At 37.8% G+C, this 72,089-nt stretch overlaps 2 protein-coding genes, 1 long non-coding RNA gene, 1 other non-coding gene and 1 pseudogene across 5 annotated transcripts; all 5 read left to right on the top strand.

Annotated features, from left to right (window-relative positions):
* The first annotated feature begins 6,124 nt into the window (after nt 1-6,124).
* On the top strand, nt 6,125-33,474 carry LOC126605440 (B3 domain-containing transcription factor VRN1-like). The gene is made up of 4 exons (XM_050272842.1): nt 6,125-6,350; nt 6,554-7,037; nt 7,162-7,313; nt 32,725-33,474. The coding sequence occupies exons 1-4, from the start codon at nt 6,246-6,248 to the stop codon at nt 33,277-33,279; spliced, it is 1,296 nt and encodes a 431-aa protein (XP_050128799.1). The 5' UTR covers nt 6,125-6,245; the 3' UTR covers nt 33,280-33,474.
* A 4,680-nt stretch (nt 33,475-38,154) lies between these two features.
* On the top strand, nt 38,155-41,710 carry LOC126605962 (uncharacterized). 2 transcript variants are annotated; one of them, XR_007617080.1, is made up of 4 exons: nt 38,155-38,252; nt 38,427-38,545; nt 41,150-41,409; nt 41,633-41,710. It is a non-coding gene; the product is annotated as an uncharacterized LOC126605962 (long non-coding RNA). The 2 variants fall into 2 exon arrangements; XR_007617079.1 differs by lacking the exon at nt 38,155-38,252 and having other exon boundaries at nt 38,296-38,545.
* A 1,272-nt stretch (nt 41,711-42,982) lies between these two features.
* LOC126605961 (B3 domain-containing transcription factor VRN1-like) lies at nt 42,983-45,341 on the top strand (annotated as a pseudogene).
* A 1,980-nt stretch (nt 45,342-47,321) lies between these two features.
* On the top strand, nt 47,322-47,393 carry TRNAN-GUU (transfer RNA asparagine (anticodon GUU)). Its single transcript has one exon. It is a non-coding gene; the product is annotated as a tRNA-Asn (tRNA).
* A 3,239-nt stretch (nt 47,394-50,632) lies between these two features.
* On the top strand, nt 50,633-53,038 carry LOC126605960 (putative B3 domain-containing protein Os03g0621600). Its single transcript, XM_050273417.1, has 4 exons — nt 50,633-50,816; nt 51,694-52,272; nt 52,421-52,691; nt 52,795-53,038. The coding sequence occupies exons 1-4, from the start codon at nt 50,652-50,654 to the stop codon at nt 52,851-52,853; spliced, it is 1,074 nt and encodes a 357-aa protein (XP_050129374.1). The 5' UTR covers nt 50,633-50,651; the 3' UTR covers nt 52,854-53,038.
* The last annotated feature ends 19,051 nt before the right edge of the window (nt 53,039-72,089 follow it).

Below are 72,089 nucleotides of genomic sequence, written 5' to 3'. Positions count from 1 at the left end.
TATGGCTAACTAGTTTTAAAGAGAAACAGGTTCTTTAGAGCATAATGTTAGCACGTGTAAAACACAACCGTCACTTGTCATCCACAAGTGAAGTAGGCGAGGTTGGGTGCATGAGGTCACATTGGACTTTTTATTTTTTTATGGAACCTCAACGGTACATGTAATACCCTGAAATTTTAAATATATGAATATGTGGATAAAATCGAAAATAATCGATTTATGGTTATAAAAATTTAATTGAGGAATTTAAAAATTTTGTTACTGGAAATTATTATAATTTACTTTTTTGTATTATTAAGATTTTATATTATTTTTCTAGAATTTATAGTAATTTATTTGAATTTAGTTTTAAATTAAACTAGTTACGAAGTTTGAAGTTTGGAAATTAATTATCTAAAATCCATAGACCCTTCGAGGTCACGATTTATATGTTTGAATAGAGCTCGATCTCACGAAAGCGTAGGTGCAAACCGTTCGTGAAACGAAATTATAACGAAGAAGTTATTAACGTTTTAAGTCAGGGATATTTTTGTAATTTTAACCTTCATCTGGAAGGCTCCAAATTTTCTGAAGCAATGGATGTGCCACGTGTGTAGCTGTGATGGAGAGGAAAGGAGAGAAAAGGAGGGAGTGGACAAATTAGACTTAGGGGGAGGGGGAAGGAGAAAAGGAGGAACAATCAGAAGAAAATGAAAGAAGAGGAAAGGAGGGAAGGGAGAAGGAGAGAACCGGCCAACCCGATTTCTCCACCTTACCTGGTTTCTTGACCCCAATCATATCTCCTTCGTCTGATGTCCGTTGGAGGTGATTTTGGTGTCTATGGAAAGCTCTTGGCGGGCCTAACATCCCTATGGTGTTAGATTTACAAATTGAAGTCATAAACCCATGGTGGTTCCGGCGGGTTTCTCCCTTTTTCGATGATTTCGACAACAATTATCGTCAATTTCCACCACCAATAGACTTCCCTTAACCCAAGGAACAAGACCCAAGCAATGGTTGAGGCGTCGGGGTTCGAATGATGGTGAATCAAGGAGCACCCATTCCTAGGGTTTCGGTGGAATCGATGATGATTTGAGGTGTTTCCCGGCCGAATTGGACTTCAGCCCAGATATAAAAGTTGTTCCTCTCATTGAAATCTACTTGCCTATAAAATTTGGTAATTTTTGGAGTTCGTCAGAAAACTGGGTTTCCGTTCACCAAAAACCACCACGTGCGGCGGCGCGTGGCTAGTAGGCCGATGCTACCATTTTGTGCAAATTTTAATATTCTAAATACGAATTTGGTATTTGTTTGATGTGTTTTGTTTATTAAAGCTAATGTTGGTTATTTCAGTTATTTGAATATAATCGGAAATGAATTGAAAATGAAATGTGAACTAGGATTGGCTCGATCCCTTCGTAGGGTACGTAGGCAGTCTAACAAGAATGTTAGAAGCAACCATTAAATAATCGAGACTAAATTTTTGTTGAGAAATTGAACTAGAAAAAGATTTGGTGTTTCGTTTAAGGATGGACTTTAAGTTTTTGTTAAAAATTTTAGATATAAAATTTGTGAGGAATTAAGAATTTATTAAAGAAATTGTGATTAATGGTAGTAAATAAACAAGAGTTTAATTTGGCCTATCACAACAATTATTTTCCGAAATAAAAAATTTCGGGTCGGGGCATTACAGTACGAGGGGAATTTTATTGATAATGAAATAGAAATTACACCTAGTTAGGGGAAGATATAAACGTAACCCCTCATAATACAAGAAAAATGTATAAAAAGTACATGAAAAAGAAGGGGAGACATAAACCTTACCCTTTCTAGAAACGCAAACAATAAAAATACAAGGAAAAGAGGTGAGACATGATAGCTAACCCCTCTAAAACCAATCATAAAAGTCTAAACCTGCAAAACAGATTAAGCAACATCACAAGGCTAAGAAAAAAAAAGAAATTGAGTCAAACATGTATGTTGATATGCAAATTAATTTGAGAACTGGTAGCCATGAAAGCTAGCATAGTCTGAAAACAAAGCAGCACAAGCCACCAAAGGAGGGGAATCATGCCATACTAGAGTTGGAGAAGACAAGCCCATGTTAGCAAAATTGTTCACAACAACATTTCATTTGCAATATATGTGAGGCGTGGAAAGTCATATTCCGAATGCGATCCAAACAAATAGACCAATGCGTACAAAGATGCTAAGGAGGATCAAAATCAGTTGATTGAAGAGCAAAGAGTCACTTCTCAACCAAAATCAATGTCAACCCCGTTGATATGCAAATTCTGTACCAATAATAATTGCTGATCGCTCTAGAAAGAAAGAGTTGCGATGACCAATCCCTTGGCAGAAGCCACCAAGAAATTTACCATGATAATCCCTGAAAACTCCTCCACAAGTTGCAGAACCGGGATTCACATCAGACAATTAATCTCGCAGCGGTTATAAATTACCATTGCAAAGAAGGTAAGATTTTATATGAACTATGTAGCAGAGGGGTAACGAAAGGCAAATAAAAGTTGTGATTATAAGTAAATTGCTTTTTCATTTTACCTTAGTCTTGCCTTGTTTGCTTTCGGAAATTTTTTTGTGTAATCAGAAAGCAAGATGGGACATCCTGTGATAATATAAGTAAAGAGAAATGTTAGTGAGACTATTAAAACTGAGACTTTCTATACTCTCTTTTATTTTTTATTTGAACGTCAGTTTTTATGCGAACATTATAAAATAAAATAAAAAGAAATTTCAATTAAACTCATGTAACCTCTTTTTACACCCAATGTCAAAGCCCGTCCCGGAGATGTGTGCTATTTATTTATCGACAGTGTAAAATGACAGTTTTACCCTTGAAAGTTTTGTGGTATTGTGTGTTTGTATTTTGGGTTAAGAAATTGGGTCAATTAGTTCTATTCCTAACTAATTGGACCCAATTAGAACTAAAAGATTAAAGAGTTTTGATTGGTGTGGATTTTGGGACTACACACACACACCTATACCCTCTCTCTCTTCTCTCCCGTACACTCTCTCTCGGACTCTGACTCTCTCTCTCTTCTCTCCCGTACACTCTCTCTCGGACTCTGACTCTCTCTCTCTTCTTCCTCGTACGGACCAAGCTCGAGGTGAGCTTCTCAGTCATAGATCGAATATTCTAAAGGCACCATTGCATTCCTCGTGCCATTTCGAGTTGGTTGGTACCCATTTCAGGTAAGGATTCCTTCGAAATCTCAAGAACCCGAAACTCATTTTTCATGCACTATTCATGTGGACGTAAAACCTTGTGTTTCAGAAGATTTCAAGCTCACAGGGAGCTTTAGGAGGTCCTAAGGAAGCTTGGGGTAGTTCGTTGGAAGAGTTTGGACGTCGGAGGGCCGAGATCGAAGGTTTTCAAAGTTGACCGGATTATGGAACTTCCTCAAGTAAATTCTAGTGGATTTCAAGGCTTAAAAATAGTATAACGTAATTCTTCATGTTGTTAGCTTTCCAATGGTTCAAATTTCATGGAAAATGGTGCAAAAATGAAGAAGTTAGGATGATTTTAATATTTTTCCATAAACCTGCGAAGTCACCGGCGACCGGCGACTCGCCGGAGAAGACAGAGAATATTCCGTCAGTTAGTTTGGACGGTTACCATTGGGTTTAACGGAATATTCCTAACAGCAGTTAGGGAATCCGTCAGGTTTCCCTACACGTGGAGGCTCGTTTTGCCGTGCACTCGCCGACGCGTGGCGGCACGTGAGGGGTCCAAAAATTTATCTGAAAATTTGGGGATGATCCTGAGGTTGTATAGGTCACTGTGGTATATCCGTTAAACCCAACGGTAACCGTCCACACTAACTGACGGAATATTCTCTGTCTTGAGCTATGTATGAGAAGTTATTAGCTAGTTTTGCCTATGTGCTTTAAAATAATGTTTTTATAGTTAATTTGCATATAGGTGAGACTTATCCCGAGGACGAGCGTATCCAAGGGTGACTCGGGGGCTACGACCCTTTGACATATTAGTGAGTGGGCTTTTGGTTTTCACTATATATTATATACTTGATATTTTCCCAGAAATATATGTTTAAATAATAGTATGTCATAAATGCCATGCATATAAGTTTATAATTCATACATGAATTGATGTGTGATGCTTTATATATATAAATGTGGTGCTGTGGACGCTCAAGTAAGCTCAGGTAAGTTGTGTTTGGTTATGTGAATCATCGATGATGCGATATGTGATTGAATAATGTTGAGCTCATAAAACTGCACTTAGGGTGATTGTGATTTAGCCATAGATATGGCACATGCCTGTTTATTATGTCACCTCCCGCACCATATGCTCATATTGGATCCAATTTAGGTGCACAGTCTTGTCGTACAAACCTTATTTATGGTTCCGACTCGTAGATGACTAGCGATTTATCGTCTAACTATTATGTGAGAGTAGTATTGAGCATTTACACCTATTATTGTCGTATAGACCTTTTAGTTGGTTCCGACTTTAATGCAGTATATTGCCGTATAGGTCATAGTAGTGACTCCAACTAGAGTGACTTTTGAGCTATGAATTCAGCCGTACAGACTACCATAGGGGTTCCGGCTCGCATGTTATATTTCTATGAAATTATTCTTACTTGAATTGTTTACTCTATTATATCTTGGCATGGCATACATATGAAAATGATTATGTGAAGTATGAATTGAATTGATATGATTTCATATATATTTATGTATATGCTTATATCTTGATTTTGGGAAAAATTATACATTTTTTACAGCGAGGGGTTAGTTATGTTGATAAATGAAATGGTTTTGTAAAACAATTGTTTTTGCCCACTCACGTTTTCTGTTTTGCGCTCCTCCATGTGTTAAGTAAGCTTGTTGTTGGTGGCTTGAGGACGTCGGCAGTTCTAACCTATCTAAATAATAGTAAGACATTCCTGGTACTGTATAACTAGTACTTGTCCTACTGGACTGCACATAGACTTATTATGCTCTGATTAGGAGTGTTTACTTTTGTAACTAACTCCTATCAGTTCCTATTTAGTAGTGCACTCTTGTAATTCAGTTTTTAATTATTCTTATATTTCTTATCTCTATTGCTTCCGCACTGTGCACATGGCTACGTCACTCTCACGTGACGGCCAGCATGCCTTGATCTCAGTCGGGGTGTGTCACCCAACTTACTGTCTAAACCCATATTATTTTTAATTAAACTATCAATATCTCTTTTAACCCAAATTTATTACCTAAATTACCTTCACAAACTCAATTCAATATATAAATTTGTCCTTACACCCATTTGAAATATAAAAACAAGTGTTCTACAACTCATTCAAGATTTGTCTCTCTAGTGACATTTGCTTAGCTGTCATATAATTTCTTTTATAAAATGTTGTAGAATACAATTATATCTGCTACCAAAAGATTCAAATTTGTTCCTAGTTTCGTTATCCAATAGAATTTTTTTCTCATGAAACTATTCCACTCTTTCTTTGTTTCTTCTACCAGTATCCTCTTGCATGCTTCCTAGCACATGAACGAAGTCCCTGCTGCAGGCACCAACTTCATGTAGAGCGTTATACTGCAGACGTTGAGGCATTTACCGAGGAGAAAAAAAAACAATCTCTTATATGCAAGCATCATGGAAAATGTGCTGATTTTGTTCCTAAATTCTAAAAAAAAAAAATATGAAATCAGATGATTTTTTTTTTTTTTTGTATAAATCGATTCATACCTTAGTTAGAGGATTTAGAACTTCAAAATCACCATCTATCAGTTAAAAAGAGTTTGCTTTTCTCTAAGAAAGCATCTTAAGGTTTTAGTTAGAATGAACGTAAGATAAAGATTGTGTGATGGTGGAGTTTAATTATTAGGTGGGTTTATTGATATATTTTAATTTGATTGTTAATTTTATCTTGTATTTGATGATAATTATGCAATAAGATAGAAAAGATAATTCACATTTGAAGTTTATGTTGGATGTAAAAAGAAGTTATAAGAATTCAAATAAAATTTTCCAAAAAAATATGAGGTGCCAAACATTCCTTAAAACTCTTTCTTCTCTTTTTGGGATGCCGCGTTTATAGTACGCATTCAACCGAATTAAAGGCAAGTAATTTGACTCGTTTAATTAACCGAATTAATTGGACTTTTTTGGGGTAAAATTATGTACTCCAACACCCCACCCTCAGATCGATACAACCTAGTGAATAGGGCTCTCCGTCTACAAACTGGTAGTGCTGTTTTGATAGACCTTTGATTCAACGTCTATGGCTTCCGTTCCCCCGGAAAATATTAACCGGCCAATATTTTCTCCGACGACTCCCCATTTTTTCAAAATCATTCTCGAGGACACTTCCAAAGACAGAAAATTTGTAAGAGTCTCTCTCTCTCTCTCGTCATCCATACATGTGTGGCTACACCAAGTGAGAAAGTATTATCCGTTTCTTATGCGTGTGAAAAACGTCCGCTGCAGTTATTTTATGATTACGATTATGTTTGTTTATCAGCAACAAAAACGAAGATATTTTTTTCACAATTTTTTGATCAGTTACTTGGGATGTTTTCTGCTATGCAGAGAATTCCAAAGAAATTTGTGATGAAATATGGTGAAGGAATATCAAATCCAGTATGTCTTAAGCTTCCAAGTGGTTCAGAATGGATAGTAGAACTTAGAAGATGGGATGGTGAGGTTTGGTTTGACAATGGTTGGCCAGAGTTTTCCAAATTTTACTCTCTAGACTGCGGTCACTGGCTGGTTTTTCGATATGAGGGGAATTCCAAATTCAATGTGTGCATATTTGATAAAAGTTGCACGGAGATTGAATATCCATTAACAATGCCAAAGATGGAACTAACTTCTCATGATGAATCTCGTGACAATTCTGCAAATGATTCTAGTGACGATTATGGTGATGATTCGAGTTACAAGTCCGGTGATGGTTCTGATGATAATTCTGCTATGATCTTAGATAAATTTTTACCTTGCCCAAGAAAAACAAGGGAGAAATCTACATTGCCATATCCTCAGCCTCACAAGAAAAGGATAACAAGTTCGAGTGGTAAGCATTATAAAATCTCACCGGAAGTGAAACTAAAATGACATGTAGACATGTATGCTTCTATTTGTATTACCTATTGTGTTTTCAGCTAATCTGTAATATCCTACTGTAAATTGTTTTACAGGAAAGTGTGATTTTCCAACTGAAAAATATGGAGTCACGTCTAGCACTCCAAGTGGAGAGGTTGGAGCTCTTCGGAGAGCTATTGCTTTCAAATCACAAAACCCTTCTTTCATTGTTGTCATGAGGCTCAGTTATATCAACTCTGGGCTTCTGGTAAACTTTATAAAATTTTGCATTCATGTATCAGTAAATAAACTCCGCCTATGTACTTACATTGCCGGTCCCAAGCCCGGATAAAGGAGGAGGGGGAGGGCGTCAGGTAGTCGACAGCCGGCACTCCATGATCACGTCGAATCCTTATGAAAATGAATTCAGAACAAAATTGCGCTAAAGCTAGGGCGTCACCCGTAAGTGGCGCGCTGTGTGGCCCGAGCACAGTGATAAGTGAGCAAGGGTCGCTGTATCTCCATCGGCACCCGGATGCAGTGTTAAATGAGCAAGGGGGCCATATAAACTTCTTTTCGAACGACTCCACTCAAAGTTGTTTGGGAGCATATGCTCCTATCAACTTTACACGGGACACACAAAAGAAGTACTTTGATCCTATTAGACGGGGGAGGGTGAAGAAGCTAGAACAGAAGGGTAGAGTTCAAGAGAGCAAAATGCGTTTAGGAACGTGGAATATAGGAACCTTAATGGGAAAATCTATGGAAGTAGTGGAAGTTATGGTGAGGAGAAGGATAAATATTATGTGCCTACAAGAAACTAAGTGGGTTGGTAGTAAGGCAAAGGATCTAGAAAACTCAGGGTTTAAACTTTGGTATTCGGGCACAAATAGAACGAGAAACGGTGTTGGCATCATCGTGGACAAGACCTTGACACAAGATGTTGTAGATGTCAAGAGGGTAGGAGATAGAATCATGGCAATCAAGATTGTAATAGGACAAGAACTTATCAATGTGATTAGTGCATACGCACCTCAAGTAGGGTTGGATACGAGTTCGAAGGAGAAATTTTGGGAAGACCTTGGAGACTTGGTGCAAGGAATTGCTCAGACGGAGAAGTTATTTATAGGAGGAGATTTAAATGGACACGTGGGCAGGGAGACAGGCAACTATGGAGGTTTTCATGGTGGCCATGGTTTTGGGGAGAGAAACGAGGATGGGGAAGCTATCTTGGATTTTTCAATGGCATATGATCTCTTCTTAGCCAACACCTTCTTTAAGAAGAGAGAAGAACATGTGATCACCTACAAGAGTGGGTCGTCAAAAACACAAATAGATTTTCTTCTAATGAGGAAAGAGGATCGTATAACTTGTAAGGATTGCAAAGTTATACCAGGAGAGAGCGTGGCTAATCAACATCGCTTGTTGGTGATGGATGTTCATATCAAAAGAGTGAGACAAAAGAACAAGACTTGGAAGTGCCCAAGGACTAGATGGTGAAATCTAAAAGAAGAAAAACAAGTCATTTTCAAAGAGAAAGTAATCACCCAGTGTGTGTGGGATAGAGATGGGGAAGCTAGCCAAATGTGGGATTCCATGGCTAGTTGTATCCGAAAAGTAGCAAAAGAGGTATTAGGAGAGTCCAAGGGCTTTGCCCCACACCAAAAGGAATCTTGGTGGTGGAATGAGGAGGTACAAACAAAGGTGAAGGCTAAGAAGGAATGTTGTAAAGCCTTATACAAGGATAGGACTGATGAAAATGGTGAAAGGTATAGAAAAGCGAAGCAAGAGGCGAAGAAAGCTGTGAGAGAAGCTAAGTTAGCGGCTTACGACGATATGTATAAACGACTAGATACCAAAGAAGGAGAGTTGGATATCTATAAACTAGCTAGAGTAAGGGAAAAGAAGACAAGGGACCTAAACCAAGTGAGGTGCATCAAGGATGAGGATGGAAATGTTCTTGCTACAGAGAACGCGGTTAAAGACAGATGGAGAGGTTATTTTCATAATCTTTTCAATGAAGGACATGAAAGGAGTGCTTCTTTAGGGGAGTTGAGTAACTCAGAAGAGTGTAGAAACTACTCTTTTTATCGTCGAATCCGGAAGGAAGAAGTGGTTGTAGCTTTGAAGAAGATGAAGCATAGAAAAGCAATAGGCCCAGACGATATACCAATCGAAGTGTGGAAAGTTTTGGGAGAGACAGGTATAACATGGCTCACTGACCTTTTCAATAGGATTTTGAAAACGAAGAAGATGCCAAATGAGTGGCGAACGAGCACTTTGGTGCCTATCTACAAGAATAAGGGCGACGTACAAAATTGCATGAACTATAGAGGTATTAAGCTAATGAGTCATACAATGAAGCTCTGGGAGAGAGTCATTGAGCATAGATTGAGGCAAGAGACACGGGTTTCGGACAACCAATTCGGGTTCATGCCAGGGCGCTCAACCATGGAGGCAATTTATCTCTTACGAAGATTGATGGAAAAATATAGAGATGGGAAAAAGGATTTACACATGGTCTTTATAGATTTGGAGAAAGCGTATGATAGGGTCCCAAGAGACCTTCTTTGGAGGATTTTAGAGAAGAAAGGAGTACGAGTAGCATATATCCAAGCTATAAAGGATATGTATGAAGGAGCAAAGACTGCCGTAAGAACTCATGAAGGACAAACTGAAAGCTTTCCCATAACTGTAGGATTACATCAAGGCTCATCCTTAAGTCCTTACCTTTTTGCGTTGGTAATGGATGAGTTAACAGGACATATTCAAGATGATATTCCTTGGTGTATGCTTTTCGCAGATGATATAGTGTTGATAGATGAAACTCAGGAAGGGGTAAATGCAAAGCTTAACCTTTAGAGAGAAGAGTTGGAATCTAAAGGTCTTCGCCTAAGCCGATCAAAGACAGAATATATGGAGTGCAAGTTCAGTGCAAATGGAGGCCAAAACGAGTTAGGGGTGAGGATCGGAGATCAAGAAATACCAAAGAGCGACCGTTTTCGTTACCTAGGATCTATCTTGCAAAAGAACGGAGAATTAGATGGAGATCTCAACCATAGAATACAAGCTGGATGGATGAAGTGGAAGAGTGCATCCGGCGTGTTGTGTGACCGCCGTATGCCACTGAAGCTCAAGGAAAAATTTTATAGGACGGCAATAAGGCCGGCGATGCTGTATGGCACAGAATGTTGGGCGGTGAAGCATCAACACGTACACAAAATGGGTGTAGCGGAGATGAGGATACTTCGTTGGATGTGTGGGCACACGAGAAAGGATAAGATTAGGAATGAGGATATCCGGGGTAAAGTAGGAGTAGCCGAAATTGAAGGAAAGATGAGAGAAAATCGGTTACGGTGGTTTGGACATGTGCAAAGAAGGCCTACTGACGCTCCGATTAGAAGATGCGACTATGGGACAGAGGTTCAGGACCGAAGGGGTAGAGGAAGACCTAGGAAAACTTTGGAAGAGACTCTAAGAAAAGACTTAGAGTACTTGGATCTAACGAAGGACATGACACAGGACCGAGCACAATGGCGTTCTAAGATTCATATAGCCGATCCCACTCAATGACTTGGATTTTCCAAGTCTCCAACCGAGAAGTTTTCCTCACTCAGGAAATTAAGGGAACACTATCTCAACCTACATGCTCCACTCACAAAGCTTCAACAAAAGAAAATTCAAAGAACTTAGCGAAGAAGGCTTTGGTGTATTTAACATAATACGTTGAAATGAAGGAAAGCTTATTTATTGATATCCCCGATAAGCTACAAATATGTACATATACATAAGTCAAAATAAACAAACAAGAGGGAGCCTTCACAAAGGTTGCTTAGGAGAAGTCTCAGCAGTCGGTAGAGCCCCAGAAAGAGAAGGCACCGGAGGGGGATCATTCGGAGCCTCAGTACTGGACAGAACCCTAGAAGGAGGAGGCACCAGAGGTTGATCATTTGGAGCTTCATTACGCGGTACAGCCCCAGAAGACGAAGGCAATAAATGCCTTTGGAATAAACCCACAAATCTCTGATGATCAAGTAAAACCTGACCATCAGATTCCTTCATCTGGTCAAGCTTTCTCTTCATGTTTGTAGCATAGTCATGTGCGAGCCGGTGCAACTGTTTATTCTCATGCTTGAGCCCTCTAATCTCCTGTTTGAGACTCATCACTTCAGCCGCCAATGATTCAACTTGGCGGGTTCGAGCAAATAGGCGTTGGGCCATATTAGACACAGAACCTGCACACTGAACACTGAGAGCCAGAGAATCCTTAACAGCTAACTCATCAGACCGTTTGGAAAGTAGTCTGTTATCTTTGGGAGTGAGAAGGTTCCTGGCCACCACCGCAGCGGTCATATCATTCTTCATCACGGAATCCCCAACGGTAAGAGGACCAGTAGGGGAGACGAAGGATGGACGCCATATGTTGTCAGGAGAAGGCGGGGCTGCCTCTTCAACAAGGTTCAAGTCAAAACGACGGTCGAAGGGGCCAGACATTTTCAAAGGTGTTGAAGAGAGAAGAGGTCGGACAAATCAAGATCTTAGAAGTGCAAGAATGGAGCTTCTACTGGTGGAGATTCAAGGGTGCTTTGGAACTTAATGCCAGCCTCTATAAAAATCTGCGCTCGATGGAGCTTCAGAAATCGAAGAGGCGCCTGCTCAGAAATCGAAGAGGCGTTTGCTTTCTCAAAAGCAAGGCTGCTCAGATACCACGAGGGTCGATCTTAGAAATCGAAGAGGCGTTTGCTTTCTCAAAAGCTGGGCTGTGCAAAGACCACGAAGGCCGATCTCAGAAATCGAAGAGGCGCTTGCTTTCTCAAAAGCTGGGCTGCTCAGAGACCACGAGGGTCGATCTCAGAAATCGAAGAGGCACCTACTTTTCCAGCCTTGTCAGCACCTGTCACACGCACACTCAGCTTTGCGGAAATTATGGGCATTCGGTCGAAGACTTCTGGTGAAGTAGAAAGCACATGAGTCTTACTGTTCAATCACCCACTTCCCACACGCAATAGTAGCTCATGGGTACCACAGATAACTTTGTCAAAGTTCTCTGCCAAAGTTGAACACGTGAAGCTTGCAGCTCCCACTACATCGCTCTGACCAAGAAGGGTAAAAGAATAGCAAAGAAACAACACTAACAAAGTTTAGACATATAAATTTTGAAGGTCTAGCTACCATATTATTACCCACAAGGGTAAAGGAACAGTACCACCACTGGATAATTGGAAAGTCCCTGTGTGTCAACCTCTGCGCTTCGTGGCAAGGTAGACTAGCAAACATGCCCAACCTTTAATCACATTCGAGAAAACATTCCCAACAAGATTGCTTGCTCCAAAATCGAAGAGGCACCGTCCTCCGAATCTCGAGAGCCAGACTCCCAACATGCCTACTTTCTAAAAAATCGAAGAGGGTAAAGGAACAGTACCATTGCTGGATAATTGGAAAGTCCATGTGTGTCAACCTCTGTGCTTCGTGGCAAGGTAGACTAGCAAACATGCCCAACCTTCACTCACATTCGAGAAAACACTCCCAATAAGATTGCTTGCTCCAAAATCGAAGAGGCACCGCCCTTCGAATCTCGAGAGCCAGACTCCCAACATGATTACTTTCCTAAAAATCGAAGAGCCACCGCTCTCCGAATCTCGAGAGCCAGACCCCCAACATGATTGCTTTCTCAAAAATCGAAGAGGCATCGTTCTCCGAATCTCGAGAGCCAGATCCCCGATAAGATTGCTTGTTCGAAAACCGAAGAGGCAACACTTTCCCAACTTCAAGAGTCGGATCTCCTTGGATAAAGCTGTCTGTAATCTTCACACGCAACATCAGCTTTCCAGATACCACAAACCACTTTTTCAAAGTGCTCTGACAACGTTAAAACATGTGAAGCTGGCAGCTCCCACTACTGTGCTATGACCAAGTAGGGTAAAGGAATAACATTACTACTTGTTGTTAAGGAGACTCCTATATATGTCGACCTCCATCCCCAACGGACAGGCAGACCTGCAAAAATGCTCAACCCTTCCTCATATCTGAGAGGGCACTCCCAACGAAGCCTTTCGAAATATTCAGCTTTCTTTCCCCCCGATAATACCTCTGCAAACAAGCTATACTAGAGCAAGAATATCTCATATCATCAGGGTTAAAAGCAAGAGTATCCCATATCATGCTTTTTCCCTGTCTTTTCCTTTGACCTTGTTCTTACTTGCAAGACAAGGAGAAAGAGAGCAATCAGTCAGTACTTGGAATCAAGCTTCCAACCAGGAACTGACTGCCTGGAACCCCTTACCTGATTACTTACCTGACATTGCTCTCGAGTACTTATCTTCAACATCTTATGCTTCCAGGGAAGATACCGCATCTGCCTGAGGAACAGATAGGGCAAGGGAGAAGGATACAAGGAAGCATGTGGAGACAAGCGTAACAGCACACGTGCCGATACATCCATTACTCTGTCAAAGCAAAAGTATCCCATATCAGCAGGGTTGAACGTACTCTAGATTTGATGGACTTGTTTTGACCCTCAAATTCTTCAGTCGGCCTTATACTCTGGAGGAAACCAGAAAACCCTTCAGCTCAGTTCAAGAATAAGCCTGTGGAAAGTTACTTCTTCAAAAGAAAAAGTATCCCATATCATCTCTTCTCATTTTCTTCTCTTTATCCTTCATGTTGCCTGCAAGATAGGGAGACTGTGAACAATCAGCCGGAGTTATGATTGCTTACCTTGTCTATCACCTCTTTCAGCAGATCCCCTAGCTCGGCGACTTGGGGGACTCCTACTACATGGTTTGTATCGCGCTTGACCAAGCCTGAAACTACAAGTAAGCTTCAAGTGAAATTGATACTGAAGGAATTATTTTGTAAAACATGTTCATTTGAGCAACATCATATAGCATGCAATTAACAATTAAAGGCGGAATCATGCTTACATGCACTCAAAAACAAAACATTTACCACATGAAATTCAAAGCCTAGTAGATTGGTGAACCAATAATCAACTCAAAACATAAGTGAGTTGAAATTAATACCTTTGTAGATTCCTCTTTGCATAAGCAAAGGCTAATCACCCAAAGAGATAAGGGCCTTCATTCCTTGCTTCTTAGATCCATGGATTTGGATGGAAGAATAGGTTCTCCAAGTTCCCAAAATTGAGAACCTCTAATTCTCGACACCAAGGTTCGATTGTAGAAGAAATGAGTGACCTTGGAGTAGTAGGATTGCTAGATGTACCCTCCAAGGTGTTGGCCTCTTTAGAGAGAAAATGGAGAGACAATTCTCACCTATTTTCCCCAAAAATAAACCCATTTTTCACTTAATGAATATTTAGTTATAAAGTCATTTATATAGTCACTTCTTTAAGTGACCTAAATAACCAAAACCCTAATTCATTCCTTATGGCCGGCCATTTAGGGATTTTTGGGCTTTTGGGCTTTAATGAATCTTTATTCATTAAATTGTCATACAACTTAAGTTAATGGGCTTGACGTTCGAAGCCCATTGGGCCTTAAGGTCCAAAACTATCCCGTGGTCTTTAACGAACTTATTCGTTTGATTAATTAACATATTAATTAATCCTTGCCATAAATAATTAAACCATTCAATTAATCTTACTCATTTCATTTATTTCGTCCATCTCTACCTTACACGGTGTACGATCCATTAGGTTCCTTTTAGCGAGGCAGTGGGCGATTAAAACCATTTTACATCGATTGTGAATTGAAACTATTTTCAATTCTCCCTTTAGTGATTACACACGTTTAGGGCTTCCACAAACCATGAGTGACACCTAGCCGTATGTCATGGTTACCCAAGCTAATCAGAAGAGGTGGAGAACCTATTCAGTCTGGGATTACAAATGCAATACGGTCCTTCTCTAATCTAATACTCTTGACCACATTGTTTGGTTTGATAGTTTATTTTCTCATGTCTACTATCCAATGTGTGTCTTGTGCTTATATGATTACCTTGAATGTGATTAGGAACGCATTCCCAAATCTCATTCATACTCTGGCCAGAGATTCAAATCATATCAGAGAGTATTCTCCCTCAAACGGTTTGAAGGTTAGAGATCCCTTGTTGCGCATTCACTTGTCTCCATAGCTAAGCGGCTTGACCCCAACGATGCCGTGGACACCCTCCTGGTGGGATGACTTTGACATAATCAAAGATCAAGGTCTTAACCACAAGACAACTATGATGCCTCAGGTCAAAGGACTACTTTGCATTATCCCAACCATGAGTTCTCATGTGACATGGAATATGAGAACTCTTCGTTGATCGCGTTCAGTGAACTCATTCTCTATTGAGCACCTACCGTACTTGTCTTGATGTCACACACACCAATGAATCGAGACTGTTCACTCTCCCTGAGAGAAGACATAGTACGTACCGATCTTAACGGACTGCCAATGCCCAATTGGCAATCCTATGATCAGGAACATTTAGGATGTGTCTACGAAAGAATGGTCTCAGGAATCTAACTTCATTAGATTACATTCTCCCAATCACATATTCCTTGGACTTTATCGTTTAAGCATATAACATTTATATGAGACGGCTCAAACAATAATTTATGCCCTTTATATGTTAAACTAGATTAGTTTAACATGTGAAATATCCGTAAAGTATCATCACATGATTGGCTTTAGGGCACATTTCCAACAATCTCCCACTTGCACTAGAGCCAATCAGCTTGATCATCAATGATGATATCTCTTCTGTAGTCATTTCATAAATGGCTGAATAGTAGGCCTAGACAGTGGATATCTATATGTGTTATCCACAGAAGCAACCTTGAGAATAACGACGTCACCATTATACATGATTCTCAATCATGTGGTTCAGTCTCTCATTTGTGTTCGGATCTTGATGAGACCTTGATTCCCAGGCTTGAGCTATCGCCCCATTAGTGTCATACACTTTCTGGTTGGAATCGAATAGAGAGTTCATAAATGAACTTTCCCATCCAAACAACATTGTTGTAAACTTCTATATGGCAATATATCTTGCATTCATAATGGAACACACTAAAGTCATTACTTTAATGTTTCCATCCAAATATCTCTTTAGTCATAATAAAGAGATATCTGTTTATCTCTTCATTCATAATGAAGAAACATCCAATGATGGATTAGATTCATAATCTAATACATTTACGCTTCCATTACGTTACTCTAATTCTTCCTCGATCTTTGAGGAATTTATCCTTTAGTATTTCTTAAATACTTAAGGACTCACTTGACAGTTGCCATGGTTCTGATCCTGGGCTTGCACTGATATCATCTTGTACCGTTCTAGGTACAACTCATATCAATGTTTTTCATACAATATGAAATACATAAATCACCTTTCTGCGTATGCATAAAGGATTCTATTTACGCATTATTTCTTTGGGAGTCAAAGGGGCACGTTCCCTTTGAGAAGGGCAACTTACTAGTCTCACTAGAATCGTCCTTCTATTGAAGTTTATCATCATATGAGAAACTTCCTAGCATCCATTGTCTATTATTAGGGATTGATATAATCCAATTATATCATGAAATATATCATTATAGATTTCCATCCCATGTATATAGACTATATCTCCCATATACATTCTATCTTCATATAATGTATTAAAGTCATAACTTTAACGAAGAAGTATTCTTTTCATTTCCAAAATTAATATATCATATATATTTAAATTTTTAGGAACATGATTAACTCCCACTAATCTTTTGTAAAACTAGTAAACAAAAGATTCATTTACATCTTTATGAGAAATCAAACGATTTGATCCTTTTTCTCATAAAATGCAAATAGCTCCCACTAACTTGCTAAGATCCATGATGGATGGATCTCTACAACTTTCATGTCTTGTGATTCATAGTTTTAGACATATATTATCAAGACTATCTTAATAATGGTTTCGGAAACCCATATTATGTCAAAACATTGAATCACCATTTAGTTGTAGCTAACAATCTTCGAATTAATTGAAACTAAGACTACGTCAAAAATGGTTCCTTTAAAGTCAACCATTCTCTTTGATTGTAGTCACCTTAAGCTACCAATTAGCTTTGAAGGTTTCATTATTTCGAGTCAAATGGTACTTTACCATTTCCTTGAGTATATATCGTATATGCACTCAATGTAGTCATAAGGATTTTCATTCTTATTTCTTTCGAATTAAGAGGTGCAACTCTATGACATAGTCATAAAGTTCAAAACCATTCAACTGAGACGGTTTTTAAATCCTTATCGACTACCTTGGAGCTTGTGGTATAGGAACTAGGTTGTTATATTTGTTGATTACTTTCTTGTCTCTCAAAGAACCCATTCTTTGAGTTCTATCTCTCGTTCATTTGCTTTTAGGCAAATCACATTGTAGAATTACAATGAACTATCCAACAAAACAACATTTGTTAGTTGGTTTATAGAAGCGATATCCAAAAGTTATTTTAAGGATATCCTACAAGATTATTATCAAACAAATATTGCTTGTTAGCACACAACCCCAAATCTTTAACATGCTTAAGATTTGTCTTTCTTTTCCAACTACATCTTATGGAGTCATGAAAATATTGGAAGATCTTCTCATTGACAATCATATTGTTTTTAGAAGTATATATCCTATATATGGGTAATAGATAACTGATCGGATCATATTTATATATATTTTTACTTCGAATTCACTCGTCTTTTCTTAGTTAGTTCCTTATATTTTTGAGCTATTTACGTTATTTTTGTGTTTATAGAATTTGTTATGCAAAGAAAATAAAAATAGCACAAATGAGTTTTAAATAATAAATTCGTCGAAAATTGCTTTAGTCGTTCTCATTCTGTCATGGATTATTGGTAGAATTATGTCACGGCATAAACAAAAAAAATGGGGAGAGTCGGTCAAAGAGGGAGCAAGAGAGCATCATGATTTATATTTATTTTTACCTCGTTGACTCCCATATTCTTCACTTCTGAAAACAACAGGATGCTGCTTTGCAGCTGGAAAGAAAGGAATCCAAGGTGGAAACGTGAGGAGTGGAAGGCAGAAAATAAAAGGAAATCAGAAGGCAGCTGTAGAAGGGAGAGCGAGGAGAGAGGAGGCGCGGGAGAAGGGCGCTGCCCTTTGGGCAGCTCGCAGAGAGCAGTGAGGGGAGAGAGGTCAGAAAACAGGCGCAGAAAAATAGAAATAGAGGAAGGCACGGGATTGGAAGGCAGGGCAGAGAGATAGAAGCTGCCTTTGGCAGCGTGGAAGAAGGCGTGGGGAGAGAGAGAGAGCACAGAAAACTGTGCGGAAAAAAAGAAAAAAAAAAGAAACAGAAGGTCAGACGGAAGAATAAGGTTAGAGAGAGGAATCGAAAGGGGAGAGAGATAGGAGAGACTGACGGAAGTCAGAGGGCAGGTCAGAGGCGCGGCAGCAGAGCAGAAGCAGTGCGCAGGGACAGACAGAACACTGAAGCACTCTCTCTTTCGGTTTAATTTTTCCAAACTTCTCTTTTATTTCTGTTTTTAATAATGTGTAATTAAATTTATGTTGGTTAGAGGTTAATTCGAAACCATGAATATATTTGTAATATGAATTGATTACCTTCGGTTGTGATTTCATAAGTTGTGATTTCAATTTACTTATCCGTTCGTATAAAAACTGATTTGTGTATGTTGGTTGAGAGTGCACGCTTAATTTACATGCATGAATTTGATGCTAGAATATAAGTGAATTTCACCTAATCGTTATGAACTTATTTTCACAAGTAGTAAAGGTTGCTAGTCACAATCACGTTAAGTAAATTCTTGGCAAGAGTATCATGCTTTTCATAGTTACGAATGCCTCGTCAATGCTTATAGTTTTCACAAAGTTTAATGATCTTTGATTGTATCTCTATTGTGCTTTTCACGTAGGGGACTTTTGAAGAATGTTTTGAATTGTTGTATGCGTTTTCCCGTCCAATTCAATAACTTAAGGAAAACTTGAAGATTAAAAAAGTGCTGTTCACGGTTAATCTGGAGTATTGAGATTTACAACTTACTGAAAGAACAACTGAAAATCAATTTAGGTTGCATATGTGTCATGTGTGGAGAAGAACCCTCTAGCTAGTCCGTCATTTATCTTTTCATTTTAATTTCATGTTTTTGTAAATTCTGTAATTTAATTAAGTTTAATTTACTTTTCATCAAAACCAAACACCCATCCATTATTAAATTATATTATTTATTTAGTTTTCTTTATTGTTAGTCTTTTAATTTAATTTCCATCCATTTCAGTTCCTAGTGTTTAATTTAATTGTTTTCATTATTTTGAGTCATTTTAAGTGTGTTTCGAGTTATTAGAGTTTTTAGCCTAGTTTTGTGTCCTTGAGTCTTGTTTAATATTTTTAAATTAATTTAGAATAGATTAGCAATCCCTCCTAATCCCCGGCTTAGAACGATACCCTACTTACATCTATACTACAATTGTCAAAAAGAGGGTTTAATTTGTGTGTCAAGAAATTTTCACATCAAATTTTGGCGCCGTTGCCGGGGATTAGCAACTTTGCTAATCCTTTTATTTTTGTTTTTGTTTATGTTTATATTGGTGTTTGTGTATTTTACTTTTGATATTTGATTTATTTTTCTTTCTTTGATTTTAGGTTCAAATGGAGCCGAGGGAAATTTAAAGGAAAGATGCGTCCGGCTAAAGACGTTAAATCAAGCGCTTCTTGGGAGGCAACCCAAGCATTTAACGAAGGGAGACTTTGGAATCACTAACCCAATCAGCTTTGCATTCTTCCACCCTTATCTTTACTGCTTTCATTTTGTTTTGTTTAGTTAGTTGTGTTATTTGGTTGATTTCTGTGAGTTTGTGTTATTTAGTTTAAGTGTGGGGGAAGGTTAACCAAAGTCTCTTTACATTAATTTACACATTAAAAAAAAAAAAAAAAAAAAAAAGAATATAAAATTTAAAATTAATGCAAAAAAAAAAAAAAAAAAAATTTAAAAATTAAAAAAAAAAAAAAAAAAAAAAAAAAAAAAAAAAAAAAGTACAAATATTTTACAATAATGTAAACTAATAGTATTCATTGGTCGGGTGGTGCTTCAGCAGTAGGCGGGGCTTCAGCAGTCGGCGGGGCCACAGAAGGAGGAGGCGGCAGAGGTTGATCAGTTGGAGCTTCACTACGCGGTGCCGCTCCAGAAGACGAAGGCAGATGCGGTTGGAACAAACCCACAAACCTCCGATGATCAAGTAAAATTTGACCATCGGTGTCCTGCATCTGGTCAATCTTTCTCTTCATGCTGGTGGCATAATTGTGTGCAAGCTTGTGCAATTGTTTATTTTCATGCTTGAGTCCTCTAATCTCCTCTTTGAGACTCTGTATTTCAGCCACCAACGATTCAACGTGACGGGTTCGAGCAAATAGGCGTTGGGCCATGTTGGATACAGAACCCGCACACTGCACGCTAAGAGCCAGAGACTCCTTAACCGCCAATTCATCAGACCGCCTAGCGAGCAGTCTGTTATCTCTGGGGGTGACAAGGTTCCGGGCCACCACCGCAGCAGTCATGTCATTTTTCATCACCGAATCCCCCACGGTAAGGGGACCGGTGGGGGATATGAAGGATGGGCGCCATATATTGTCTGGTGAAGGCGGAGCTACCTCTTCACGAATGTTCAAGTCAAAACGTCGATCAGAAGGGCCTGCCATTTTCTGAAGGTGGTGAAGAAAGAAGAGAGTCGGAATGATCAAGATTAAACAAGTGCAAGAAGGGAGTGTTTACAGGAGGGTGCTCAAGTGTGTTGTGGAACACAATTAGCGCCTCTATAAAAAGAAGAAATCGGAGAGACGCTCCTCAGAGAGGCGTCCTCTCGCAAATCGAAGAGTCGGGGCTCGTTTCTCAAACGCCTGATTCTTTTCTCAAAAGAGGCGTTTAATTTCTTAAAAGTTGGGCTTGCTCAGAAACCACGAGCCGAATCCCGGATTTCGAAAGATCACTTTGTCCAGACGTGTTGTCACTCGTCACATGCAACCGGTAGCTTTGCGGAAATCACGGGCAGTTTGTCGAAGCACCAATTCAGAAATCGAAGAGGGAAATTCAATAGTCAAAGACACGCTAGCTTTCTCAAAAGCTGGGCTTCAACCCACGGGCAAATCTTCTTTTCCAGATTTATCCGCACGTGTCACATGCTACCTCTACAATCGACGATGCTCAGAGCTCGAAGCGCCGATTCCAGATATCAATGAGGAATCTGCTTTGCGGAAATTACGGGCAGCTTTGTCAGAAAGCGCGTAATTTGTACTATTCATCCATCTACCGGCTGCCGACAATGAGTGAGAGAATAGTTCCGGTTGTGAAGACAAGTCCTATAAGTTTCTACCTTCGCCTTCCACAGCAAAAGCACACTCTCTCAGCACACCCTCTCAACACTTCTTCATCTCCGAAAATGCATTCCCAAAGAATCCTCCTAAGTTACTCTGTGTTCCTCATTCCTTGGGATACTCCTGCGAACAACCCATTCAAAGCAAAAGTATTTCATATCATGAAGGTTGAAAGCAAGAGTATCTCATATCATGCTTTCTCCCTGTCCTTTCTCCAGCCAGCACCTGCTCTCGAGTACTCATCATCTTGTGCTTTCGCTTTGTTTCTCACTTATAAGGGAAGTGAAGATGATACCTCGAAGCATGTGGAGACAACGTGCTGATTCATCCTCAACTAAGGACAAGGAGAAAGAGAGCAAGAGGTGGGCACTTGGAAAGATTGAAGAAAGAAACAGACCAATACCTCTACCTCGTGCCTGCCCGCCATGCAGAGGAAACAAGCAGAGAAGAATGCAGCTTGCGCAATCATCCCAGCGGAAGAAGTCTGAGATGAAGAACAAGAGAAGCTGCCACATCTGCTTGGAGAACAAATAAGGAACTGCAACATCACCAAAGAGCAAAGCTCGCCGTACAATAGCATAAAATCATCACTTGCAAATAAAAAGCTAAGTGTCACCCTGTTCAAGAGGAAAGCTGTGGAAAGTCAACAAGCACGACCAATGATTACTTATTAGTTTTATTCATTATCTTTTATCGTAATTTTCAATTTTTCATTTGCAATTTTTTTTTACATTTTCTTGCGTTACTTAACTGAATTATTTCTTTTCTTTGCAGGAACTTTTGGTTATTTCCACCCTTGAAGTTGATTGCAGAATTTTAGCTTGGGGGTCATCGCTTGATTTTACTGCAAATTAGGGAAGTTTTCAGTCCAATTGCGTTATTTTGTTTCTTATTATTTTTTTTTTATTTTTTTTTTATTTTTTTTATTTTATTTGCATTATAGTGTTTTCTGACATTGGGGACAATGTCAAGTTTAAGTATGGGGGTAGAAATCTCCAGAATTTCATTTGTCTCTGTGTTGTTGTTTTTTTTTGTGTTCTTAATTAGTTTTGTTTTCTTTTAAAAAATAAAAAATAAAAAAAACTGTGTTGTTGTTTTTTGTGTTCTTAATTAGTTTTGTTTTCTTTTAAAAAAAATTTAAATTAAAAAAAAATTTCGGAAAATTTAAAAATCCAAAAATATTGTCTTGTTTCCCTTATTGTTTTGAATTAGATTTTTGTTAGTTTCCCGACCCAATGATATAATTAGATCAAATTTGAATCACGATTATCAAGAACTTAGTTAACATGTGTTTTATGAAATTCCTAATTCTCTTGTTAGTTTTGTACATGTTTGACCATCTTTGAAAAACCAAATGCACATAGCCTTGTTAATGTGAAACTAAAGTATGACTTAAAGCTTCATATGTGAATTTAGTGACCATATACATCCTATGTGAGTTTTTGAGCCGATTGAAAGTGTGTGCATTTTTCATACACTCCTATTCTTTTATGTGTGATGAACTTATGTGAGATACATCTCTAGAACTTGCGTAACGATCTTTCGAAATGTTTGTCATTGATTGCTTGAACTTGGAAATGATAGAGGCATTAGGTTTACCACTATGGCCCAAATAACCATGTTTCCCAAAGAAAAATGATATCATTAGTTTGCCAATTTGAGCCGTGTTTGTTGAGCCTTTTATTTCTTATCACCAGATATGTCTACCCTTATACCTGAAACATTTTTCCTTACCATTTCCAAGCGAGCAATGCGAGATTGTCTTATGAGAAACGTTTGTGAAATACTGTGAAGATGTTTGGCAAAAGAATAAGTGTGGGGGTATTTCATGTTTGTGAATTAAAACAAAAAAAAAAGAAAAAAAAAAAAAAAAAAAAAAAAAGAGAAAAAAAAAAGAAAGATTGTATAAAAAGAAAATAAAAAGTTTTTAAAGTTTCAGTTTAAGAGTATGGTTGGAGGTGCTAGAAGAATTGCTGGAGAGCTTGAGTTCTTATAAATCTAAAGAAAAGAATTGCTTGCAATGTAGCTTGGAACTTGTGTTTACCTATTCTTTCATTTCAATAACCCTCTCCCTAAACCTCATTACATCCAATAAAAGTCCTCTTGATTTAAGTTTTGCAATTATGATTGTGGAGATGAGATCTTTATGCAAGCTTATGGTAGAAATTTCACATTTGATTCTTTGAGCGAAACACATTAAAACTAAACACATGTGTGATTGAGTGAATATTCAGTGAGAAGGTCGCTAGTTTGCATATGATGATTTTAAAAATAAAAACTTGAAATTGCATTAGCATGGCTATCTCACACACTACACTTCAAGGATGATTTAAAGATTACTGCTAATATTTGAATTAGGAAGATGAACTTGGATTAGTTCCTTGATGCTAGCTATGGTTCTTGATGATTTGTTTTCTTGAATGAAATTCTATGAGGGTCACATAGAGGGAAGCTAATGTTTTTTTTTTCTTGTTACTTCTTGTTCTAGTTTTCTTTGTTTTGCTCGAGGACTAGCAAAAGTTAAGTGTGGGGGTATTTGATCGGATCATATTTATATATATTTTTACTTCGAATTCACTCGTCTTTTCTTAGTTAGTTCCTTATATTTTTGAGCTATTTACGTTATTTTTGTGTTTATAGAATTTGTTATGCAAAGAAAATAAAAATAGCACAAATGAGTTTTAAATAATAAATTCGTCGAAAATTGCTTTAGTCGTTCTCATTCTGTCATGGATTATTGGTAGAATTATGTCACGGCATAAACAAAAAAAATGGGGAGAGTCGGTCAAAGAGGGAGCAAGAGAGCATCATGATTTATATTTATTTTTACCTCGTTGACTCCCATATTCTTCACTTCTGAAAACAACAGGATGCTGCTTTGCAGCTGGAAAGAAAGGAATCCAAGGTGGAAACGTGAGGAGTGGAAGGCAGAAAATAAAAGGAAATCAGAAGGCAGCTGTAGAAGGGAGAGCGAGGAGAGAGGAGGCGCGGGAGAAGGGCGCTGCCCTTTGGGCAGCTCGCAGAGAGCAGTGAGGGGAGAGAGGTCAGAAAACAGGCGCAGAAAAATAGAAATAGAGGAAGGCACGGGATTGGAAGGCAGGGCAGAGAGATAGAAGCTGCCTTTGGCAGCGTGGAAGAAGGCGTGGGGAGAGAGAGAGAGCACAGAAAACTGTGCGGAAAAAAAGAAAAAAAAAAGAAACAGAAGGTCAGACGGAAGAATAAGGTTAGAGAGAGGAATCGAAAGGGGAGAGAGATAGGAGAGACTGACGGAAGTCAGAGGGCAGGTCAGAGGCGCGGCAGCAGAGCAGAAGCAGTGCGCAGGGACAGACAGAACACTGAAGCACTCTCTCTTTCGGTTTAATTTTTCCAAACTTCTCTTTTATTTCTGTTTTTAATAATGTGTAATTAAATTTATGTTGGTTAGAGGTTAATTCGAAACCATGAATATATTTGTAATATGAATTGATTACCTTCGGTTGTGATTTCATAAGTTGTGATTTCAATTTACTTATCCGTTCGTATAAAAACTGATTTGTGTATGTTGGTTGAGAGTGCACGCTTAATTTACATGCATGAATTTGATGCTAGAATATAAGTGAATTTCACCTAATCGTTATGAACTTATTTTCACAAGTAGTAAAGGTTGCTAGTCACAATCACGTTAAGTAAATTCTTGGCAAGAGTATCATGCTTTTCATAGTTACGAATGCCTCGTCAATGCTTATAGTTTTCACAAAGTTTAATGATCTTTGATTGTATCTCTATTGTGCTTTTCACGTAGGGGACTTTTGAAGAATGTTTTGAATTGTTGTATGCGTTTTCCCGTCCAATTCAATAACTTAAGGAAAACTTGAAGATTAAAAAAGTGCTGTTCACGGTTAATCTGGAGTATTGAGATTTACAACTTACTGAAAGAACAACTGAAAATCAATTTAGGTTGCATATGTGTCATGTGTGGAGAAGAACCCTCTAGCTAGTCCGTCATTTATCTTTTCATTTTAATTTCATGTTTTTGTAAATTCTGTAATTTAATTAAGTTTAATTTACTTTTCATCAAAACCAAACACCCATCCATTATTAAATTATATTATTTATTTAGTTTTCTTTATTGTTAGTCTTTTAATTTAATTTCCATCCATTTCAGTTCCTAGTGTTTAATTTAATTGTTTTCATTATTTTGAGTCATTTTAAGTGTGTTTCGAGTTATTAGAGTTTTTAGCCTAGTTTTGTGTCCTTGAGTCTTGTTTAATATTTTTAAATTAATTTAGAATAGATTAGCAATCCCTCCTAATCCCCGGCTTAGAACGATACCCTACTTACATCTATACTACAATTGTCAAAAAGAGGGTTTAATTTGTGTGTCAAGAAATTTTCACATCAATAACATCTAACGAACTAAATCTTATTCAAGTTCGTTCTTCTCCTAATGGAGAAATACATTATCTTATGATGCTATTTTCCTTGATATCTTTCAAGGAAACTCATCTAAAGTGTTACCTTTCCTTGGATCAAATCTAAGGAGGTAAATACTTTAGACGTCTTACTCATCAACTTACATTACTTGAATTCTTTGAAACATTTTGCAAAGTATTCGGACTTGTGTTTATTCAAAATAAACTATAGTCCAACCGAGAGTGATCTTCGGTGAATGTAATTCAACATGAGTAATATTATGTTTGTGGACAAGTGCCACTAACATTTAAGTGAATTAATCTCAACAACTTTGTGATTCTTTCTTCTTTCCAAAAGAATAAAGATTCAAACATTTTGCCTCTATACAATTTTAACAAGAAGGTATTGGATCCGGATCTAACGATCCAAAGCATCCATCTTTCACCAACTCATAACTTATGTTTTTAGAGGTATCACAACTTTAGTTGGGATTAGTCACTACCTTGCAACCTTTTGGGTTTTAAGCATCATTATTTTCTAAACAGTTAACACCACCATATTATCTCTACTATAGAGATAATTAATTAGATTACCATAATCCAATCATTGATTAATAAAGAACATTGTTTTGTCAAACAAAACATTTATCCATTTCACATAGTGACTGAATTTAGTTCCTTAAAATTGGAATACAAAGACAATCTATGTTTTTCCAATTTCTTTGGTAGTTCATATGAGGAAGTAAGTACCATCTGCTTTCGCAGAGATCTACATTTGATTCACGTTTCGAATGTGAAGTACTTTCTCTTCTCTCATTTATCTTCTACTTCTTATTAGCCACACTTTTACAACGATTGTAAAACATAGTCACTAATACAGAATCATGCATTCAAGTAGAAGAACCAACTGTTTTGAACTATTCAAGAACAATTTACAACACCTTCGAAAGGTGTGTCCTTGACACTTGCAAGACATTTCTTGCAAATACCCCTTCCAATATCCATCCTTTCATAAAGAAAGTTTGTTCCCTTGGAGTTATTTATCTTCTTTATTTGACTTTCACCTTTGACTACATTAGTCATGGTCCCTAAACTCCCACTATCTCTCTTGAAACCTTTTTCAATTGTGTTATACACATCAAACATTTTGGAGAGTATGTGGTTATTGTTCACTATATAGTTTACAATAAACTTAGTGAACGATTAGGATAGGGAAACAAAGGTGAAGTCCTTGCCTAGTTTCCGTCTCGTTAAGTGGTTTATCACTTCAACATTCAATGATTCAAAATCATCATAAGTCCATGTTAATGGACTATTTTTGTCAACCAACCATTATGTTCTAAACATAATTACAAACCTTCAAGAGTTGTACAAGGCAACTCTCATTTCTTCATACAACAATTTGTAAGTGAAGAAACATGGCACATAAAGTGTTCATGCCTTTGTGCTTTCTTCTCAAGTTCTTTGTTCATTTAACAAAGAAATAAGCACTAGTGTTTGCATTGACTAAGAGTTTGTTCAAAGCAACTCCTATTTCTTCATACAACAAATTGTAATTGAAGAATTATGACATTAAAAGTGTTGTCCTCTTTATGATAGACCTTTTCTAACATATTCTTCTAATGATACATTATCAATAGTAAGATTGTGAGGATGAGACTACTTTGGTACTTTTACAAGCCATTAAAGACAATCTATGGTTTTGTAGTACCAAGTCCGTAAACTAAACGTTCGGTTTTGTCAAGTGTTGGATAGCGTTTGCAAATATATTGGTAATCAAATACATAACGAATATAAATTGATTGATTTTAAGCCATTTGATTTGGGTCTTTAAATCAAATAGCACCACCCACTATTTTTGGCAAATTCCATATCCCTCATAGGAATTCGAGAGTTTTGGATGAAACTCCTAGTAGGTTATGGGAGGCTCACTATTACCAAGCCCACCTCACGATGATACGATATATGGCTAGCAACAATAATAATGAGAGAGTACGCTTACTCATTTGCAACTCATGCAAGTACCCATCTTATTTGGCCTCTAGAGAATGTAACCTCACAATGATATGATATTGGTTCCATTGCACTTAGTTAAGTTCTTCCCACCATGCTTAGTGTGTGAAGGGGTTCAAGAATAGCCTCACGATGATACGATATATAGCTATCCTCGTTGCCTACACTCACCTCATCATATGTATATGGATTCCTCCTGAGTATAAGCATGCACTGTGTACTCCCCCATGATAGGGTGAAGCCGGTGTACAAGTCATAAACGATTGGATCCCACCACGGTGGAAGGCCACGAAGAGATATTCTAAACATCTCTCGCTTATCAACTTAATATTGGTTTGATTGAGGGTTTTAGGTCTCATCACATATAAACATACATTTTAAGCTCTACTAAAACTATTTTGGTCCTATAACAACTATTGGTCCATCTCATTGTTTTAGTTGTACATAATACTCCCACTATGCTTTTAAAACGATTTTTAAAGCAAGAGTATATGATACTACTAACATAAACTTTGCATTCATTTGATGGACTACATAGTTGCCTTAGGGCCTAAGGATGATTATGAACCTTTGTTTAGATTCAACACGAGCCTTGTGTTGAACCTCAGTCTAGGAATGAAGATTGATTTTAGTTACGCGTTTAATCACATTAAGGCGTGTTGTCTTATGGGCGTTGGACCCAACTACTTCATTTTCATGCATATCGTATAAAGCAAGAAAGAAGTACTTCAAAGTAAAGGTGAGCTTATGCTCATTACAACATTTGCATATAACAAATTACTTTAAAGTAAAGAAGAGCTTAAGCCCTTTTACAACATTTGATCAAATCAAATTACAACCAAAATCTAATGTACACATTCCCATGGTTCAAACAAATTTGAAACGCCTTTCACATAGCTCAATTATATTAGGCTTAGGTTCATAATCACCCTTTAATTAATTAACACTTTAACTAATTAATTGAATGCAACATTTTCATTTGGTTTTTGTATCCATAAGATTGATTTAAATGGAGCTAAACAAAATGAAAATCCAATTCTCATTTAAAGAGACAAAACAATTTTGTTCTCATCCTATTTGGGCCATCATGCAATTAACCTCAACTTTTGGGCCATATTGCAATAACAAAAACTTTTGGGGTCACTTTGTATAATACACAAAAGTCACAACTTCATGTAAATACAACTAGAACCCAAACTTTTAATAATGCAAAAACATCATTAAAGGAACAAAACAATTTGCCCTTTAGCGTTTTTGGACCTAAACGTCAAAACGTAAACTTTTGGGCCAAAGTGCAAATACACAAAAGTATCAAAACTTTATGTAATTGCATAAAAGCCCCAAAAGTACTCCCTTTGAGGGAGTGGCTGGTTTTAGGGAGGGATAAGGTTGGTGTGTGTGTTGATTTGTGAGTTTTGTCAAAAACATGCAAGTGTATGTAAGATAAGATATGTTTTTGAAATAATTCAAACACAATTATTTCAATCATCATTTATACAAATATTTAACACTTTAAATACATAATAAATCATTTAAAAACATATCACATAAACTTTATGAAATAATTCAAAACTTTGAATCAAAACACCAAACCTTTTTGTTCTTGGCAAGAACAACAAGAACAATGAAGAACATCCATGAAAAACCCAAATTTTTCCATGAACCTTTTTCACCCAAAAACATTCCAAAACCATTCTTACTTAAGGGAAATAACATCTAACCAAACTAGGGTACTTAGGGGTTCCAAAGAACACATTAAAACACTTTTAACAAGTCAAACAAGAACCCAAAAATCCACCCTTTGGATTTGGCCGAATTTTCCCAAAAGCATGGCATCAAATTTTAGCTCCAATATTCATGCTCATATGAACAACATCTACAACATTTGAGATAGCAAATTTTCCAACAAAATTTACTTTCAAAGAAGCAAGAATAAAGCTTGTAACAATTACAACTTTTAGATCACAAACTTATGAACTACAAAACACAAAAGGATTCACCAACTACTAGACCTAGGCTCTGATACCACTTGAAGGAATTATTTTGTAAAACATGTTCATTTGAGCAACATCATATAGCATGCAATTAACAATTAAAGGCGGAATCATGCTTACATGCACTCAAAAACAAAACATTTACCACATGAAATTCAAAGCCTAGTAGATTGGTGAACCAATAATCAACTCAAAACATAAGTGAGTTGAAATTAATACCTTTGTAGATTCCTCTTTGCATAAGCAAAGGCTAATCACCCAAAGAGATAAGGGCCTTCATTCCTTGCTTCTTAGATCCATGGATTTGGATGGAAGAATAGGTTCTCCAAGTTCCCAAAATTGAGAACCTCTAATTCTCGACACCAAGGTTCGATTGTAGAAGAAATGAGTGACCTTGGAGTAGTAGGATTGCTAGATGTACCCTCCAAGGTGTTGGCCTCTTTAGAGAGAAAATGGAGAGACAATTCTCACCTATTTTCCCCAAAAATAAACCCATTTTTCACTTAATGAATATTTAGTTATAAAGTCATTTATATAGTCACTTCTTTAAGTGACCTAAATAACCAAAACCCTAATTCATTCCTTATGGCCGGCCATTTAGGGATTTTTGGGCTTTTGGGCTTTAATGAATCTTTATTCATTAAATTGTCATACAACTTAAGTTAATGGGCTTGACGTTCGAAGCCCATTGGGCCTTAAGGTCCAAAACTATCCCGTGGTCTTTAACGAACTTATTCGTTTGATTAATTAACATATTAATTAATCCTTGCCATAAATAATTAAACCATTCAATTAATCTTACTCATTTCATTTATTTCGTCCATCTCTACCTTACACGGTGTACGATCCATTAGGTTCCTTTTAGCGAGGCAGTGGGCGATTAAAACCATTTTACATCGATTGTGAATTGAAACTATTTTCAATTCTCCCTTTAGTGATTACACACGTTTAGGGCTTCCACAAACCATGAGTGACACCTAGCCGTATGTCATGGTTACCCAAGCTAATCAGAAGAGGTGGAGAACCTATTCAGTCTGGGATTACAAATGCAATACGGTCCTTCTCTAATCTAATACTCTTGACCACATTGTTTGGTTTGATAGTTTATTTTCTCATGTCTACTATCCAATGTGTGTCTTGTGCTTATATGATTACCTTGAATGTGATTAGGAACGCATTCCCAAATCTCATTCATACTCTGGCCAGAGATTCAAATCATATCAGAGAGTATTCTCCCTCAAACGGTTTGAAGGTTAGAGATCCCTTGTTGCGCATTCACTTGTCTCCATAGCTAAGCGGCTTGACCCCAACGATGCCGTGGACACCCTCCTGGTGGGATGACTTTGACATAATCAAAGATCAAGGTCTTAACCACAAGACAACTATGATGCCTCAGGTCAAAGGACTACTTTGCATTATCCCAACCATGAGTTCTCATGTGACATGGAATATGAGAACTCTTCGTTGATCGCGTTCAGTGAACTCATTCTCTATTGAGCACCTACCGTACTTGTCTTGATGTCACACACACCAATGAATCGAGACTGTTCACTCTCCCTGAGAGAAGACATAGTACGTACCGATCTTAACGGACTGCCAATGCCCAATTGGCAATCCTATGATCAGGAACATTTAGGATGTGTCTACGAAAGAATGGTCTCAGGAATCTAACTTCATTAGATTACATTCTCCCAATCACATATTCCTTGGACTTTATCGTTTAAGCATATAACATTTATATGAGACGGCTCAAACAATAATTTATGCCCTTTATATGTTAAACTAGATTAGTTTAACATGTGAAATATCCGTAAAGTATCATCACATGATTGGCTTTAGGGCACATTTCCAACAGATACATTACCTTGTGCATCTCCACCAGTTAAAGATACCACCCCTGGATGGAGGAAGAGTACTTCCAGAGAAGATGCCCCATCTACCTATGAGACAGATAAGGCACGTCAAGACGATACCACACTCCGATACTTAGAAGTTTCGTGATTACGAGATCATTCTCCCACAATATTTCCTAATGTCATTTGTACTAAATCATTCACTTGTACTCACTAAAGGAGAGCTTGAACCTATGTACTTGTGTAAACCCTTCACAATTAATGAGAACTCCTCTATTCCGTGGACGTAGCCAATCTGGGTGAACCACGTACATCTTGTGTTCGCTTTCCTATCTCTATCCATTTATATACTTATCCATACTAATGACCGGAGCAATCTAGCGAAGATCACAAAAAGCGACCGTTTTCGCTACCTAAGATTTATCGTGCAAGAGAACGGAGAATTAGATGGAGATCTCAACCATAGAATACAAGCTGGATAGATGAAGTGTAAGAGTGCATCCGGCGTGTTGTGTGACCGTCATAGGTCACTGAAGCTCAAGGGAAAATTTTATAGGACGACAATAAGGCCAGCGATGTTGTATGGCACAGAATGTTGGGCGGTGAATCATCAACACGTACAAAAAATGGGTGTGGCGGAGATGAGGATGCTTCGTGGGATGTGTGGGCACACGAGAAAGGATAAGATTGGGAATGAGGATATCCGAGGTAAAGTAGGAGTAGCCAAAATTGAAGGAAAGATGAGAGAAAATCGGTTCCGGTGATTTGGACATGTGCAAAGAAGGCCTACTGACGCTCCGGTTCGAAGATGTCACTACTGGACAGAGGTTCAGGGCCGAAGGGGTAGAGGAAGACCTAGGAAAACTTTGAAAGAGACTCTAAGAAAAGACTTAGAGTACTTGGATCTAACGGAGGACATGACACAAAACCGAGCGCAATGGCGTTCTAGGATTCATATAGCCGACCCCACTTAGTGGGAAAAGGCTTTGTTGTTGTTGTTGTTGTTGATGTATCAGTAAATAATATCATTAATATTCTCCATCTTCATTCCTTTTTGTACTTTCTCATTCATGTTATGCTTTGTTATTTTTGTGTTCCTTCCAGTGGTTGCCATCTAAATTTTGCAAGCTACGTCCTATTAAGGAATCCTGTGAGGTCATTCTTCAAGTTTCGGATGGGAGAACTTGGACTGTTGATTTGAGATATGAAGAAGGAAAGGCCACATTCAGGCGTGGTTGGATGGACATTGTTTGTGACAATAATTTGGAACTTGGTGATGTGTGTGTTTTTGTGTCAACTAGCAACTTAAAACCCTTATTTGATGTTTTCATTTTCCGCTCTAAAGAAGCTGCGAGTTGTAGCATTGATGAGGGAAAAACAGTGCCTAAGATGGAAGAATCTGATCAAGCAGATGGTGATTCTGTTCAAGTCTTGGATGATGATTCTACTGATGACTCTAGTGATGAGTCTGGTGATGAGTTTAGTGAAGATTCTGATAACAATTCCAGTAATGGATCCAGTGACGATTCTTATGATAATTCTGTTGTAATATTTGACAAATTTCCACCCCACCAAAGAAAAACAAGTGAGAAATCTGCATTACCATGTCCTCAGCGTCAGAAGAAAAGTAGAACAACTACAAGCGGTAAAGCAGTCTAAAATCTAAGATACAAGTGAAAACGAAAGAACATATATGTTTCTACATAACCATATTGTGTTCTTTTATTCTCTTGTTTGTAATATTTTACTTTTTTTACATGGAAATATGATGTTCCAACTGAAAGTGGAGGCAGTATAGCCCTTCAGAGTATTCATGTATCAGTAAATAATATCATTAATAGTGTTCTTTTCAAATCTCAAAACCCTACTTCTTTTGTTGTTTCCATGAGTCCTAGTTACATCGGCTCTTATTTCTTAGTAAGCATTCAACGAACGTCCATGTTGAGCCATTAAGATTTCGTTTACTTATATCAGTAGAAGAATCATCAATGTTTCTTCCAAAGATTTTCTTACTTTCTCCTTTCTGCGTTGTTTTCTTCTTTGTGTGTTCTTTTCAGTTTTTGCCGTCTGATTTCACAAGCTACATCATATCAAAAAGTCCTGTGAAGTCATCCTTCAAGTTTCAAATGTGGGAACTTGGCCCGTTGATTTGAATTATTTTTCAGAAGGAAAGAAGGCCAAATTCGGGCGTGGTTGGATGGAAGTTGTGCGTGACAATAATTTGGAAAGCGGTGATGTGTGTGTCTTTGTGTCGATCAACAACAGCCCTAAACCTTTATTTGACGTTGTCTTTTTCCGCTCTGGACAAGCTGCAAAGCGTACCAATATTGACAGGGAGAAAATAGTGCCAGCTGAGATGGAAGAAAATGTTGATGCAGCTGGTGATTCTGTTCAAATCTTGTAGCCTGGGACAAATTTCTGAAATGATTTCCTTTTGAACAAAAAATATCAGATGTTTAGGAACAGTTTTTGCTTACCACTATCAATCTCGCTGTCTGCTCTCCTCCTAGTAGCTTGCCTTGTGTTCCACTAACTAACCAATGTTAACTTTAAAAATAAATGTTTTTAAAAATAAATTAAGAAAATAAATTAAACATAACCAAAAATAAAAACAAGAAAACCCAACTGACCCAACCCTGAGATCCGTCATCCCCCCTTCCATCTCCCCAATTGTCTCTTTTAGGAATAATCTGGTAAATTTGGTTTTGTTTGTTTATCTCAGTCAACTAACCAATTGAACAATCATTCTTTTAAGTGCATGATGAATCAGTCGTTTCTTTGTGGTTTATTTATTATTAAACTGATGTAACGAATGGAGCTATAAATAATGTGTTCGAATTCTGATCGTTTTCACGTGAACCGCCTTCTAAGCCTAAGTATTCCTCAATAACTTATTGGTAAATTACATAGTAGCCCCTCAAGTTTAAGGTCTATTACGACCTCATACAACATCTTTAAAACATTTCACTTTCATACCTCACGTATTATTTTATTTCAAAATAATACCTCCGTTACATTTTCCATCCATTGATGTGTTAAGTGCTGACGTGGCTGCCACATTTATGCCACATGGCTACCAAATGTATGCCCCGTGGCAAAAAAAAATATTTTTTTTTAAAAAAAAACCTTAATCTTCTAAATTAAAAAAAAAATAAAAAAAATAAAAAAAAAACCTGAACCCGCAACGCCGTTTACATTTTCCAACCCAGAATCTCATTCCCCCACCCTCCTTCACTCTCTTCACCTCCCCTCCCATCTAAAAAACCCACCCCTTCCCTGCAACCCAAATCCCCCATCCCACCCCACCCCCACGACCCCACATATTCCCTTTATCCACAACGCCTTGCTCCCCTCCTATAATGGCGAAAAAGAGAAAGCTCAGCTCCACCAAACCCTCCAAAAAGCAACAACAGGTCATATCCAAACCCCAAATCAAACCAGCACATGAAGTAGTCGAAGAGGAAGAAGAAGAAGTCGAAGAGGAAGAAGAAGTCGAAGAAAAGAAGGAGGATGTCGAAGACCCGGTACACTTCACTAGGTTTCTGGGCAACATGACTCGCCCTCTTTCAGCTCGCCCATTCCCTCGTTTTCGACTCTTCCTATAACCACACTTTCTTGCTTGCATCGATGAGGCATGACAAATTCATTAGAAACGCCCCCCCAGCCGTTGTCTTCTCCAAATCAAGGTATGAAAGATCTGCCTTTTTGGAAAATTACAAAAACCCTTTGTTCTTTTTATTGATTTTTGAAAATTTATGTAATTATTTTGGAAATTTGTTTGAATTTTCTTGGAAAATTACAACAATCCAAAATTTATTTTCTTTTATTGAAATTGGATTTTTGGTTTTATCAGATATTTGCTTGAGAGGCATTTCAAAGGTGGATCTGGAGCCTTTGCAGCCATAGTAGCTAGTGCAGTCGAATCTATTGACAACGGCCATGGCGGCGGGAGTCGTCTTCTGAGTAGAGCAGTCGATTTGGGAGGAAAATTAGGGTTTTGTAGGCTTTTAGATGAAGGGAGGGAGAAGAAGTAATGCGGCTGGGGATGGGGATGAGGAAGATGATTGCAAGGGTGGGATGGGGAAGATGAAGATGATTTTTTTTTCTTTCTCTTTTTTCCTCCTCCTCTTCTTCTGGGTTGCAGGTTGCAGGTTGGGTTTTGGGGAGGGAGGGAAGATGAAGTGGGCTTTGGTTTTTTGTTTTTTTTATTTTTTATTAGTTTTATAATTTATTTAGAAGATTTAGGTTTTTTTTTTAAATAAAAAAAAAAAAAATTTGCCACGTGGCACACATTTGGCAATCACGTGGCACAAATGTGGCAGCCACGTCAGCATTTAATAGATTAATGGATGGAAAATCTAACGGATGTATTATATTGAAATAAAATAGTACTTAAAGTATAAAAGTGAAATGTTTTAAAGATGTTGTATGGGTTGTAATAGACTTCAAAACCTGAGGGACTACTATGTAATTTACCCTAACTTATTACATGCAAAGATTTCTTATGCATGATTATGAAACAGAGCAGAGGCCTTCCTTGGCATACAAATTGAGTTATGACTATGATAGTTGAATTATAACTTAAGTGTTGATAAACGTGCTCATTTTTATTAATGACACATTATTTAGTTTGCAAATTTTGTTTACAAATTTAATCTCTCTAGCACTACCCATTAGATATATGGGGTGTGGACTTCTCACACATCCCTTGTTAATTTATGTCATTTGATCTTTTTTAATTCATTCGATCTGATAGTTACAAATTAAGAGGGTGTGTGAGAAGTAAAAAAATGTGTGTGGATAGCACATTCCTAAATAAATACAATACTTTAATTGGACTTTTGATATTCTAATAATGCTACACTTTCCAACCCTTTTTTTCAATAAACATCGCATTATCATAATTGAATTTGACATTTTTGAAGTGCACATCGAGTTCTACAAAGGGATGAATGGTTTTTCAATACAATGAATAGTGTGTATATAAAGTGAAGAGTAATGCTAAGAAGACCAATGTTTTAGACCACATTTGTAATTATGTGATATTGCGTTACCAATAATAAATAAACTCGTTAATCAACACTTAATAATTTAATAGAAAACTTCGTTTTAATCTCTATATAAGATTGTTTTTTCAATAATATTGTATGTAAGATAAAAAAACTAAAAATGGTCAAACATGTCACATTTAATCATTTTAAAAAACAAAAAAAAATGCACTTTTAGTTTCCCTATTACCCTTATTACTCTCTTAAAACCAATTAGAGAAACAAATATATAATTAATTTTTCAAGAATGCTTAATTAACTAGATCCATAAATAACATCTTCGTTATAACAATAACATTACCATAAACCGCCATGTGTTATTCCAATCGAAGAACCCATAAAACTCAAAAACCATGATCAAACAAAAAAAAGGCAGAAAACTTAGAAACCAAATTCTCGTTGTATTCTAAAAAAAAGAAGAAAAAAGGGGCTTTTAGACGCCAAATTGAAGGTGAATCCAGAGATAAATGACAAAAAAAAAATAGAGAACATGGAATGTGAAATCACACCTAATTCATCGTACCGAATTGATCGAACCTACACTTAGGACCTAATTGACAGTACCCAAATGATGAACAATTTTGTATGTAGAACAATATAGTGTACCTATATTCTCAATGCATTCTTTTTTATTTTTATAGTTTCGGATTCAATAAATTAATAATGAATCCAAAGATAAATGAAGAGAACAATTTTGTATGTAGGAAAAATGGAATGTGAATCACAACCTAATTGACTGTACCGAATTGATTGGACCTAAACTATATAACGTACCTAATTTATCGGACCTAATCTATCAGACCTAAATTATCGAACCAGGTGAACTAAAACATAAAAAATACAAATCATACCAAATTGACCATATCAAATCTATCAGACCTAAACTATATAACGTACTTAATTGACCGTACAGAAACTATCGGACATAAATTAGTGCATTCTCCACACAATATAAAATTTGAATAAATATAAATAAAAACAAAAAACAAAACAAAAAAAACAAAAAGTAGGTAGTTATAGACAATAAAGATGACATTTTTTAGACAATGAAGATGAATGTTACTTTTATGAGTGATAATGATGTAACTGTTGCATTTTTCAAATTTTGATGGTAGAGGTTACATTGCAGACAATAAGGATGACATTCTTGTAAATAGTAGTAAAACATGTGGTTTATTATTAGTGACATGTCATGGTGTATTAAAATGAAGGATCTTTTTTAGACATTGAAAACCTTCCCGGTTATATTCTAAAAATCATTTGTCATAAGCCGTTATCTTTAAAAGACTCGTAATTTAATTATCAACAATCACATCATACGATTTATAAAATGTGGTTTAACCATATAGTTTTGCAGTATTACCTTAAAGTAACATTTAGAATGGAAAAAAATTGAGTTATTAAACCTTTTTTTTTATCCCTCTATTTATTCACGACCATATACATTAACTCAGCCAGTATGCAGCTTTCTTCCAAGAACCTGGTGGCAAAGCTTTGAAAAAGACTGTACACGGGAAAGCTGATAACTGGCCTTCCCATTTTTTTAAAGCCATCCTAGAGGACACTTCTAGCGACAGAAAACTAGTAAGCACCTCTCTCTCTCTCTCTCAGAAATGGGTCTCCGTCGCTATGCTATTAAATAATATTGTTAGCCACAATATTGTTTGAGATGATTCATTTTTTAGCTACAAAAATAGCCTATAATTCATCTTTTTAAATTTATCACCAGTTAGTTAACACGATCTCTGTTGTGCAAAGAGTATTCCAAAGAAATTTGTGAAGAAATATGGAGATAAGCTTTCAAACCCAGTACTTCTTAAGCTTCCAAATGGTTCAGAATGGCCGGTAGAACTCAGAAGATGGGATGGTATGGCTTGGTTTGACAATGGTGTTGTGATTGGCTCATAGTTTGAGTTGGCAACAATTTTGATAGTTTAGCTTTATGTGCTACAGGGAAATGGCTGTAGCAAAGTGTTGTCTTTGTGTTTATTTGCACGTAAATATGTATGCTTTCTATGCATGAAAAAAGGTCTACTTTATGTTTTCCATTTGCATTCTTCACGTGAAGGTGGCGTGTGGAATGATAAAGGAAAAGCAAGGTTTGCTTTTTACTTTGGAGACATAATCATCATGGAAGCTGGGGGATGAAAATGATGGCCTTTATTTAAATGCAAGGGATGAAAATGATGGCCTTTATTTAAATGCAAGGAATTGTTTGCATTGGATATAAAAGGAATGCTTTCCGAGTGTGAAGAAAGAAGGAGTGCATCCGGAAAACACAGACGGAAAAGAAAATAGAGTGAGAGTAAGAAACTCTTGGGGAGAGTGAGGCTCTTGGAAAAATTATGTGAGTGTACAAGAGATTGGGGTTTGGGTTATGTCAATTTAACTCATGTATATTTTGTACTAGTTATTCTCATAGTGAAGAGCAATATCTCTCCGGGGACGTAGGCAGGTTTTTGCCGAACCTCGTAATTCTCTTGGTGTCTTTATTTCTTGTATTTTAAATTGTTCAACTGTGGGTTTATAAGTTGGTGAGATAACAGGCCAAAGCACAACAATTGGTATCAGAGCTTTGTTGGAAGCTTTGGTTCATTGACGGTCCAGATTTGTTATTCACCATGATGACTACAAACATGTCATTTACAGTTGAGAAGTTTAATGGGAAAGGCAGTTTTACTCTTTGGCAGATGAGAGTAAAGGATGTCTTGACTCAACAAGGCTTGGCTAGAGCTTTGAAGGGAAAAGATGGGAAGCCTCAAGAAATGACAGATGACCAGTGGGAGGAGCTGGAGGCGCGTTGTGTTAGCACGATTCGACACTGTATAGCTGATAACATTATCAATAATGTTATGGATGAAGATTCTGCGCCTGCACTTTGGGAGAAGTTGGAAAAACTCTATATTGCTAAGAGTTTGACCAACAAGTTGCATTTGAAGCGGAAACTGTACAAGCTGAAGATGGATGAAGGCGGGAATCTCATGGACCACATGAATGAGTTCAACGGATACTTGGATCAATTGAGAAAAGTTGATGTCAAGGTTGAGGAAGAAGACAAAGCCCTCTTACTTCTTACCTCACTTCCAGATTCGTATGAAAATCTTGTGACAACCTTACTGCATGGAAAAGATACAGTAAGTTTGGAGCAGGTGCAAGCTTCTTTGGTGTCTTATGATACTCAAAAGAAGAAGACCATTGTTGATGGTGGGCACAACACTGCTTTATCTGTTCAAGGTTGGAATCGTGGAAGAAAATTGGGAGAAGGATCTGAGAGAGACAACAGGTTCAAATCCGGTTCCGGAGGCAAGGGTTTACAATGCTACAACTGCAAAGAATTCGGGCATAAAAAGATAAATTGTCCTTTGAGAAAAAGAAAGGATGATCTTGGTCCGAGTAGTAGCAATTTTGTGGCAGAAGACTTCGAGTATGCCCTCTAGGTACTCGAAGCAACACTTCTCTTGGTGATGTTTAGTCTCGAGTGTTGCAAGGGATTTGCAGCAGGTGGAGCTATAGGATTCACAGGTGATGAGATGGTCCTGAAGGAAGAGAAGTGTGGGGAATTTTGTCTGGCTCGATGGGTTGTTGCTGGAAACGGGTGCACTGACGAGTTTCCAAGTTGCAGACAATAAAGAGGGGAAAATCCTACAGGAGGAGACGAGGATGTGTCGAGATCCTGTCTGAAGCTAAATGGTGTTTTTTAGCTTGCAGCAGCTGCACATGCATTGGCAGTGACTGAATCGGAACAGGACCAACGAGGTTGATTCAGGGTGTGTATGCTGATACGTAAGGCCAATGAGTTTTGGTGATGGGTGCAAGGATTTTTGCATGGTGTATTCGCCAAGGTGGAGATTGTTGTGATTGGCTCATAGTTTGAGTTGGCAACAATTTTGATAGTTTAGCTTTATGTGCTACAGGGAAATGGCTGTAGCAAAGTGTTGTCTTTGTGTTTATTTGCACGTAAATATGTATGCTTTCTATGCATGAAAAAAGGTCTACTTTATGTTTTCCATTTGCATTCTTCACGTGAAGGTGGCGTGTGGAATGATAAAGGAAAAGCAAGGTTTGCTTTTTACTTTGGAGACATAATCATCATGGAAGCTGGGGGATGAAAATGATGGCCTTTATTTAAATGCAAGGAATTGCTTGCATTGGATATAAAAGGAATGCTTTCCGAGTGTGAAGAAAGAAGGAGTGCATCCGGAAAACACAGACGGAAAAGAAAATAGAGTGAGAGTAAGAAACTCTTGGGGAGAGTGAGGCTCTTGGAAAAATTATGTGAGTGTACAAGAGATTGGGGTTTGGGTTATGTCAATTTAACTCATGTATATTTTGTACTAGTTATTCTCATAGTGAAGAGCAATATCTCTCCGGGGACGTAGGCAGGTTTTTGCCGAACCTCGTAATTCTCTTGGTGTCTTTATTTCTTGTATTTTAAATTGTTCAACTGTGGGTTTATAAGTTGGTGAGATAACAGGCCAAAGCACAACAAATGGTTGGCCAGACTTCTCTGAGTTTTACTCTCTACGCTGCGGTCACTGGCTAGTATTTCAATATGAAGGGAATTCCAAATTCAACGTGTTCATATTTGATAGAAGTTGCACAGAGATTGACTATCCACAAGCAATGCCCCAGATGGAATCAGCTGATCAAGATGATGATTTAGACGATTATTCAACCCATAGGGGGAAATCTACATTTCCTTGTACTAGGCCTCACAAGAAAAACAGAACAAGTTCAAGTGGTAAAGCCTAACTCAACATCACCTTACACTATTACACATAATGTGGTTCCATATCATAGTTTGATCATTCAACTTTCGTCAAATGACGTTCGAGAAGGCATTGGAAAAGTTGAAAAGAAATGAAAAATTGCCAAACATGTGTTTCTATTTTTAATACATGTTATTTTGTTTTCTGCCATTAAGGGTTTGCTTGTAATGTTCTATATATTGCAATCTTTAACAGGAAAAGATAATTTTCCCGCTAATAAACGTGGAGAAGGCAAATCTAATACTCGAAGATTCAAGAAACAAAGACCTGGGTATGTTGGGAGGATGAATCCATTGACTAAGAATGGAAAAGCTACAGCTCTTGATAGAGCTGAGGTCTTCAAATCTCAAAACCCTTCTTCTTTCCATGTTGCCATGAAGCCAACTTATCTTCGACGATTCTTGGTAAGCCATTCAAGACCATCACAAAGTATGTTTACTTGTATCAGTAGATTTCCTTACTCTTTTTTTCTTGTTTTTGTTTTTATTTTTCTTTAGTGGTTGCCCTCTGAGTATCGCAATCTACATCTTGTGAGGGATTCTAGTAAGGTTACCCTTCGAGCTTCGGATGGGAGAACTTGGCATGTTGATATGAATTACGATAAAAGAAATCCAATTTCACTTTCTGTAGAGGTTGGTTGGAATTTGTGCGTGACAATAATTTGGTACTTGATGATGTGTGCGCTTTTGTGTTGAATACCAACAACACTAAAGCTTTGTTTGATGTCGTCCTTTTTCGAGTCCATGATGATGGGGGAAAAAAAAGTGCTTGAGATAGAAGAAAGTGATTTTCCACCCTGCCCAAAATCGGAGGGGAGATCTCCAATAGTACCGCAGTCCCACAAGAAAAACTGAAAAGGAGAACAAGTTGGAGTCCAAAAGCTAGTGCTGGTCCTGAGTTTTTAGGATCCTGGGACAAAATTCTAACTTGAATTCGTTCTGAAGACACCCTCACAAGTCACAAGTTTCACTATATCTAACTTTGACAATTCGGTGAAATGTCCTTGTACCACTGGTTTTTATGGCTTTTTGTTTTTTAACTTAGCCAAGGACATTTTCAGACTCCTTTCTTTAATTGCGTGATGTACTGATTTTTTATTTTTTGTGGTTTTTGAATTCTCCTTATGTTCATAAAAATTGTTCACGTAATTTACCTTTCATGTAATTATTAGCTATATCAAACTAACAAAATGAAATATGCATTGCTGCTGTTTAGTATTCGTAAAACTAGCATAAAACTATTTGGACACTCTTGCATGTATTAGAGAGTCTATCAGCAAATATGTCAGTTTTGTGTATCTAAATAACATCACGTGTTTACAATTAATATTGTAGTGTCACTTTGGTGCTTTGTCAGTGTCAAATGCAATTCTGGTGTTTGCGTGATAGTTGGTCGATGTGTAGAGTCGCTTGCGTGGTGACAAAATGTGTTGAGCTGCAAGGGTTTGAATTGTTGTTTTCTTCGGGTAATATTTATTTTGTATATGGATACATTTTAAGGTTGAGATTACGAATTTGGACAATGTACTTTTTACTTAAATACACCATGTTCAGTTCATCTATGTCCCAATCTATTAGGCTTTTTCCATGATACATCGTTGTTTAATTTTAAAAAAAAAGGCCTTTTCAAAAAAATTTACTTTGGAAGTTGTAATATCTTTTTTGTTAATGAGGTTTATGAGAATGAAAGAAAAATACTAATGCTAGTGGAAATATTCCACCACAGAAGAAAAATAATGTTACGAGCGTGCATGCGCAACATGCTTGATGGAAATAAACTTGTACCTGTCCCGCACCGCGGTCCTTCATTTTCATCTTTTCTTTATTCTGAGATTTCCATTTCTGCATAATGTGACTTTAGTACGCATTTCAGATTAAGGAAACCAGACTGCATACACTCCTTCCATAATTTGCAAAAGAAAAACCAAGCATACTGATTCCATCAAGAAAATGACGTTGAGCTGCTGGCCTCTTTGAATAAATCTTTTGCTTTCAACTACCAATTACATAATTGCAGACCTCCTCTTGTATACCTTTTCCTTGGTACTAAGCCATCAGATTCCATCTAGTAGATCCTGCATTTTGCTCATAAGCTTTGGAGCACCTATGGCTTTTCTACCCGAAGAAATCGATGACCGCCCGACATTTCCCCCTGCCGTTCCTCATTTCTTCAAGATCGTTCTCAATGACACTTCCAGAGACAAGAAAATTGTAAGCCTCTCTCTCTCTCATGTTTTCTGTTGTAGTTAGGCCTAGATCATATTGAGGTGATTAATCTCTACTGTTGTTAGGCTTAGATAGTACTGATGAGTTGATTAATTTCTTGCCCGAAAAAGATGAGTGTTTTATACTAAAAGACCAAATACTGAAACTTTCGCTGTTGTGCAGAAAATTCCACCGAAATTTGTGACGAAATATGGAGACAATATGTCCAATCCAGTATTTTTCAAGGTTCCAAGTGCCTTAGAATGGAAAATAGAACTTCGAAAATGGGATGGTGAGGTCTGGTTTGAGAATGGTTGGCAGGACTTCTCTAGTTTTTACTCTCTGGATTATGGTCACTTGCTGGTTTTAGGGTATGAAGGGAATTCAAAATTCAGGGTTCTGATATTAGAGAGAAGCTGCACAGAGATTGAATATCCCCTACAAAATACGGCGGAAAAAACTGATGAAGATGAAAAATCCGGCGATGATTCCCATGATATTTCCTATCATGAGTCTGGTGATGATTTGGATGTTGGTTCTGTTGAAATTGGGGAGAATCATACACCCTGCCCAAGAAAAACAAGGGAGAAATCTCTACTGTCTTGTCCACGACCTCGCAAGAAAAACAGACCAAGTTCACGTGGTAAGGCGAAAACCAACATCGAACTTGTTCAATGTGGTTCCACATCAATCCGACTAATTAGAAACTCTCAGCAGTACGAAATGATGTTTGAGAAGACAACGAAAAGCAGAGATCCACATTTGTCGAAGTGAAACTTGAGAACAGAATTTTGTTCTCCATTTTCACCTCCTTGTGTTTTCTGCCATTATATTCCAAGTCTCTAACTTGTAATTAATATCCTTATTGTATTAATTCAACAGGCAAAGCTAATGTTCCAGCTGCAAGTGCAAAAGCCACAGCTCTTGAGAGACCTAGTGGTTTCATATCTGATCGACACCCTCCTCTCAAGGTTGCTATGACACGCACATATCTATATCGATGCTACTTGGCAAGCTTTCTATAGAGCCGTCACCCCGTTTGGGGATACCGCAGATAACGAATTTAGCAGATGCAATTGTCATCCCAAGGCCATCATACGCATTGTTTCCTAAATTTTATTATTGACTTGACTGCTTTTCCCCTTTCTTTTTTTTTATTTTTCAGAGTTTGCCATCCCAGTTTATCAAGAAACACCTTAACCGGACTGTTGGTTATGTCATCCTTCGGGTTTTGGGTGGAAGAACTTGGTGTGTCAAATTCGAACAATACGACACCGGAAGATTGCAGATTGCTGGGACGTTGGAAGCAATTTGTGCGAGAGAACAGTTTGGCAATTGGCGATGAGTGTGTCTTTACTGTGATTAACACCACCAAACCTTTGTTTGATGTTGTCATTTCCCGGCAGCGGATAGAATGCTGCGACTTGCAACGTGAATAACTGAAGGAGAAGACTGAATCTGAATGAGTGACTGCTACCAAGGTGAATTGAGTATTAAGAGCAGAGGAACAAAGTGTCTGTAAATTTAATGATGTGCAAACATAAATACCCCTAAGTTGAGTTTATACGTTGTGCCTCCTGATCCCTTTCGAAAGATCAATCTAGAATCTTATATGTTGTGTTTTATATTTCAGTTGTCATTTTGAACAGTTCATCTTAATAGGAATACTCTATTGTGAGAGTAAGGATTATTTAGTGGCATGTGAAGTTGTGTGACTACTATTATAATTGGAAGCTGCCTCCTTTTTCTTATCATAAAATGAAAACATATTAAAAGAAAAGAACTCTACATTATTCATTAAAATGCCGTTTTGAAATAGCACTCTAGAGTGGTCACTCAAAGTACATTCCATTCAAATAAAAAGTTAGTACAAGATAGAGACAACTCAAAAGGAGACTCCAAGAGCCAGTCTCTGGTAGCCTGTTGGATTGGATTTGTGCGACCTCCACAACAACCCAGCTGGTCCTGTTTGAGATTGGCAGAGACAGTGGAAAAAAGAGAGATTCCAAGATAGCCAAACAAAGCCTAACTCCACAAAAGAAAATTACAATAAAAGAAGACCTAGAGGACTAATTCAAAGACTTTACCTTTCTCTCCCCTGTGAGAGTCTTTCTCACCATTGTGTGAGTGGTCTTTCGTAATTTTCGATTTGCGTCGGTGCCTGCCATATAGCTTTCGTTAGGGTCGATGCCAGTCCCATGTTTTTCATGTGTGGTTTGTTTGGTTTCAATTTTTTCTAGCTCTTTTTGTTGCCTGCAAATTTTCCTCCCATTCCCTGCAATTTTCACGATCTCCTTCTATCCTTTCTTTTTTAGAAAAACTAATGAAAAGAGCTTGAAAAGTTTTAGTTTTAATCAAAAACCATGTTATAAGTTTTGTTTAAGATTAGTACAAGGCTCATATTAAAGTAGTCCAACTAAAAATGGCCTAATTATAATAAATTATGATTTGTCGATTTTACCCCTAACTTTTTTAGGTTGAGTTCCAGATTTTCGTCATTAATGAAGTTCATCGTTGTTTTGCAGCCTTCTTCTTTTTCTTTGAAACAAAAATATAGATCCTCATGCTATTTAATTAATATTTTGTATTATTTCGTTGAAACGTGATCGTCGTTATTATTCATAAAGTATTCGATGTACTAATTTTCAATTTTTCTTCATTAGTAGAGTTCATCATTTATTTCTCCAGAAAATAAATTTGAGATCTGCATGTTATTCAATAATAATGACGGGTCATTGTTTCTGGACTGTAAAAATAAACTGTTTCTGGATTTTAAGTAACACTATTTATGGAATCTAAGTCACTGTTTCTGGATCTAAATGAAATAGACACACTGTTTATCAATTGTAAGCTAGAAAAGAAATAGTGAAATTCATTGTATTTGGATTCAAAACAAAATAAGCATCCTGCTTCTTAAATATAATCAACTGATGCATGAAAGAAAAGAAACAATCAAGGGTTAAAACATAGACTATTTCTAGAATCTGAGTCACTGTTTTTGGAATCTAAGTCACTGTTTCTGGAATTTAAGTCATTGTTTCCGGATTTTGGTTCTTTTCTTTCCAAATATAGTGTTTGTTTATGCATAGAAAAAACAAACACTGTATCTGATTTTTTTTTTTTTTTCCAGAAACAGTGCTATGTTTTGGGTTCTCCAGAAACAGTTTTATGTTTTGGTTTTTTTTTTTTTTTTTTTTTTTGATATGTACGTACATCACCGAGACCGTAGGTCTTTATTAGATCTGATTGGAATAAAATACTAACACTATAAATTGTTCGTGGTGCAGATAAGAGGATGAGGATGAGGACGATGACAAGGAAGAGGAGGATATAAGGGCACGAAAAAGGTAGACAATAGTTTTTTATGGTTTTTTATTAAACTTTGAGCTCTTTTGGTTAAATAACATTTTAGGATGGTTTTTTGTTAAATATTTGTTGGCCCAAGTCCTTTTCATTAAAGCTCCCTTCTTTTTTTACCTTTTATCTCACCTTCCATCATCTGCATCATTTGGTCCCATCATCCATAATGAAATAGAACCATTTTGAGGTTTCCTATGAAATGAGGCATGGAGCGAAGCCACTACGAAGCAGTTTCGGGGGTTACAAAGAAAACTTCGAGCTCATATTGGTCATGGGTTGATAACGGAAATTGAACTCTATGAGATCTAATCTCCTATTGTTCCTCAGTAGCTCAGTGGTAGAGCGATCAGCTGTTAACTGACTGGTCGTAGGTTCGAATCCTACCTAGGGAGATTTGATTCATTCTGAATTCTTTAATTCGGAATAAAAGGTTCCGTTTAATTGTTAAGAGTAGATAACTTGTTCCCTGTGTCTTTGTTTCTATTAGATTCTATCTCATCGTATTACATTCTATTCTGCGATATTTGAGAATCACTGTCAATACCTCGGTGTATGTTCGGGATGCCCCCTTCTTTTGACCCATTCTTATGTTGTCAATTCCAGTCGGTTACCATCTTCGTTTACTGCAATTTGTCATGAATCTTTAGGAGGATGTGTAGAGTTTTAACTCGGGTGTTAGCATGACCACCCTTGACCGTTGTTGGTCTTTCCTGTAGTTCACCCTTGTCGGCTTTGTTGCTCGTGGGTTCTCCCTACGTGTTTCCTTGTTCTCCTAGCGGCAGTTCTTGCTGGTACTTTGAGGACGTTGTGCTTCTTTCTTCACCATTTATGGGGTTCTTGATGGTGTGATCTTAAGTGCTCATAATGGGAGGCTGATCGTGACAATTGTTGGGTGGTTCTCCTATGGCGGCGTCGGCATTGGCGTCTGAAGCTTCAAGAAGACTAGCTTTTTAGGAATTTTTTTTTTTTGGTGTGGTTTGTTTGGGTGTGTTGGGCTCCAAGCTTGGGCTTGTGACTTTGTCTTCCCATTTTTATCTGCACATTACTTGTAACTTGGCCTCTGTTGTGCTTATGTTTGTTAGTAATGAATTTTACTCTTTGACAAAAAAAAGGAGCAGCTCATCATAGCATACAAAAAAAAAATGTAGACTTGAAAAACTAATAAAACAGCAATCTCCATCGATCAACAATTTGATGTGCCAGGTTTGGTTGGTTGCCCAAAAGGCTATCTAATCCGATAAAATGTGTAGTCGTAGCACGGTAGTGCGCATACTCCTCCTTTATTTATGGGCGAGACTCTATCCAAACCTATGGATTTCCCCAGTGTCAAAGCGATACCCTATCAAATTCTACCACTTGTTGAGTGACGTCTTCTTTTATATAAGCACCCCACCATTGAATGATGAACTTTCCAATCTTCGTCTCTAACCCGATTAAGGTAGAACACAAAGTCAAGCCAAGCCCTTACTCGCTTGAATTGAATTAATATCTCCTTTGTCTAGTCAAGAAGGAACAAAACTTGGGGAATTGAACCATTACTCTTCTATTACATTACGGAGAAGTCCATTCTCGTCAAGATCGATAGGACAAGCCCCCTCCACTTAGAAGAATGACTAAAGAACTACGAGGGTGAACGAAAAATGGGGGTAGGCAAGCCACCCGCGCTTTGAGCGCTTTCTAATCTTACCAAATAATGCATATTGCACTTTAAAAGCTACAAACCACCCCCATAGGAGATCCTTGGAGGAAAGACTCGATGAACTGAGTAGTAGAGGTAAATGGTAGAGGATTCGCGTTGGCGAACAATAATTGGAGGATAAAGGAGGTTGAGAAATAATTGCACAACACCTTTACTTAAGGAGTTTGAAAAACTACAAGTAGTGATAAACTTGATGAGTTCAAAGAATGTAAAAATGACAGGGAATATCATGTATATGTACTTTTTCTGAAAGTTTTACAGCTTGTAAAGAAAACCATTTATAACTTTGATATTCTTGAGCTTTTTAAACTAGTAAAGATAAGTATTCTTTTATTAGATGTTGTTAAGTAGGTTCCGCTTATGAAAGAAAGCATAATGAGAAAAAAAAAAAAAAAAAAAACTGTGTATATAGCTGCCCATGTGATAAGATTGTACAAATCGTGTAATTTTTGGATTTTCGCATGTAATTTTTTACTCCAACAAGTATAAAAATAATCAACAAAACTTACAAAAAAATAACAATAAAATACAAAAGTCAAGTTGATTACAAAATAAATATTTTTAGTAAATAACTTAAAAAATCAGAATACTTACAAAAGTTCGAAACACTTAAAAAAACTTTCTTGTCATAAATTCAAAATTCGCAAAATCTCTAAATACGTTCTAATTTTCAATCCAATTTCTCAAAACATATTTGGATCCGAATTTTTGGGGGAATTCAAAATTTTCAATGTCAAAAATAATAACACCAGTCCAACTTGAACTCCCATAAATAACACTTTCGTCAGATTGCTCTTTTTTTATTTTTTTTATTTGGGTTAAGTTTTCGCCAGATTGTTCAACACTTCTTAAATGCAGGTGATTCCAACGTATCCACCACTAATAAACAGGAGGTAATGCTAGGGTACAAGTGTCCACCTCTCGGAAAAGAAAAAATTAACAAAGTATTCATAAAGTTATGATTAATGTTAGAAATATCGATTTTTTAAATTAATTTTACAAATCAAATGATATGAGTGTTGATGATTGAATTATAATTTAAATGTTAATTTATGTGCTTATTTTTTAGGAAAAATTAGTATCCGCTCCCTAGTTCTTACTGTTTATTAACTAAGACCTTATTAGTTATCAAATTTTGATTCAAGTCCCTAGCATTAATGTGATAATGAATTTACATGTTTATTATATAATTTTATAATATAAAAATTAGTAATTAATTTAGGGTTTAATACTCACACCTCTATTAAGCTTCTAATTAATTTTCAATTCAAACATTTCCAAAATAATAAAAAATTAAATTAAATTAAGTTTGTACCTATTAGTTTTTTTTATATATAAAAAGATTCTTAATTTTTAATCTTAAATGTACCCATACATATAATTTTTCAATTTTTTTAATCTTAAATGTACCCATTCTCAAATATATCAATTTGTTATATATAAAATGTACCCTTTTTTAATATAAAATCCATTCAAAGTTTTTAATCCATGTTTAAACTTATATGGGTACATTCTTTTTCGTTGATTTGAGAATGTATTCATGTTTTGGTACAATAACTTTTTTTGTTAATTTTGGTTAATGTACCCATACATATATGTATATATACACACACACAATATATAGTAGAGAGTATAATTTATATTTTATTATTTTTAATCCCATAAATTATGGGTTTTATTTAAAATCTCATTAATATAAACAATTACAAATTTTAATTTTTAATTTTTAATTTAAAAAATATAGTAACTTACATTATTACATTAATGTTAGGGACCTCAATCAAAAACTAAAAACTAACAAGGTTTCAATCAAAGAATATTGATAGCTAAAGATCGCATCCAAAGTGTCCCTATTTTTTATTTATGATATATCATTTTTTTTACAAATTTGGTTTAAATTTTGTCACTCGAAGATTATGCTGAAGGTATACATAAACACAGATTCCTTGAAATGCTCAACACACACCAAACCAAGGACGGTTCTGAGTCTTTGACCATTTCTCCGTTCAGAAGAGAAGCGCTGAAGAGGAAGAAGAAAATGGTGATGGCAAGATCAAATGCAGTAAGAGCACCCACTTTTTTCAAGGTTCTTGTAGATGACTTCTCCACCCAGTTGGTAAGTCCAGCGCCCTCCTATTATCTACTCTCTCTTTACACTTTACATAAAATAAAAACAGAAAAGAAAATTCCTTTAATTATTTACCGGAAGTCAACAGAAAAAAAAAATTGCATTGTTATATCACAGTGGATAATCTTTGGAGTTCCCACGATTCAAACCTAATAGCTTTGAGTAAACAGTATTTACAGCACTCAAGTTTCATGTTATGGATTGATCACATAAATCATTTGATGTTTGTATTTTGTATGACTGTTGCTTCGTTTTGATGTAATTTCCCAATTGGATTAATGAGTTTTTGTTCTATTTGTAAATCGCCTTTGTTTTGTTCATATTCTGTCTTTTGGAGTCTAATTATTAGCAATGTGGTCTTAATCCTCTTCTAATTTCATCCTGCTCAGTGGAAAAACCATAACTTCGATTGAATCTGTAAAATAATTAAGGTCTGTTTGGAATCCTTCTTGGATCCTATTTTTTGTTTTCAAACATGACGAATGTAGCTAAATTACTTAATACTCATTATTTTCAAAAAAAAAAAAAATGGATCCAAGAAGGATACCAAGCAACCACTAAGGATCGGGGCATAAATTTCTCCTTATTTGTGATAATTTATGTACATGGCATCCCATATCTACCATAGCTCCCTGCGTAGATTTTAGGAACACCCTTTCTCCTGCATGCCCTTGTTTAGTTATGTCCCGTTGATTCATCTTTCCAAAGGCCAAATATAAACAAGCGTGTGCATATAAATCACTTACCTAACTATTTGCCTTTTGTTTTAATTTTCATTGGCTGAAAATAAGTTTGCTATGTATGCTGATCTTGATGTAAATTATATGTTGCCAGTTGGATCATAAGATTCATTTCTATGTTACAGCAAATCCCGCTGGCTTTTCTCGTGCATTTTGATGGAAAGGTACCTCAAGAGACCCATCTTCAGACCCCAGGTGGAACTTGGCCTGTTAGTCTGGAAAAACGTAATGACAGGTTCTTTTTCCAAAAGGGTTGGAAGGAATTTGTGCAGGACAATGGTTTCCAGCTTTGTGAGTTCCTAGTTTTTCGATATTATGAAAAATTGGGATTCTATGTTGACATATACGGAAGAAATGGATGCAAAAAGGAGTTTGTGATGGTTATTAGGAAGAGGGACAGACCTCATGAGGAGGCACATGGCAATGCAGTTCACAGAAAGACACCAAGAAATCATGGAAAGCAGAATGTAGATAACCAAGGTCAAAAAGGCTTGGCTTATGGAACTGGGACTAGTCGTGCGACTCATGCCAATATTCAAATCAAAGATGAAGTAACTGATGATAGAGAATATGAATTATCGATGCATCCAAGGGCTACAAGAACTGAGAAAGCTGTTGCTCTTCAGAAAGGCAATGATTTTGAATATCGAAACCCTTTTTTCAAGGTTCCACTGCGGTTCTCATATACCCATTATGGTTATCTGGTAAGCTTTCTATGGAGTAACCCTACTAGGCCATCAAAATAAACTCACTCTATTTGTAATTTTGTACATGTACAGAGAAACGTAAAATCATACATATTCTGTGTAAATTTGTTTGTCTTTCAACTCTTTCCTGCTTTTCTTTTTTCAGGCTTTGCCAGTTATGTTTGTCAAGGCACATCTCACTGTGAGGCCTTCTGATGCTACCCTTCGGGTTTCTGATGGAACAACCTGGCCTGTTAAAGTTGGATTTGATGTAGCTGGACACTGCAGATTCCTTAGTGGTTGGAGGCTATTTGTGAACGACAATGGTTTAGAAATTGGTGATATATGTGTCTTTGTCTTGATTAACAAGATTGAGTTTTTGTTTGAAGTTGTTCTTCACCGCAAGATAGGAGCTGTGAGTCCTACCTTGTCACCAGGTAAGCAATCTGTAAGCAATCTGTTATGCTGTGAATTTCTGCTCCATTATGTCTGCCCTCTGCATAACACAGACATGTCTTATTGTTTCTTCTTTTCATTTAGTGGAAGACAAACTGCGGCGGAGGATCAATTCGAGTTACGAAATCAAGATAGAAGTATAATATATGAAGCTTCTTCTGATGAAATGCCTCCTGCAAACGAAGGCCAAGCATAAGTATTACAAGGCCAGTTGCCTATATGTATATTTTGTCTTTTGTTGTTATGTCAACTGGCTCGTCTAAAAGAACAGTAATGTACCATATTAACCACTTAATTTCGATATCCTTATGTGTTTCATTGAACAGAAGGGGACATACTGCCACTCTTCATGTTAGATAGATTGTGTCCTGCCAAGTTGTTTGCTCTTCAAACATTTCATCAACTAAATCATGTCCTAAAGATGAAAAAACAATATTAGGTTGAAAAAGTGGACAAAATGGGTGGGCGTTATTGAAGTTAGTTTTGTTTTTGGGTTTTTGATAACTATTATACATCAGTCCAACTAAATTGGAGTTTCAAGATTTTGCTTCCAAACTAATCTTGTTGAGCAAAAATAATTAAATTGGACTGGGTAGGATTAGAGAAAAATCAGACTCCTTTTTTTTTTCTTATCAAATACTAGGTTTTGTTAAATTATATGTTAGATTGGTTACTGATGGTGTTCGAACCCATACCGTCATGCAAGGGCTCAATATTTTTCCATCACTGTGGTAAATGGCCACTTCCGAAAAATCAAACTCCCATTCTTGCAGTTTCTCATCTAGCAATCAATTTTGTTCATTCACATTTATAAAATTATTTTTAAAAGGTTTAGATCCTTAATTTTCATTTGGAGAGAAAGGAAAATACCGATCGCATTTTTTAAACTAAATGTATTATTCCTGTAATAAAAGTGGGGTCTATTTATATGAAAACAACTCATGGTTATTTTTCATTTAGACCATCTCCAACCTTTGGGTTAAAAGCCAAATTTTTTAGCCCGGAAAATTTGGTTTTTAGCCTAGAAACATCTTTTCTGCTCCAACCCTTCTGCCCTAAAATTTTAGCTCGGAATTATTAAAGAATGAACTTAGGCTAATTTTTTCTTAAATCAATTTTTTTTTTAAATAAATATGTAGATTATTGTAAATTAATTTTATGAACATTTTAATCTAAAAAAATTTAAATTCCGATAAACATTTGGCATTTAGCCCGGGAGGAAAGCTGGGGCGTATTTGGCCCAGAAATAACATTTGGCATTTAGCCTAAAATTTTAACATGGGTTGGAGAGTGTTTGGGGGGGGTAATTTGGCTTTTAGCCTAGGTTTGGAGATGGTCTTAGACCATCTCCAATCCTGACCTAAAACCTCAAAATATTTAGCCCAGGAAATTTAGGTTTTAGCCCAGAAACAACTTTTCTACTTCAACCCTTTTGGCCTAAAATTTTAACCCCAGATTATTAAAAAATGAATTAAGGCTAATTTTTTTTTAAATTAACTTTTTTTAAAAAAAAAATTATGTAGACTATCCTAAATTAATTTTATGAACATTTTAACCTAAAAATATTTAAATTCTGACACACCCCGTCTCGAAGGAGGGCGTGCTGGCCGTCACATGAGTGTGACGTAACCATTTACACAGTTCGGAAGCTTAAAAAATGCAATTACTATGATGAAACACCCGAGGGGGGTCCTACTTTTGTGACTTTTGTCAGAACACCACTGAATTCCTCGTAGCCACCAAAGCTCTGCTAACTAGAACCTGGAGGGACGCAAAACAAAATTGAGTGGATCAGTACAACAAAGTTTTTCGAAAACATTTCCTTTAAAACATTTCTAGCCCCTCGCTGTAAAACCCGTATACTTTCCTAGAAAATAACATAATAATATATAATCATATATATATATATATATATATATATATATATATATATATATATATATATATATATATATATATATCATCAAAAGCTCAAATTATAATCCTTCAACGCTTTTCAGAAAGAATATGCCATGCCAAGCCATATGCCAAAATATAATGTGAATGCATCAATATAATTCAGGTGAAATAATAAATCAACCGGAGACCCTACAGTGATCCTGTACGGCTAATTCTATAGCTCAATATCCCATCCAGCCGAAGTCACCAACTGTGACCTGTACGGCCCTGCCGGAATCACCAACTGTGACCTGTACGGCACTACACTGCACATAAGTCGGAACTACCTATAGTAGTCTGTACGACTAAGATGGTGAAATAATACGCTCTAGTGCTTCTCTCATTAATCATCTGTGCACATAATCTAAGGTCACCTACCAGTCGGAACCCCTCTAATGGTCTATACGACTGGCATGTCGGAACCACCTCTAGTGGTCTGTACGACTAGCATGTCGGAACCACCTCTAGTGGTCTGTACAAATAGCATCTACTTGGATCCAAGGTGAGCGTGTGATGCAGGGTGAATAACATAAGCACTAACACTAGGGGTGCAGGTTACGAGCTCTCAACATAATTCACATCATCATTCATTCATATAAACCATATAAACTCACCTGATACTCACCTGTGCGTCCACAGCACCAATTCACACATATATATATATATATATGCATCAATATCAATTCATATAATTTATAATATGCATCATGGCAATTGAAAACATACTTTCATATAAATTCAATTTCTGGGACAATTAATAGTATATAGGTAATACGAAAAACAAAAATTGCCCACTCACCTGAAGTTCGCCCAACAACTCCCTAGCACCACACATCAAGGCGTCGTGACGATCAGCGCCTAGAACGATAATCAAATCCAACCTCAGAATTCATATCGATAGAATATATAACTTATATAAGACACGTCACTACGTAGTTCGATCCGGAAGATCTGCAACTCAGATTTCAAATCCATAACTTCCAGAGGTCCACAATATACCTCTAGGACATCATCCTAAAATTTCATTACCATCCAACGGTCGGATCTCCGTCAATTGTCAAAACCAAGTGACGGTTAACATTCTATTTTATGAATTTACAACTCTAATTCCGAAGGATCCGTGAATCGGATTCCCGATCCGTAAGTTCCTATAATCCTCAAATATTACGTATTACAACGTATCAAAGTTTGGTGACGATCCGACGGTTGGATCGTAAATTCACATTTTCACCTAACCACGAATCGAAACGAACTTAGGTTCAATTACTCAATTTACGTCCATCAATTATCAAAACTAAACCTAGAACCTTAAACACATGCTAAGAATGACATTGGCGGCCCATTGGCCACGCGCCGCCGCACGGGCCGCCGCGGGTGGCGGTCGGCAGCCCCGGCTCGCCGGAAAATCCAACTATTTCCAAAAATTCTCAAAAAATACAGAATCAAAGATCTCAATGAGTAGAGCAACTTTCATACCTGTGGCCAATGCCAATTTGGCCTGGAAACACTTCAAATTCCGTGCGGACCCTAGAATTAGGTGAGTTCCAATTCGACCTTCAAATCAACTCCACCGTCCAAATCAAAGCTTGGGCTTTGTTCCAGGTCCTAAGGAAATGCTAATGGTGTTAGTAATTGAAAGAAAACATTTCACGATTTGAAGAATTTGGACAAGAAGGTCGCGGCACCCGTGTGGGTGTTCTTCGCGAAATCACCACGAAATTTCATGATTTTTGGGATGAAACATGAAGAGGGAAGGCCTAGGTGTTGATTGAAAGTGGTACCTTGATCCAATTTGTGAGAAATCCGGTGAAAATCGCCGGAATTTGGGTGTGGGTGTCGCGGGTAAACGGGTTGGGGGAAAACCCATTTTCTGATCTTCTCTCCTCCGCTTCTCGCCCTCTCTCCTTTCCTCCTTTCCTCTGTTCCGATTGGTCGGCTTCTCCCTCTCTTAATCCCTCTTGATGTCTTCTTCTCTCTTGTCCCGATTGGGCATTTCTGCCCAATCTCCTTCCTCTGTTTCTTCCTCTCACGCACACACACACACAAAAACCTTCTTTCACTTATATTTATTTATTTTTGTTTTCCTTACATCCAAGCCATCCATTTAATTCTTCATTAAATCTGGGTCATCCAAATTTTAATAATAAAATTTATAAAATGCCCAAACTTCAAACTTTAAAATCTTTTTTGTTATAACTCCAAATAACGAACCGTATGCGCCCACGCGTCCGTAGCGACGAGTATTACGAGGATATGTTAAGAAAACAAATCTTAGATGGCATGACATAATGATTAACCTCGAATAATGCGCGTGCCTCAAAGGGCATTTTTGTAAAATCCTTTATTAAAACTTTAAAAATTCTTAAAATCAGGGACGATCTATCACAAATTCCGATAAATTTTGAAAAATCACTAAATCAATACATGAAAATCATGATAAACCACATAAACTTAAAAAAAAATTATTCTAGCCGTTGGAAAAAAATATTTAAATTCCGATAAATTTTATAATTATTCTAGCCATTGGATTTACATTTGGACCGTTAGATTTTTTTTTACCGTTAGATTTGATTATATTCGATTTAAGCCGTTGGATTCAATAAATATATAAATATAAAACAAACAAAAAAATTGAATGTGGACCGTTGGATTAACCAACGGTCCAATTACCACCACCACCCGATGAAGAAAAGTAGTCGTTGGCTACAGGACAAGACCCACTTTTCACTCTCATCCGTGGGTCCCAGTACCTTTTGTGGGCTAAATTTGTGACCTATATTTGCCTTCATTTTAAGTTTTAGGTTTTAGGTTTGGTTTAGGTTTTGGGTTGGAGTGGATTTAGGGGGGGAAAAAAAGGAAAATTTAGGTTATAAGTCACCATTGGAGATGGTCTTAGGGGAAGGAAAATACCATAAAGACCACATTTTAATATTTTATAGACTACATGTGAACCATTTTTTAAAAGGAAAACTAATGAAAATGACTTGAAAACTTTGAGTTTTAACGATAAAGACAAAATAAAGGGTCAAATGAATAGTACTATGATTGATTTTTTAGTGTAAAAATGTGATTTTTCGTTAAAGTGAACAGTACCGAAATTTTTTTGTTAAAGTTCTCTTTTTTTAAAATAAAGGTGGGACCTATTTGTATATAAATAATTTTCATTAAGGGGAGGAAAGTACCATGGAGACCACATTGTGTAGACTATATGTGAATCTCTCTACTAAAAGTGAGGCCTATTTGTATTGGCGGATTCAACCTATTAGAGAGATGATTCATGTGGTCTATAAAATGTGGTTTCTTTCGCATCGTTGGGAAAGAAAACAACATTTTTGTAGACATCAAAATTTCGGTAAATAAATGTTGACCGATAAATCAAAGTTTCAACGCTCATGTATTACATTAATTTTACACGTAGCGTGTGTCTAAACAAAAAATCAAAATAAGTTGGAAAAGTCATCAAACAGGACACGTGTCAACACCTGGCAGAAACGACTTATTTCATCTGGAATATTATATTCAAAATTAGGCCTTAGAAAATTCTATAAATAGAAGGCTAATTCATTCATTTGGAGGGGAACCAAAATCATTAGGCAAAATTCTGAAGCTCTGAAGCTTTGAAACTCCGAAGCTCTCAAGCATCCAGGTTCCCGAAGAATCAAGAAAGCCTTCTTCGTTCTTCGTTCATCATTCATCCAAGATCAAGCCCCGACGGCCCTTGGATCAAAAATCACCAACTCAAGATCAAGTCCCGACGGCTCTTGAAGAAAGCGTTCTTCGTTTTTCGTTCATCATCCGTTCATCTTAAGATCAAGCCCCAACGGCCCTTTGGATCAACAACGTTGACAAATCCACACATCCAACTGTTCTTCAAGATCAAGCCCAAAAGCCCTTAAAGATCCGTTCATCACCGTTATTCAAGATCAAGTTTTAACAGCCCTTGAAGAAACATTCATCCTCAAGATCAAGCCTCAACGGCTCCTTGAAGATCCGTTCAAATCCACCTTCAAAGATCAAGCCCACGGCCCCTTGAAGAAACTTCCAACAGTTCATCCAAGATCAAGCCTCAACGCCCCTTGGATCAACGAAACATCCACAAATCAACACCTTACGGAGATCGAATCAGAGGATCAAATTAGAGAGAGATTGTAACCCAAAATCATCAAAAATACAAATATTTGTTTGTGCACATTGTTCTTGTCTCTTTCGTTTCAGGAATTTTCCGTGTTCACAATTTGGCACGCCCAGTGGGATAATCTCTACCTCTCATCTCTTTCTCCGTTCAAGAAATTCAAGCACACTTCCAAAATCAATAGCATCAAGCAAAGGACAAGCCGTTCTCACAAAGGGAAGAAGCCTGAGCACTTCCGCCATGAATGGAGCATCCATCGGCACCACAACCGCTCCTCAACATGCCATTTCAAAGTTGGTGCCGTTAAATGAGCAAGGGGAGCATCAAAGGTGTGAGTTTGTCATCAACCTGACCTCGCTGAGGGCACCAAAGCATGCTGCTGAGGCACACAAGATGACATCCCAAAATAGCCAACGACGTTCTTCGTCAGCATCCTGGATGTCTAAAGGAAAGTCACGTTTATTGGTTGCACAAGTCATGACCATCGGCGTTACCTCCATCGAAGAACAACTGGCTCAAATGAATGAAGCGATCGCAAGGCTAACACGGATTGTTGAAGAAAAAGACTTGCAAATCGATGCACTCGTCAGCCGACTGGAGCCACAAGACGGTGAGCAACCCGACCCAGAAGATGATATACTAAAGAGAGGAGATGGCGAAGAAGATGAGCCTCCGGTGGAGAATATCGATGTGAAGCCGGAGCCAGACCAAGCAGCGGCACTCATGGGATCTCTTTCTATCCAGCAGTTGCAAGAGATGATTGCCAACACCGTCAAGGCACAGTACGAATGGAGCTCAAATACCTCCGGGTTGTACTCAAAGCCTTATTCAAAGAAAATTGATGCCCTAAAGATGCCGAGGGGATATCAACCACCAAAGTTCATGCAGTTTGATGGAAAAGGAAACCCAAAGTAGCACGTTGCACATTTCGTCGAAACTTGCAACAATACGGGGACGGATGGAGACTACCTCGCCAAGCAGTTTGTGCGCTCGCTGAAAGGAAACGCCTTTGAGTGGTACACGGACCTAGAGCCTGAGTCCATCAACAACTGGGAGCAATTGGAAAGAGAATTCCTTAACCGCTTCTACAGCACCCGCCGCATTGTAAGCATGCTGGAGCTCACAAGTACAAAGCAATGGAAAGATGAGCTGGTCATTGACTACATCAACAGATGGCGTACTCTAAGCCTCGACTGTAAAGACAGACTCTCGGAAACCTCTTCAATCGAGATGTGCATCCAAGGCATGCAATGGGGTTTGCAATACATCATTCAAGGCATTAAACCACGGACCTTCAAGGAATTGGCCACCCGCGCCCATGACATGGAGTTGAGCATCGCCCATCATGGGAAGAAGGAACCGATCGCCGACTACAAGAAAGTTCTTGAGACAAAGGTGGAAAAGGCTACGTGGAAATCCACCAAGGAAGCAATGACAGTTAACACATCTCCCGTCAAAATCCCTACACGAGGCAATGCGATTCCAGCTGAAGCTTTTCGTGATTAAGAGATGCGTAGACGCACTTTGAAGGAGCTTGAAGAGAAAACTTATCCATTCCCCGACTCTGATGTGGTTGCCATGTTAAAAGACTTGCTGGAAAAGAAGGTGATCGATTTGCCTGAATGCAGACAGCTAGAAGAGATGAATTGCACCGACAGTCCAAGGTACTGTAAATTCCACCGCTTCATCAGTCATCCAACGGAAAAATGCTTCATACTGAAAGATCTCATCCTGAAGCTAGCACAACAAGGGAAAATCGAGCTTGACCTCGAAGACACGGTTGCGGTACACACTACTACTATCGTGTTTGGATCACTCGATCATGTGCCTCTCCGAAGCATGCATGACCATTCCCGTCAATGTTCAAGTCACACGGCACTTCCTACACAACCATCACCGGGGGCAAGCAACCAAGATGCATCTACCGGTAATAAGGAAGGGTGGACATCGGCGACCTACAAAAAAACAAGGAAGCTAAGACCACAAGCCACAAGGCCAAAAGAGGAGCCTAAACCCGCCCCTCAAACTTTAGTCTTCGACAGGCTGGACCATTCAAAACCCAGAATTTCGGCACTTGATCGCATCAGTGGTCGAGACCGAACTTTCGTCTTCAAAATGCTTAAGACGCCAACACCGCAAAGATCTGTCTTTGAAAGGTTATCAAAACCCAAGAAACAAAGCGGCAAAGCTAGATCTCCCCCGCAACAGTCGGCTACGGACAGACTTGAAGAAACTAACAAGTCTTCTAGAAACAGGAAGACAACACCAAAGGGAGAAAAGCTCGACAGTCTAGCAGGAAAAGACAATGTTCAAAGCTTGATTCCTTTAAGGATAAAGCGCCAATCAACTTTGGAAGTCGACACAAAAGGACCACTGAAGGTAAGGAAGCGCACCATCATCTACACAGGCCAATCTTCACGCCAACAAACCCAAGAGGATCGTACTGAAGAAAAGGCCCAAGAAGAGAAAGAAGACAAAATCCCTGAAGAAAACCTCACTTCCGGCTCTGTCAACTCAAAATCTTCACCTTAATCGTTGGGGGTATGCTCCAAAACCATGCTAGTCAAGCCAAGCGAAGTTGAAGGATGGATTCATGTCACTCCGAAGAAACTGCACAAGAAGCATATGTCTTCTCCACAAGTGCACCAATCAGAAAGGGGGCAAAGCAGCTTTCGTCAACCTCTAGAACAATGTGAAAGTGTTGGAGATAATGAAACTTTGACACAAAGATCATCCATCCCCATCACGATGTGTGACATCTTCCTAGAAGACTTCTTCAGCTACTCAGTCAAGGCTCCTTACTATGAAGATTGCGAGGAACAACTCTCCCGGATCACTTGACGAACCACCAAAGCTCCTTGTTCGCACGAGCTTAAACTGCACGAACCAAAGCTCCTCGCCTGCATGAGCCTAAACTGCATGGCACAACGCTCCTGGTCCGCATGAGCCTAAAAGGGGACAACAAAGCTCCTGGTCTGCACGAGCATAAAAGGCAACACCAATGCTCCTTGTTCGCACGAGCCTAAACTGCACGAACCAATGCTCTTTGTTCGCACGAGCCTAAACTACACGAACCAAAGCTCCTTGCCCGCACGAGTCTAAACTGCATGGCACAAAGCTCCTGGTCTGCATGAGCATAAAAGGCAACATCAACGCTCCTGACCCGCACGAGCATAAAAGGCGACACCAACGCTCCTGGTCTGCACGAGCATAAAAGGCAACACCAAAAGCTCCTGGCCCGCAAGAGCATAAACTGTGTACGGTAAAATCATCCTCAAAATCACTGTTAACTACGTCATGACTTGATCCCTCCTCAACCGAGGGTACGTAGGCAACTTGAAACTTCAAAACTTCAAGTACAGTCACATCATCAACAAAAACACAAACACTTTGAAGAATAAAGAGCAAATCCAAAATACGAATACTTTATTTCTTTAAAGGAATGAGTTAGCAGGCGGCATGGTCGGTGTGCACGGCGACGTCACCTCCGAGGAAAGTTGCAATAAAAGGCACTACACAGCATAAACTCGCTGCAGTCTTTTGCACAACCCCACACGGTAAAAGCGACGTACTGGAACGAGCTCCAAGCAGCAACAGCAGTACATTCTAGCCACCATGCTCCAATCGACGAGGAAACTTCAATGACTGTCGTCAAACGACTAGCCGGTCATGAAGCTCGACGTTTTACATTTTTGCCTCGAGCACAAAGCAGCAAGACCGTCAACACCAACTTCGTCACTTTAGCCACCATGCTCCAATTGACGAAGAAACTTCAAAGACCGCCGTCAAACGACTAGCCAGTCATGAAGCTCGACGCTTTACATTCTGCCTCAAGCTCCAAACAACAACGGTAAGCAGCAAAGCTACCAGCACCAGCTTCGTCATTCTGGCCACCATGCTCCAATCGACGAAGAAACTTCAATGACCGCCGTCAAACGACTAGCCGGTCATGAAGCTCAACGCATTACATTTTGCCTCCAGCTCAAGCGGCAAGGGCAGCAGCAAGGCTGTCAACACCAGCTTCGTCACTCTGGCCACCATGCTCCAATCAACGAAGAGACTTCAATGACCGCCGTCAAACGACTAGCAGGTCATGAAGCTTGCCACCTTACATTCTGCCATCAAACGACTAGTCAGTCATGAAGCCTCTACTGCAGTTCTTCGTCCGTCTGCATCCTCCCTATGCTCAATCTTTTGCCCATTGCCAAGCAACATATGGGGGTATTTATAGAAAAAAAAAAAAAAAAAAGAGGGTGATGATTTAAAAAAAAAAAAAAAAAAAAAAAAGATGGTGCGGATTGCACCATCTAAAAAGAAAAAATATAAAAATTAAAAAAATAATATAAAAAATTAAAAAAATAAATAATAAATAAATTAAAAAAAGGGGGGATGGTGCGGATTGCACCATCTGAAAAGAAAAAATTAAAAAAAAAACAAAAAAAAAGGGGGGATGGTGCGGATTGCACCATCTGAAAAGAAAAATAAAATAATAAAATAACATATAAAAAAATATATATATATAATTAAAAAAAATAATAATAATAAATTAAAAAAAAAAAAGGGATGGTGCGGATTGCACCATTGAAAAGGAAAAAAATAATAATTAAAAAATAATTAAAAAAAAAAGGGGGATGGTGCGGATTGCACCATTTGAAAAGAAAAAAAATATATAATAAAAAAATATATAAAAATATATATATATATATAAATAAAATTAAAAAAATAATAATAATAATAATAAAAGGTGATGGTGCGGATTGCACTATCTGAAAAGAAAAAAATAAAAGAAAAGATATAATAAAATAATATAAGAAATATATATATAAAATAAAATAATAATAATAATAATAATAAAAAGGGATGGTGTGGATTGCACCATTGAAAAGAAAAAAAATAATAATAAAAAAATAATAAAAAAAGGGGGGATGGTGTGGATTGCACCATTTGAAAAGAAAAAAAAATAATAATATAAAAAATAAAAATAAAAAATAAAAAAATATAAATATAAATAAATAAAAAGCGATGTTGCGGATTGCACCACATGAAGAAAAAAAAAACAAATGCATTGAGAGAAATAAAGTCCATTTCATTGATTTCTCTGGAAAAATTACAGACGGAACATTTACATACCAAAAAAAAAAAAAAAGGTGCAAACAAACAAAAGCCTTCATTGATCAGGTGGCACCTCATCACTCGGCGGAACTCCAGGCAGAAGAGGAGCCGGAGGTTGATCATTTGGAGCTTCATTACGCGGTACAGCCCCAGAAGACGAAGGCAAATGCTGTTGGAACAAACCCACAAATCCTGCATATGGTTAATCTTCCTCTTCATGTTTGTAGCATAGCTATGTGCAAACCTGTGCAACTGTTTATTCTCATGCTTAAGCCCCCTAATCTCCTGTTTGAGACTCATCACTTCAGCCGCCAAGGATTCAACTTGACGGGTTCGAGCAAATAGGCGTTGGGCCATATTAGACACAGAACCTGCACACTGCACAATAAGAGCAAGAGAATCCTTAACAGTCAACTCATCAGACTGTTTGGAAAGTAGTTTGTTATCTCTGGGAGTGACAAGGTTTCGGGCCACCACCGCAGCAGTCATATCATTCTTTATTACCGAATCCCCAACGGTAAGAGGACCAGTAGGGGATATGAATGATGGGCGCCATATGTTGTCTGGAGAAGGCGGGACTGCCTCTTCACCAAGGTTCAAATCAAGACGACGGTCGGAGGGTTCAGACATTTTCAAAGGTGTTGAAGAAAGAAGAGGTCGGACAAATCAAGATCTTAGAAGTGCAAGAAGGGAGTTTTCTACAAGCAAAAAATTCAAGTGTGCTTTGAAACGAACTGCGTGCCTCTATAAAAATCAACACTCGACGGGATTTCAGAGATCGAAGAAGCGAGCTTAGAATTCGAAAAGGCCAATTCAAAAAATCGAAGAGGCAAGCTCAGAAATCAGAAAGGCATCTTGCTTTTTCAGACACGTCAGCACCCGTCACACGCAAACTCAGCTTTGCGGAAATCACGGGTAATTTGTTGAAGCGCCGATCCCAGATATCGAAGAGGCGCCAGTCTTTTCCAGACACGTCAGCACCCATCACACGTAAACTCAGCTTTGCGGAAATCACAGGTAATTTGTTGAAGCGCCGATCCCAGTTATCGAAGAGGTGCTAGTCTTTTTCAGCATCGTCAACACTTGTCACATGCACACTTAGCTTGGCGGAAATTATGGACAATTTGTCGAAGATTTCTGATGAACAAGAAAGCGCGTGAAGCCATACTGATCAATCACTCAATGGTTGCTGACACGAGTGAAAGAATAGTACCTCTACAGGTATTAAAGAACTTCTTATAATTGTCCACCTTCACCCTTTATAGCAAGGCAGACATACAGAACCTTTCTTCATCTCCGAGAATGCCTTCCCAACGAAACCTATCGAGTCACCCAGTGTTCCTTATTCCTTGGGGTACCTCTGCAAACAAATGACACCAAAGCAAAAGTATCTTATATCACCAGGGTAGAAAGCAAGAGTATCTCATATCATGCGTTCTCCCTGTCCTTTCCTTTGTCCTTGTTCTTACCTGCAAAGACAAGGATAAAGAAAGAAATATGCTGGAACCTCCACTCAAACTCGGGTAAGGAACCGACTGCTTGGAACCCTTCCCTGATTGCCTACCTAGGACTGCTCTCGAGTACTCGTCTTCCACTGCTGCTGTACTTCCAAAGAAGCTGCCACATTTGCCTGGAGAACAGATAAGGCAAGTGAAAATGATACCTTGCAGCATGTGGAGACAACGTGCAGAAGAAACAAGCAGAGAAGAATGCAGCATGCACAGTCAACTCAGCAGAAGGAGTCTGAGCTGAAGAACTCGAGAAGATGCTACATTCTGCCAGAAGAATAGATAAGACAAGGGAAAATGATACATTGAAGCATGTGGAGACAAGCACAACAAAGCACATGCCGATTCATCCGCTACTTCTTCAAAATCAAAAGTATCTCATATCATCAGGGTTGCAATCACTCTGGGTGGAGGACTCGTTTTGACCCTCAAATTCTTGGGTCAACTTGCTAGGCGTTGTGGGCTGCATGTGCCATTTCACCACCCTTGAATCAAATCTTTAAAGATCAAGTCACCAACTGGAAGAAGAGCCCATCAATCTTGAATATCATACCGTTGACCAAACTGCTCAGGTGTGAATTAGAAAGATTGAACAAAGCAACAAGTCGTCACCTTCACCTCGTGCCTGCTTGCCATGTGTTCGAGTCAACCTTCAAGAATCAAGCCTCAACGGCCCTTGAAGAAGTTTCCGGCCAAATTCAAGATCAAGCCTCGACAGCCCTTGAAGAAATCACAAGTCCGATTCAAGATCAAGTGTCTACCACTCTTGAATCAAAACCTAGTTCAAGAATAAGCTATGGAAAATCAACAATTGGAGGAATCCAGAAAATCCTCCAACCCAGTTCAAGATCAAAGTTGTGGAAAGTTAACAAAGCGCAAAAAACAAATACGTGCCGATTCATCCACTACCCAAGCCAAAGATCATCTACCACATGAAGCTCCTTGTGGTCCAATTTCAACCTTCAAGATCAAGCCTCGACGGCCCTTGAAGAAATTCCAAACAAATTCAAGATCAAGCCTTGACGGCCCTTGAAGAAATCTCCAGCCCAATTCAAGATCAAGCATCGATGGCCCTTGGATCGACATCTACATTAAGGGACTTCAAAACGCATCTCCTACACGCGACAAGCACATGTATACAACGCGTCTTGAAGTGGGGGCATTTGTAGACATCAAAATTTTGGTAAATAAATGTTGACCAATAAATCAAAGTTTCAACGCTCATGTATTACATAAATTTTACACGTAGCGTGTGTCTAAACAAAAAATCAAAATAAGTTGGAAAAGTCATCAAACAGGATACGTGTCAACACCTGGCAGAAACGACTTATTTCATCTGGAATATTATATTCAAAATTACGCCTTGGAAAATTCTATAAATAGAAGGCTAATTCATTCATTTGGAGGGGAACCAAAATCATTAGGCAAAATTCTGAAGCTCTGAAGCTCTGAAACTCCGAAGCTCTCAAGCATCCAGGTTCCCGAAGAATCAAGAAAGCCTTCTTCGTTCTTCGTTCATCATTCATCCAAGATCAAGCCCCGACGGCCCTTGGATCAACAATCACCAACTCAAGATCAAGCCCCAACGGCCCTTTGGATCAACAACGTTGACAAATCCACACATCCAACCGTTCTTCAAGATTAAGCCCAAAAGCCCTTGAAGATCCGTTCATCACTGTTCTTCAAGATCAAACCCAAAAGCCCTTGAAGATCCGTTCATCACCATTATTCAAGATCAAGCTTTAACAGCCCTTGAAGAAACATTCATTCTCAAGATCAAGCCCCAACGGCTCCTTGAAGATCCGCTCAAATCCACCTTCAAAGATCAAGCCCACGGCCCCTTAAAGAAACTTCCAACAGTTCATCCAAGATCAAGCCTCAACGTCCCTTGGATCAACGAAACATCCACAAATCAACACCTTACGGAGATCGAATCAGAGGATCAAATTAGAGAGAGATTGTAACCCAAAATCATCAAAAATACAAATATTTGTTTGTGCACGTTGTTCTTGTCTCTTTCGTTTCAGGAATTTTCCGTGTTCACAATTTTACTTTTAAAAAAAGATAATTGATAAAAGGGTTAATCTTAGGGGGTGTAGTCAAACTAAAATTTTAAGGGATTTTAAAAGTGATAGATTTTAAAGTATTTAAGATGATTAAAGACTCCTACAAAATTCATATGGATTTTAAAGAATTTGAATGAATTGTGGTGAAAGGATTTGAAATCCTAGGGGGTGGGGTTAGATTCTTTTTAGTCTAGGTTATATATACATTTTGCTCTTAAATCCCACAAAAATCCACAACTTATTGAAATTCTTTAAAATCTTAATTTTTTTAATACACTTAGATTTTGAATGGATTTTAAAATCCTTTAAAATCTTTTAAAATCTTTTAATTGACTACACCTAGATTTGAATGGATTCTAAAATCTTTTAAAAAATTTTAATTGACTACACTAGGATTTTAAAGTCTTTTAAAATCCTCTCAAATCGAGTTTGACTACACCTCTCTTAGTTTACTTCTCTAAAGTTTTTTGGTTTTCAACATTTTGTATATAAATAAAATTTAATAAAATAATAAAAATTAAAAATTAAAAAAAAAAATGGGTAAATTACACAGTATCTCCTCATGTTTGATGTTTATTACAATCGCATACAACATCTTCAAAACATTTCACTTTCATACCTCAACTACTATTTTATTTCAATATAGTATCTCCATTACATTTTCTATCTATTGATCTATTAAATGCTGATGTGGCTGTCACATATATAACACGTGGCTGCCAAATGTCTGCCACATGGCAGCCAAATGTCTGCCACATGGCAAATAAAATATTTTTTTTTTTAAAAAAAACCTGAATTTTCTCAAATAAAAAAATTGAAAAAAAAAATTGAAACCCATTATCCCTCAAACCACCCCCCCCCCCCCAAGCAACTCACATCCTTATCCCTAACCAAGAACCCAAAAACCTGCAACAAGAAGAAGAAGAAGAGGGAGGAAGAAGAAGAAAAAAAAAACCCTAAACCAAGTTCGTCCCCCACCCGCAAAAAACTAATCTAAAAAAAAAAATCCAGTGGCAGTTGCAATGGAATAGCTTTGTCCACAAAACTTGCACCAGTGGTTTTTTTCCGTTAAAAGCCGTCTCGAAAAACTTGAGATAAACCGATGTCGTAGTCTTCTTTCCGGGTTTGGTTGAAGGGGTAAAATTTCCCTGTCCGAGGAGACCAAACCGATATCCACCAGATCAACGATTGGAATCATCGCCATGTCCATCATTGGTTTGGGTTCCACCTCCAATCTACCAAGAAACAAACCAAAACCACTTTTAATTTCAAATCGTAAACTTTCATCTGATCAGGCAAGTGCTTTCAGCAATCAGCTCATGGCATTGCAATCCAACAACAAAATTTAACGAAAAATATGAATTTAATTTGAACTTTTTTGAAATTCAGCTCAGAAACTCAATCCAACATGCAGAAAGAGAGAACTTTAGCAACAAAAACCAAAATTTGGCGATTTGGGAAAGTACCTTTAAAGGTTTTGAAACCGCTGTTTGCTGCCCAGTTCAATTGATATGCTGCTTTTGCAGCTGCCCAATGAACCTGAAGTTGAAGGCTTTTGGATGTAGGGCAGCTGCCCAAACAGTCCCTCACTCAGTGACTTAGTCAATCACCTGTCTATGAGTTAAAAGAGCGAATCAGTGAGCAGCTTGAATCAAATAAATGATGAGAAAGACAGAACTGAGGAGAGAGGGAAAAAAATGGAGGGAGATGGAAGTTGGAAAGCGGAATGGTGCCAAGAGTGAGTCGGATCGCAGCCGAGCGAGGAGAGAGACAGCGAAGATTGTGGAGTTGCAAAGCCACGAGCGACGGCTGAGTCGTATCTTAAATCTCAAAATCTTTGACGGCTTACAAAAGTAAATGCTCGCTCGCTCACAGACTCAGTAGAAAGGGAGAAAGAGAGAGATGAGGGCTCGGCTGCTTGCTCACTCGCGACCCACCTCCCTTTCCACCTGGGCTTTTTTTTCCCTCTTCTTTTTTTTCTTCTTCTTCTTCTTCTTCTTCTTCTTCTAAACTGCAGGTTTTTTGCGGGTGGGGGAGAAACTGGGTTTGGGGTTTTTGTTTTTTCTTCTTCCTTCCTCTTTTTCTTCTTCTTCTTCTTGTTGCAGGTTTTTGGGTTCTTGGTTAGGGATAGGGATGTGGGTCGCTTGAGGGGGGGGTAAGGGATAGTGGGTTTCAATTTATTTTTTTTCAATATTTATGTTTGAGAAAATTCAGGTTTTTTTTTATAATTATTTTATTTGCCACGTGGCGTATATGTGGCAACCATGTTAGCATTTAACAGATCAATGAATGGAAAATGTAACGGAGGTATTATATTGAAATAAAATAGTAATTAAATATGATAAAGACCTCATGTCACTGCCGGTGATAGATGATATAGTGGAGGCACTTGGATACAGTGAGCAATTCATGAACTACTATTACAAGATTCCCAACATGGACCTTTCCAATGGTTTGAAGCCGATTCAAAGTGATTCTGATGTTCAGTCTATGTGCAATTTTGTTCCAAAAGATAAAGTGATTGAGATGTATATCAAAGAATTGACGACAAAAGTAGCCGTAACCCAAGAGCAACGGTTTCTGAAGTCCATGGAAGTCAGTGGTCCAAGTACATTGGTTATTGAGGAGATAAGTAGTTCAGAAAGGGATGTTGGGCCAACAACAATTAAACTAATCAGATCTAGAGGCTTGCTAGCTAGAAGTGGATGATTGTTGCATATCTCAACTAGTGCAAACATGTGTGACTGAGGTATAAGAGATAAATGAAGATTCTGGAAATGGTCAGAAAGAGAGAAATTGCGAAGGGCCAGAAGAAAATAAGGGGAAATTTGTGGCTGAGGTAGGAGAAGAGGATACTCAGGTAGAAGAATGGGATACAGAGGTAGAAGATGGGGATATTAAGGTAAGAGAGGGGGCTGTAGGAGAGGGGGATGCTGAATTATTCTTTGATGTACCTATTAGTTTTGACGGGAATGTTGAAGAAGAGAATGAAGAAGCTGCTCAAGAAGATAATAGTGACTTTGAAGATAGTGAATATGGAAGTGATGATGATAACCCAATGTTTTCCAAGTTTGATGGTATTATGGAAGAAAGGGAATTTGAGCACAGGAAAAAAAAAGAACTCTGAGCAAACAGATGAAAGGGATTATGAGGAAAAAAGTGCAAGACAATTTGAGCAAAGCGGGGAAAGAGAACAAGAGCAAAGGGAAGAAGAATTTGATACTGCAAATGTGGAACAAAATGTGGTTGATGATCTAGACTATAACTCTAGTGCTCTTGAGAGTGTACACTCTTCGGATGATGAAAGAGGCAAAAAACATGAGCGATTTCCAGAGTTCAATGAAAAAACAGACATGAAGAATCCCACTCTTACACTCGGGCTTGTTTTTAGGGATCATGTGCAATTCAAGCGAGTTGTCATCATGTACTCCCTAGTGAATGGATATGGGGAAATCCATTTTTCTATGAATGAGAAGCTGAAAGTCATAGCAAAGTGTGCAAAAGGGTGCCCTTGGAAATGTTGTGCTGGAAAAATGTATGATTCAAACAGCATACAAATTAAAACCATACTTGATGAACACACATGTAAGAGAACTTGGGTAAACAAGAACATGAAGTCCTCTTTGCTGACCGATTTGAACATGGATAAGATAAAATTGAATTTCACATGGCCTATGGATTCTTCTTTAGCAACTGTCGAATCAGAGTGGAATCACAGTTGTGGAAAAAGGAAGACTTACAGGGCTTTAGATAGGGCTTTGAAGATCATTGAGGGAAACCATGCAGAGCAATACACAAAGTTGTGGGACTTTGCTGAGGAAGTGAGGAAGACTAACCCTGAAAGCACAGTAAAAGTGAAGTTGGATAGGGGGAGGTTCCAAAGGATATATGTGTGCTTGGGGCTTGCAAAGAGGGGTTTAAGTCAGGGTGCAGACCATTGATAGGATTAGATGGATGCCATTTAAAGAGTGTACATGGAGGTCAACTACTTTGTGCTGTTGGCATTGACGCAAATGATGAACCATGGGTTATAGCGTATGCAGTTGTAGAAATGTAAGAATAAGTCTAATTAGATTTGGTTCTTAGAGTTATTCGTTGTTGATGTTGGGATTGTCAATCAAGGGGGATTGACATTTATTAGTGATCAACAAAACGGGTTAATTTCGGCATTTCAAAAAGTCCTCCCTAATTCCCACCACAGATTTTGTGTGAGACATTTGTATACCAACTTCAGAAATCTGTTCAAAGGGAAAACATTGAAGGATGTTTTATGGTCAGTAGCCAGAACAACAGTTCCCCACTTCAAAAAAGCAATGGATGATATGAAGAAGCTCGATGAAAATGCCTACAATTGGTTGGTGAAAAAGCCTGCACATCATTGGAGCAAGTCCCATTTTGAAACATATCACAAGTGTGACATGTTGCTCAACAATCTCTATGAAAGTTTCAATGCTATAATACTTGTGCCGAGACAAAAACCAATTGTCTCCATGCTACTCCTTATTCACACATTTTTTATGAAGAGAATTTAGATGAGAAGGGATATAGTGGTGAACAAAGTTGGAGATCTCTATCCTAAAATAAAGAAGAAGTTGGAGGAAGCCAAAATTCAAAGTGGCAAGT

The sequence above is a fragment of the Malus sylvestris genome, chromosome 15 (genome assembly GCF_916048215.2).
Source record: "Malus sylvestris chromosome 15, drMalSylv7.2, whole genome shotgun sequence".
NCBI lineage: Eukaryota > Viridiplantae > Streptophyta > Magnoliopsida > Rosales > Rosaceae > Malus > Malus sylvestris.
This window is presented reverse-complemented; position numbering and strand designations above follow the sequence as displayed.

Bases quoted from the DNA above. Each gene is read 5' to 3' on its own strand.
- LOC126605440 (XM_050272842.1), top strand. From the start codon at position 6,246: ATGGCTTCCGTTCCCCCGGAAAATATTAACCGGCCAATATTTTCTCCG. The intron at 6,351-6,553 runs GTAAGAGTCTCT...TCTGCTATGCAG, and splicing joins CTTCCAAAGACAGAAAATTT to AGAATTCCAAAGAAATTTGT. The intron at 7,038-7,161 runs GTAAGCATTATA...ATTGTTTTACAG, and splicing joins AAGGATAACAAGTTCGAGTG to GAAAGTGTGATTTTCCAACT.
- LOC126605960 (XM_050273417.1), top strand. From the start codon at position 50,652: ATGCTCAACACACACCAAACCAAGGACGGTTCTGAGTCTTTGACCATT. The intron at 52,273-52,420 runs GTAAGCTTTCTA...TTCTTTTTTCAG, and splicing joins ATACCCATTATGGTTATCTG to GCTTTGCCAGTTATGTTTGT. The intron at 52,692-52,794 runs GTAAGCAATCTG...CTTTTCATTTAG, and splicing joins GAGTCCTACCTTGTCACCAG to TGGAAGACAAACTGCGGCGG.